Genomic DNA, 71,795 nt, shown 5'->3' on the forward strand with positions numbered 1-71,795 from the left:
GCTGGAGTGTTTACTACCAACTCCCTCTTTGTCATGGTTGAGGGCTGTTCCAGGAGTAGTAGGCATTTCATGCTTCCTCTTGGTGCAAGCCAAGCACGGCCCTTCAGCTGGAAGAAAGGCCTCAGGAAGAGCAGTTAGCAGCCTTCATGTAGAGGTGAGCGCTTGAGGCAGGGCCGGCTTCATGGGCATATCCCATGCACAGCTTGATTTACTACTCTGCTGGTACCCTCTTGAAATTCTTAGTAATTTTTTAACAAGACACATCACATTGTTGTTTTGCACTGGACTCTAAAAATTCTGTAGCCAGTCCTTGGCCTAAGGGGATAGGAGTGGGGTACCAATAATTTCTGCTGTAAAACTAATTTGTCATTCCTGTGAATTTTTAAACAAGGATCATTTTTGTGCCTGCTTCTAGTACTGTGCTTGACATAGAGGATACTATAAATGCTTGTTGTCAATGATTACATTTTGTTTTTTTCACAAATGAAAGTCTCACCTTGGGTGAGAACCCAAGGATCCTGATCTTGTGGCCTCCCTCCTAGTTCCTGATCCTCACTAGATTCCGCTCTTGATTCTGCCTTCCTTAGTGGCGTGGACATTGCAGTCTTTGAGCTGGAAAAGGACAGAGGCAGAATCCTGCGCATTCTCTCTTCTAGCTGGGTAAGGAATTTGGAATTCAGCTGTTCCCAAGGTATTTGATGGACAGGAAGAAATCTCAGTGGGAGGATTTTGTAGGCAGAAAGGTACAGGCAGGAAAAATGCTTGGGATTTGAGAGCTGTGCTAAAGGGGCTTGTGTTAGTTATCTCTTATTGTGTAACAAATTGCCCCAAACCTTAGTGTTGAAAACAATAAACATTTATTATCTTGTAGTTTCTCTGGATCAGGAATCTGTAAATGGCTTAGCTGAGTGGCCCTAAAAAGATGTCCCTGTGTTTTCTAAAAGTGTTTCCCAAATGCACATTTGGTTTGTTTTTGAAGAAAAAGAAGATGGCAGATGATCTCTTAATGACTTATTGAAAACCACAGGGGAATGGAAGGCACTACCCAGGTGGTAGAGTCAGATCTTCTGTTCTTTTGCATTTCTCCATCTCTCTCTGTTTTAATGGCTTTCCTTTGGCTGCTTCATTGAGTTTGAGTCTCCTTCTCTCGTTGCTGAGATCTCAGACCTTGTGATTTACTCTTAGAGGTACCGGCAAGACTGAGGTCAGATTTAGGATTAAGGAGTTTAGAACTGGAGAAGGGTTAGGTAGGGACCACAGGCTCATGGATTTATCTGTCATAGAGGTGTCAGGAACCTCCATCTCTCTGACTCTCAGACCTTTGTCTCCTCTGGGATCAACACAGTGTTGTCAGTGATCATCCCCTGATTCACTTTAGTGACTCCCTAAGGACTAGAATGTCCTCCCTCCCTGCCCTAGAATTCCACTGTTTAGGAACTGACCCAAAACTGATAGCCCCTAAAGCCACACTCCGCCCCCATAGAGCACCACAGAAAGATCCCCAAATGGAGATCCCAACCCTGAGGATGTGTAACTGCATGGATGAGATACTGGGAGGTAATCTCTACATGGAGGGCCTGGAATGCTGCCTTTTTTCTCTTTTTCTCTCATTTTCTTTTTTAGTCTCTCCATTTCTTAATTTTTTTTAAAGAGCACTTTCTTTGCTGTTTGCCATTGGTATCCAATGCTTAACTGCTTTGTTAGCTATGTCATTCCTCTCTTACTGCTCCTGTTCAATTAATTGCCAATTTCTGACATTTGTAAACATATCTTAGCTGTCTCCCCTCTCCATTTCCACTTCCACTGTCCTATTTCAAGTCTTGTCTAGATGGTGGCGACTGCCTCCCTACGTTTATCACAGCATTTGGTCTCACTCCCTTGCTCCACTCCCAGTCTTTCCTCTGTACTGCCTCCTCAGCGATATTTCTCATGTAAAACTTTGTAGCATTTCCCTACTCAGTCATCTCTAATGATTGCCTTTCACCTATTGGGTAAAATCTAAATCTCTTTGGAATGGCTTACAAGGCTCTTTATGATCTTCTCCAATATGCTGAGTTAAGTTTATGGATGAGAGACTTGTGAGGAAGAACAGACCAGTTATAAAGACATGAAGACACCGCACCTTTGCACGCTCAGCTATGGATGAGATTGCAGATGTGCTCCCATTACAAATGCAGGAAGAGAAAGTTTAAAACCAGCTTCCTACAGTCTGTCTTTTGGCTGGTGAAAGGAGCAAAGCTGGTCCTTCTGTTTTGTCAAACTGAGACAGCACCTTTTAGGGAAGCCCAGATCTTTGCAGCCTGCTCATGGGAAATTACTCTTTCTCTAGAGGTAGGCCATGGACCATTGAGGACTCTCCTTAAGCATGCACTCCCAAAATATTGAAGGAAGATTCGATTGGAAACAAACTTTTATTGAGGGACTATGTTAGGCGTTGTGCTGGGTCCCATGGATACAGGGTGAACAAGATGGACCTGGTTCCTTCCTTCAGGAAGCTGAGGTCATAGCTGGGAAGGCAGACAAATCACTCCAAAGTATTTCTCTAGAAAATACAGCCTTTTCCTCACCAACTCCAATCTTGATCATATCTCTTTGATATTGTTTTCATATTCTTTTTTTTCTTATGATTGTCAGTTTTTCCTCTGCTTCCTTCTTTTGCTTTCAGATCAGCATTAAAAGAAAAGCCTTTACTTGTCCCTGCTTGACCCATGTAGCAACCATCTTCTTTGGTTGGCTGCAGTGAGAGGTGGTCTTCATTTATCCTAGTTTCCTCAGTTTTCTTTGATTTCTGCAGTTGCACTTCCTCCCACCACTTAATTTCAGTCTCCCAGTGGGCCGCAGAAGCCTTTCTGTAGTCTTCTCTGTTGCACCTGACACCGTTCAGGCTACTTCCTCCTTTCTCCCAGAGTACTGTTGGTATAGTCCAGTCTGCTCAGTCTCACCCCTTCTCCCACACACACTTTACCATGAACTTCTAACAGAATCTTCCTCAACATTCCCCTCACACTCCCAAGATGAGCTGAATCAAACTTTGCAGTAAAAAGAAAGTTTTATTTGAGCATCATCTGCATTTCATTTGTACATTTTGCTCCTTAATCTTTCTGTTCTTTCTTTTTTTTAACCTCTCTGAAGCCATCCTTGGGCTTCCAGTGCCACACCCTACCCAGGCCTGCATTCCGTGGGCCATGTTCTAGTTCTGATCATCTCGACTTTCCCCTTTCCCCACTGAATCCTTCCAGTTACCCGAGTCTCATTCTGTGGGGCATATCTTCAGTGTAGAAGGCAAAGTGCATGGTAGCAAAACCCAGGGACACCTACCTGGGTGTCACCTTTTACTTTGCCGTTTCCTACCTGTGTGGTTTATGCTATGGGCTTCACCGCTCTGCACTGTAGCTCCTCATCTTTGACATGTTATTGGGAAGGTTAAATGGGGTAATATGTATAAAGTACCTAATAACTAGGAGGTTTCAGTCAGTGGTGGATAATTTTGAGATAATCTTGCTATAGTGTTAATTTCTTTCTAAGCCCAGGATATTTGCATTTTAGCAACAAATGAGTCTTAATTAACTTAAGGAAGTCAACCTATAGATATGGTGGAAATTTAGACCCCTATAGCCTAGTTCGGGAAGTTTCTTGAGAATGGAAGGATAATTAGTATTCCTTATTACTGTTCAGAAGAGCAAGTTGTTTTTTTTTCTCTACTTGCTCTGCCCATTTCTGCCTCCTGCCATTTTGGCAGGCTGTTTCTTCTTTACTTCAAAGTTATGCTTTCCTCTGTAACAGTCTAAAACTTTTTAAAGCCAAACCTGAGTTCAAGGCATTTCAACAAATATTTATTGAACATTTGCTGTGTTCAAGGAATATTGCTAGGTCCAGGGTGGGACTAGGGGGTAAAAATGGTTTCTGTGCTGAAGGAACTTGTGATTTGGTAACTATTAAAAGATAGGCTTAGGGGCCTACCCAGTGGCGCAGCGGTTAAGTTTGCACATTCCACTTCTCAGCAGCCCGGGGTTCACCGGTTCAGATCCCAGGTGCGGACATGGCACCGCTTGGCAAGCCATGCTGTGGTAGGCATCCCACGTATAAAAAGTAGAGGAAGATGGGCATGGGTGTTAGCTCAGGGCCAGTCTTCTTCAGCAAAAAGAGGAAGATTGGCAGCGGATGTTAGCTCAGGGCTAATCTTCCTCAAAAAAAAAAAAATTAAAAAAAAAAAGAGGCTTGCAGATAAATATTGTGGTCGTTGCTGAAAGAAATACTGAATCTGTGAAGGACTCAGGAAGGGAACTCTGTTTTCTAGGAGACTCAGCAAGATTTCAAAAAGGAAGCCATTTGAATTGAGTGTGGAAAAATGTAAAGTACCACAGTGTAGGTATTTTAATTAGGAAGAGATTTAATTCAGGGAATTAGGTTCTTATCCAAAAAAAGTTGGAATGGCTGAAAGAGCAGGTTCTTTATGCCTCCTGGCATGACTCCAGGAGTAATGCAGAAGCAGCCCAGTAAGGCACCTACTGGAGTCACCACTGGAGCTGTGCTTTCTTATCTCTAGAACCCACTGCCACACGCAGCAGCCCCTGGACACCAGGCGACCAGGGAAGAGAGAGACAGGGCTAGTAGCCCACTACCCTGACATGATACCCAGTATATCAATCAGGATACAGTTGGGAAAAAGAGCCCATGCTAGGGGAACTAGTTATAAAAATCTTGCAAAAGCTAAAAGCAAAACAGGTTGGTTACACTGAATTATGTAGGCAGGAATGACTCAGGGGGGCAGGCCCTAACTCCTTGAGCTGTTGTCTCTGGACAGATCTGTGCATTACAGCACAACCTTTGGTCCTTTCTCCATGTACCTATTCTTAATTGACTCTAGTGAAGTAACCTAAGGGAAGGAGGGACATCCACTTCTGGAGTGATCATTTGCGTCTTTGAAAATCTCATTTCTAGCCACAAGATATGAACCATATGTCTCCAGTAGTCAGTGGGTATCAAGGAAAGAAGGATCTGCCACAGTAGGAGACCAGAAGACAGACAGCTGGCAACAATTAGCCACAGTATTATATTGTAGACAGAAGGAACAGCAAGAGCTCTATGCTGTATCGAGTTCAATTTTATGTTCTCAGGGTAGGCTTTTTGATTCCAAGACAAAACTTTTTGCAAAATAGAAAGAAGCCAAAGTTCATCTTTGCAGTTCTTTCAGGAGAAAACTTAAATGCAAATCATTTTCTAAGTTAAAAAAAAAAAAAGAGTAATGAAGCAATATGGATATTATCTAAAATAATTAAAAAATCCAAAACTGGGGAGCAACTTTGAAAAATGATCTGTCTAGCCCTCTGGGGAATGTCTATCCAGTATTCTTTTCCTAAAATATTTTGAGGATGGAAACTCCAGGATCTCCCATGATTTCCCTTCCTAATATTTTGTCACCCACATGTGTTACGTTTCTTTTTTCTTAATAGCTTCTTCTACACATAGAACACTAAGGCTCAGCACTTCCAAGAGCAGGGCTCGTAGAGACTAGATATCAGGATAGAATTCCATGTTGAGAAACTGAGGATATGCATGCCAGAGCAGTAATCTCTCCTCCATGGGGACCTAGCTGACTAGAGTTGAGAGAGTGAGCCTACTACATAGAGAATAAAGGAGGGTTAAGACTGTGTTTATTCCTGGCATTTTTGCTCTCTCAGGCCCAGGTAAAGATTGGAGTCCTTGGGTCCTAGGTCCTCAAAGCATGGTCAGAGGACCAGTAGCATCAGCTTCATCTAGGAGTTCGTTAGAAAGCAGAGTCTCAGGGCCAGCACTAGACTTAGAGGATCAGCATCTGAATTTTAGCAAGTCCCCAGAGAAGTTGCTAATATATTAAAATTTCAGAAGTACTGCTCTTGGACCATCTTTCTCAGTGTGATCCAAAAATACCTGGAGCTCTTCTTAAAAAGCAAATTCTCAGGCTCTGCCCCAGACTACTGCATCTGGTTCCCTGCAGGATGCTGCATTTTCAGCAAGCACCCTAGGTTCTTGTGCACACTAACGTTTGAGGACCACTCCTTTAGACGGTGGGAAATCTGAGCAGAGGAGGGCTGTGGGCTAGAATTGGAATGGTGATGTTTAGGAACGGGAACACACATGCCTCGACTTCTACTGGGATCAGTGGAGCCAATCCAGTTGATACGTGGAGAATGCAGATCTCTTGCCATCCTCAAGAATCTGTGGCAGGAAGGCTGTCCTCAAGAATCTTGCTGTCCTCATGGATATGATGGCAGGAAGGCTGTCACATCTGTCCCTTCACTGATGGCCAATTGATGATGGGAATCACTGACCCTGGCGATTAACCCATTTCTGGGCAAGTTCTTGTGAGAGGCCATGGGAAAGCAATGTCCATCTTAGGGATACAGGGTCAGCTGTGCCCTTGGATCATAGAGGCCAAAAGATGGGACTAATTTCCCTGTAAAAGAGTCCTGAAAAGTAAAAGTGGTGGTCTCTTTATCTGCATTAGTAGAGGTCACCTGCTCCTTCCTGAAATCTAAGGTCACTCCTATTATCTGGGAATTTTCGCTCAGGGTTGGTTTGGTCTCTGGGTTTGTGAGAGCCTAGAACTGTCTCCTAGTGACCCTCACAGCCTAGACTCCCTCCTTCTGGCAGAGGGAGAGCCTTCCTTTTTTTTTTTCTCACTGATCCTCGAGCCACCCCTAGGATGCAATCTCCCCAGTATAACGGTGCCACCATCCAGCAGTGTGTCCTAGAGGAGTAGCCCTCCTGGCCCAGCACATGGGGTTGGTGTTGAATCCCTTGGCATGAGCTCTCATTGTCACATGTTTCCCATCTTCGGAGATCCAGAGCTTTGACTGAGCAGTGTCCCAGTCCAGGACCACTTCCACTGCTAGAGAAAGAGACTGAGGGTCAGAGTTCCACTGGGTGGAAATAGGAGACAGAACCTACCCCTGGCTAGACTTGGAGCAAATTGCTTTAGCAAGTTGTTCCTGTTTCCTCCTCCACAAGAAAGGAGAAGTCATTATTATTAATGAATACTATTAAACAGCTTAAATTTACATAGTAGCTAACAATGTGCAAAAACACATTTAAGGCTCACAGGACTCTGGGAGATAAAGAAGAAACGTGTTACTTCTCTTTTACAGGAGAGCAGTGTGTCTCAGAAAGGTAAGGTGGTTTGTGTCCTGTCGCTTGGCTACCTCAGATAGAAGAGCAGCTCTAATATGAACACTGGAGGCTGACCTTACTTTTCCTATTTCCTTCATTCTCCACATGAGGAAAGAGGACTTTCTAGATATCTCTATCCTTTAATTTCCATCACTCACTTTCTGTGGCTACTGTAGCAGAAGCCATTTCTGACTGATGTGTTTGCTTCAACCTGCGGTTCACAAAAATGCTGCTTATCCTTTGGTTTCTCTCTGGGTTAATGGCTTTGGCTCCTAAAAGAAATAGAAAATCATTTCTTTTGTTTTTTATTGTTTCCTCCACCAGAGAATCTCAAACTTTTCCCACTATGCTATTTTAAGCACAATTGCTCCCCCAACACAGACTTTTGAAAGTCATGATTTCATTCACAAATATTTATTGATCTTGTAGAGAAGTCACCAGGAAGGAAATAGAGTTGTCTGCGTTAACTGTGAACCCTAAACAGGTCTCTTAGCTGTATGCATACAGGCCTGACCCTGGATTGCTTTCACCAGCCTTGCTGCTTCTGTTCATGAGGTGATCTGTCCTGAAATTCACCCCCATTGTTATGAGAAAAATTTATTTATCACTTGCAGTGCCCAGCACTCCTGAAACTTAGGGTATGCTTTTGATATCTAACATTAGTTCCTCATTTTCCCTCTATATTAGTAACATTTTTGTGAAATGACTTGAACTGTTTGTAGAGAAAACAAAAGCCTTCTGCTGTTGGCTCCCACCTTTCAGAATGATATTGTCATTCATAGCTTTAAGGAGAAGAAGATGACTCTCTAGCCTTCCTGGGGTCATCAGGCTTTGTCCTTCCTCATGGCAGAATGAAAAGTGCACTGGACTAGGACTCAGGAGTCTTGGCTTTATATTGACATTCTGCCACTTACTGACCTTAGTAGTCTTTAGAAATTAATTTATCCTCATCCATAAACTTTAGTTGATGTTTAATGTCTTTACTAGCTCTAAATCCTAACATTTTCTGGCAGTAATGACTTTCTGTAGCTTCACCTTCCTTATTTGGTGTTATTTTCTCAGAAGCGAACAGAGAAGGAAGCTGTCAGGTGTGTCATGCACACACCCTGCAGCGGGATGGTCAGCAGTTCCAATGTCTAGTCATGTGGCTGCAGTAAAATGACCAGTGCCCACAGTCGGCTTCTAGAGGTAGAAGAAACTTCCATAAAGTGGGCAGGAGGAGAAGGTGCTGAAGAGCTTCCCAGTCTCTTTTATTCAGAGTGGGAAGGAAAAGGCACCTCTTCATTTTATGATACTAGGTGTAAACTCTCTCTTTAGCTGCCACAACAGGCTTCACCTTGGGCTGTCCTGGGTGCTTTATCCTGGTGTGTAAATTGTTCCCAGAGTTCCCTGGTGTTGCTCCAAGTCAACTGACGTGGCCTCTGGAAGAAGAAATGGAGGATTGGTCACCATAGAGCGACAGTTCACTTAAAACAGGGAGAAGAGGCAGAAAATCTTGCCCTGAACTGACCCTGCTGTTAGGTGAACCCATTAAGGGCAACCTCCTGCCCAGTAGGCTCATAAAGTCGACTGATTTTTGTTGTAGCTGTTAGATCACTTTGAAAAGCTGTAGAGTGTGGTGCAGCAGAGAGCACAATCTTTCAAATGAAGAAAAACTGGGTTTGAATCCTGACTCTTCCTCCTGATTGTGCAATGTTGAATGAATCACATAATTTCTCCAAGCTCAGTTTTATCATAAGTAAAATGAAGGATAATAAGCAATGTGAGTATATTGAGAAAAATGAAAGCACTGAGCACAATGCCAGCATCCAAGAGGTGCTCAGTAGCTTCTTGATCATGACACCAATTTACTGACTTCAAAGAATGTATTTGTGAGTTTGATTCCTGGTCTAAAAAACTTTGTTTTCCTTCACCAAATACCCATGCTGTTAAAAAAAATACACCTGTAATCTAACATTCCATTAGAAATTCTTCACTCTTATCAGGTAGAAATGAGAGCAAGAGTCTAACAGCAAATACCCTTCTGACCTTTGAAATGCTTCAGACTCTCGCAGGACATCTGTCTTAGTTGTGATTTCAAAGACTCTTTCCAGGGGCTGGAGACATGGCAATGGGGATTGGAAACTGTACCCTCTTCCACCGGAGGGAAGGAAAGCACAGTAACTAGATGACCCCTAGATCCTCGCTCAGAGTCAGAGGATCCTCAGGCCTGAGAGATCATCACTGTTGCCATCTGTGAGGGGGCCTTTGATAAATAGCTTTCTCTTTTCTAACAAGTTGAGAAATGAATAAGGCAGATGGAAGATCCAATTATCATTTCTAACACAAATAACATCAAAGTTGATGGACATAGCTTAGTGCAAGAGGCAAATGTCTTCTTACTACTGAAACCCAGAATCAATTTCATCCACCCACTCCATCATGGCAGCACTGGCCCAGGACTGTCCTCCCTGGACAGGATGTTCCATAACTTCCAGCAGGAAGGAGCAGAGAGGAATCAGGCTTTGTTGCAGGCTTTTTCCCAAGAAGAATAAAGGACATGCTGAGCTAGTTTCTCCCAGTTTGCTAGTTATATAAGGCGCTCCACCTTCTCTGGGTTCCAGAGTAAAGGATGGAGAGAGGCTATAAGTGGTCTGAGGAAAAGTCCTTCCTCATGGAAACCGTGGAGATGGAAAAGGGTTTTCCTCTAACAGTCGTGCAGTCATGTCTGCCTCCATGTCTCCATGTAGAACAGCCTTTGACGAAATCAGGTATTGGGGTACTGTGTGCCAACAGTAACACTTGGGGAAAGGGTGATTTTGATTTGATTGTACTGGGGACTTGTTTGTTGGATGGACAGGGGAATCTTACCTTCTGTCTGATTTTTTCATATCCTATAGGAAAAAAAAACCTCAAAAACACAGAGCTCACTTCCCTACCCCGTGCCCTTTTTGATTGTGAAAGTGACCAGTTACAAAGGCTGGTCTAGTTCCTGCTCAAACCATTATTGTAATCCTATCACCTCCACATCCCATGTTAAAACTTTACAGACCATCAAGAGCATATGCTATAAAAAAAGTACTACTAAATATTGAAGAGTTTTCTTTGAAGAATATGTTTGGAATATAGATGAGCCCTTTGTGTCCTTACCTTAAGGCTCTTCATTCCTGAGTGAGAACTCTGCTTCACCGTACTTCTCAGTCTGTCAAGAGAGGTCAGTTCTTGGATACTTTGGTGACATATTCATCTTTTCTATTGGTGAGCTCCTTCTCCGCTGCCTCCATTTGGGCATCAAGAGGTGCTCCTGAGCTTTGAAGAGCTCTCAAGTCTGTTTATATTCAGACACAACCTGCTGCTTCTTGGTTTGCATCTGGTTCTTTTTTAAAAATTTTTTTTTGAGGAAGATTAGTCCTGAGCTAACTGCTGCCAATCCTCCTCTTTTTGCTGAGGAAGCCTGGCCCTGAGCTAACATCCATGCCCATCTTCTTCTACTTTATATGTGGGACGCCTACCACAGCATGGCTTGCCAGGTAGTGCCATGTCTACACCTGAGATCCGAACTGGCGAAACCTGGGCTGCTGAAGCGGAACGTGTGAACTTAACCATTGTGCCACTGGGCCGGCCCCTGCATCTGGTTCTAGAGAAGAAAAAGAGAATTAATGATCTGATCCTGGAGACACAATGGACATAACCCATCAAGAAATACCAATAACTTGTTGGTTTGACCTTGATGGAATTGTGTATTTGTTTCTTAGAATCTAACAAGTTGTAAGTAAGTGTGTAGAAATTTTGCATACAAAAAGAGAACTGGACTCCAAGGACTGGTTCTGCACCATTCAGAGTCCTAGCCTTATCATGGAACACTGTTTGCTTCCTTAGGTCTCAGTTTTTTTCCAAAGTCTAGAAAGCATAAGCTGATCCTTCTGGGGTAGTAGTTATGTGAGTGGGAAATTTAGGAGATGGAAATTGAAATAATGGAAATTCACTGAAAGTGGGATTCAGGGGTCAAAAGTGGGAGCTAAGGAAACTTGTTTCTTCTTGGATCTTTTGTTGTTCTCTTGATCCAGAGGCTGTGACTTCATTTTTCTACCCAAGTACATGATGTTGGGTCTCGCATATTCTCCTTTGAATGAGACCTTATCTCCTTCTCCCTTTCCCTCTCCCTATCCTTCCTGGACTCAGGCTAGAAGAGGTTAGTGGCATCTTCTTGAAAATTAACCTGAATCTCTTAGCTGGGAAACTCTAATAGAAAGAAGGCATAATTCACCCACCATTAAAACCTGTATGCCTCTTCTCCCATCTGCTGCTGCTTCTTGATCTCTTCCCTGTCTTTCTTCAGACTCACTAAGTGGCTCTGGATTTGATCCTATGAAAATAGCACCATCATATTCTTCATGAATCAACACTTTTGATCTCAACATCTCCCTATTTCCAAGGATTCACAACATTCCAAGCTAGGTTAATGATGGATCCACAAGTAAATCCGTGGGGATCCAAAAGGGCTTATGGAGAAAGTGAGATAGAAATGGGAAGTGGGAGTGAATTAGGATGTGAGCGGGCATAAGGTGAAGGTTATATAAAATTAGAGTACACAGGTATGAACCTAGAAGTGACTATGATTATAGTTTGTACCTAAAATGCGTCTGAAAAAATTGAACCAATAGAGAGAAAAGAGGAAATTAGAGTTGGAGAGTCATAGTTGCATTTGAGTCCTGGTTCTAGTTATACCTGAGGTTCAACTGCATCCCTGCTTTTCTTTTAGTTTGTTGAATAGGATGGTGAATCTCTATTTTGACAAGCTTGAGTTAGATTTTGCCATTTTCAGCCAAAAAACAGGAGCTGATTAACATTCCCAGATTTCACTTTTGTAGAAATCATACAGTGTTTTTATTTGCCCAGATAGTATAGCCCAACTCAGACCAAAGCTCTATCTATCCAGGGCTTGGTTGCCATTTTCAATATTGTGTCCAATAATATTTCCTTCACGTCCAGAAATCTCCTGGGGATTCCAGAGGGTATGTGTAATCTTATAGTAACACTGATGTTTCTATGTTGTGCAGGTAGTCAGGCCTTCTAATGCCTGAGAATTTTAAAGTGAAGTAGTATGCATTTGAAAGTAATTTTTACCAATATAATCCAGGATTGAAAGCTATTGTTTCATTAAGAATTGTGTTTAGAATACAGTAGTTAATTTTTCTGTAATAGTGCTAAAGCCAATAATAAAGAAAGCCACCAAAGGTTTGTTCCAAATTTAGACTAGACAGTAAAGGGTTTACCCCCCTCTTAAGACATAGCATCTTCTCCATCTGCAGCACTGGCATTTGTGCTCAATGAAATCTTTGCAAACCACACACGGGAAGTGCTGGTCCTCCTGGCAATAGAAAAAGGCCCTTTCCCTGTGCTGTCCACAGAACCCGATTTCCTTTGCTGGATTCTCACTCCTGGGCTCCAGTGTTAAGAGGATGGAGAACAAACTGGCTAAAATCCATTGGGCCTGATGTCTGCCTCTTGAAGTGGATTCTTGCAGAATGGACAGCACATGGCTCCCTTGGATCTGAGAGTGACACAGCACTCAGTGATGCAGGCCTGGCAGAAGCTGCAGTCACAGAAGATGCTCACAGGGTCCTTCAGGTGCTCTAGGCAGACACTGCAGGTCACCTCTTCCAGGAGGTTCCCAATAGTTGGCCTGTCACCATGACTGCTGTTCAAGGTATGCTCAGCAATTCCTTCTTAACTAACTTTGTGACCGAAGGAGCATCAGGTTAGGAATGTGCAAAAGAATGAGATGGGAAGAGGAGTTGCTTAGGATGGAGGGGGATAAATATGCTACTAATGCAGGGCCCTAACTGGTCCCTGCAGATCCAATCTCACCCTCTCCAATGTGTTTTCCACACTGCGCCAGAGTAGCCTTTTTCAAAATGGGACTCTCCTCTTGGCTTTTCTATTTAGCATGCCAGCAGGGCGGCTCACAGGACCTGGCTTCTATCGTCACCTTCCCTGCTCTCTCTCATCTGTTTCTCTCCAGCTGTGAGAATAAACATTGTTTGAGCATCAACTATGTGCCAGACACTGTTCTGAGCACTTGACATGTATCAACTCAACTGATCCTCACCACATTCCTAAAACATCACCCATTTCACAGGTGAGGAAACTAAAGTGTACAGCGGGTAAGTAACGTGTCTGGGGTCACACAGCTAAGTGGGTGGTGGAGGAAATACTAGAATCTAGGTGGTCCAGGTCAAGGTCTACACTCCTCAGTGCCGTGGTGCAGTGGCCTCCAACTTCCCTGGACTTGGTCGGTCCTGTGAACCTGCCACACTGTCGAACATCCAGGACTTCTCCCCAGCTGTTTCCCTCTCTATAAACCACGCCTCCCCTGTCAACTCCCGTTGTTCCTCAGGGCTTGGTTCAAATGTCACCTCCTGAGCTGCTCCCAGTCTAGGGTGGGCATCCTAGCTCTGTATTCCAAATGCCTGTGTTTCCAGCTCGACTCTTTAGTATGTAAAGCCACAGAGCACATTTGACTTCTTCTTTGTTGCATCCCCAGTGCCTGGAAGATATCAAACCCAAAATAAATATTACATGAGTTGATTAATTAATACAGTTGCCCAAAAAGTAATTTGAGAGGACTTCTTTTTTCTGATAATGGTGATCTAGGACATTTACACCAACCTTCCTACTGAAAACAGCCATTTGTTTGTTTATTTATTTATTTATTTGAGGAAGATTAGCCCTCAGCTAACATCTGCCAATCCTCCTCTTTTTGCTGAGGAAGACTGGCCCTGAGCAAACATCCGTGTCCATCTTCCTCTACTTTATATGTGGGACGCCTACCACAGCATGGCTTGCCAAGTGGCGCCTTGTCCGCATCCAGGATCTGAACCAGCAAACCCCGGGCCGCCGAAGTGGAACATGCAAACTTAACCACTGCACCATCAGGCTGGCCCCAAAACAGCCATTTATTTTGATACAACATACTTTGCTTATGACTATAGAGATTTCAGATGTTACAAGGGCTATTGTGTGAAGAATTGTACTTATTCTGTTTGACTGTAAACATCAGAAATTGTTCATTCTGTAGAAGCTTCAGGGAGACAGAATTTGGCTCATTGTGAGGATTTCCTTTTGTTGCTTGACTTCACAATGCAACATCATTATAGCAGCAGCAACAACAAAAGAACTTTAAATGAAAAAACAACTCCCCACTGCTTTACACAATAATTGTACTTATTTCTCTGCACTTTTCTAGTGTTACCAGGATGCCTTTGGGAGCTAATATGGGAAACCATATCAGTTAACAGTGCTTGAAGGCCTGCTAGTGTCATGAGCCTTCTGCCACCCCCAGGACCTTCATGTGATATAATAAGAAAAGAGTTGGTTGCTTTGGATGGTTGGAGGGAAAACTGAGGTGAAAAGTCTATTTGAGTAAGAGAAAAATGAATGGACATCATTTTGTCTCCTTTCTCAAGCCCACTGAGCAATATTAATTGTTCCCTCCCCTCCACTTTTTTCCTGTCTCCTCAGGTATGAGGTATAGATATGTGATTGAGATGCAAGTCAGTCCTGTCTGCCTTTTCCCCTCCAAAAATCTGTAGCAAGAGAATTCATCCTGAACACAACACATGGTGAATAAGGGAGGGAGGAAGGGTGGCAGGGACAGTCTGGGTTTTGCCTGAGATCCTCTACCTGCTGCAACATGGAGTGGTTAACCTGGGAGAGATGGGAGAACCCCAGAAAAGAGAAAGGAAACAATAGTTTTACCCACTCTAATATGAAACTTTCCCATAAGGAGCTGAAATAGACACCGTTCCGTTACATCCCTCCCTTCCTGGAGTTGTAGACAAAAGTTCAGCTAAGTAATTGATATTGAACCTGCATTAACCCTGACCCTCCTCCAGGTCCCCTGCTATGATGGTGCAGCATCTCAATCCCTGATGCTTCCCTCACTCTCCCCACTAACGTCCTCCTTCATGCACATCACCTTTGGTGTTGTGGATTGAGAAAATATTGGGAGAAAGAACAAGAGGTGATGTGGACTATCATAATGCAAAGAAAAATGCAAAGCAAAAGCAAACAAAACAAAAATTTAAACACATTATCCAGTTTTTGTTTTTTTTTTTTGAGGAAGATTAGCCCTGAGCTAACTACTGCCAGTCCTCCTCTTTTTGCTGAGGAAGCCTGGCCCTGAGCTAACATCCATGCCCGTCTTCCTCTACTTTATATGTGGGACGCCTACCACAGCATGGCTTCCCAAGCAGTGCAGAACAAACTCAGGGAGGGAGTCAAACAGACTGAGGACAGGAGGAGTGTGTGCCCTAGCTGACCCTCCTATTTTAGAAATAAAGAAGCTGAGCCCACAGAAGGAAGTCACTTCCCCAGGAAACAGAGAGTGTGGCATAGTTGGAGCTGCCTGACTCTGAGGGCAGTGGGTTTCCACAGTGACACCAAAGGTGATGTGCATGAAGGAGGACGTTAGTGGGGAGAGTGAGGGAAGCATCAGGGATTGAGATGCTGCACCATCATAGCAGAGACCTGGAGGAGGGTCCTATTTCCAGTTCCCTTACTCCTCAATCTAAGCGGTGAGAAGATACTAAAACTTCTCCCCTACTCCACATCCCTCCACTTGTTCAAGCCCTATTCAAGAACGACTTCTTCATGGAACTTCTCTTATTGAGGCATGGCAGTAACATTTATTTTTGTTTCTTTGAATTCTCTCAGTGCATACTCTGTGTGGAATTTGAATTTCCTTGTGCAGGAGGTCATTGTGCAGGTGTCTTCCCGTTGTTTTATGTTGTGTGTCCTTTCTCTCCTATTAGACACACTCACACCCACCCGCACACAGACATACACACTCATTCCCCACACATTGTGAACTGGGTACTCACTCATGAATACTAGAGCTGACTCTGATCCACTGTCTCTGGTTCCTACCTCAGGATCACACTCTCTGCAGTATTTCTACTCGGCTGTGTCTGAGCCAGGTACAGGAGTCCCTGCGTTTACTGCCAGTGACTTCGTGGATGACCAACCCTACATCTGCTATGACAGTGAAGAAATGAAGGCAAAGTCTTGCGTTCAGTGATTGATGGAGGAGCCAAGTTACTCTCATGATGAGACCAAGATCTTTACAAGTTGGATGAAAATTTTCCCCTTAAATCTGAGAAACATGCAGTGATACTACAATCAAACCATGATGCATGGACTGAACAAACAGCACCCACAAAATCAAGTAGCTTGGTGCCTGGGAGAAAGCAGAGGGAAGCACTGCTCACCACCTCACCCCTGTCCCCAGGGACAGGAAGCCTCTTGACAACAGTTCCCATAGGGTCAGGTGGGACAGGCGAGTGTGCACAAGTTATCACATGAGAGTGAAGACTCGCCCAGTCTGGTCACATGGGGAGTGGAGGCTGTTTGCTGTTACTCATGATTTCAGCAGTTCACTGGTCATGGATGTAAGCTTAGCATATATATTTTGGGGGCTGGAGGGGGGAACTACAAGAGTATAATCTAGTGTTTGTCCCCTGAGAGCTTACAATTAATATGGGGAGGCACTCATACTTCTGGGAGCAGTTTGTGGACCCTTTGATGCACCAAGTGATGTCAAGGACTGGGACTTCCTTAAATGTCAAATGAGAAGCAGAGAAAATAGTTTACAAAAGTTCATAGGCGAGACATTCCAGTGGTCAGAGAGAGTTTCATGAATGAGATAAATAGAACTTTGGATAGAACCTGAAGGAAATTTTTGATTTGGGTCAATGAAGAAAATAAATAAATTTCAAGCAGGCAGAGATTAAAGTTCAACAAGGTGTGGGGTGAGATTTTCCAGCTGGGATCTCCTGGGAGCTGAGTTCATAGTAACTCGGGTCACAGGACAAGAGCTCAGGTGAGGAAGAGGATCTGGGTTTCCTCATTTTGATCTAAGAGTGTCTCACCCCAAGGGGCTGAGTAGCACCTCCTGTCCCTGCTCCTTCTGGAGCCAATGAGCAGACATCCTGTTGTGCAGCAAAGTCTGGGAGGGACCCCTGACTGTGGGAGGGCAGGCTGAGAAGCGGCAGGTGAGGTGGGAGGCTGGTGGGCTGCTGGACTCCCAGAGCGCAATTCCCAGGTACCCAGTGTATGTGACAGCCTCTTGATCTAAGGTCAGATCCTTTGCTCGTCTAGGAGGATGCCGGGAGCAGGGCACATGAGATCTAGAAAGTACCAGAGTGCCTGCGGAGTGGGTCTCTTTCTGGTGGGACAAATTTTCTCAGGTCCATCTCCCTCAGGATCTTAAATTTCTTATAAGAGATTAAGTGAGAGTAAGCCAGGACCCAAATCTGAAGGGAGTGTGTGATGTGCATGTGTATGTGTCTGTGTGTCTGGATTCACGTGTGCATATACATATGTATGGGTATTTTTTTCGTCTGTGAGTGTGCATATGTGTGTGTGTGTGTATAAGTGTATACGGGCGTGTGTATGTGTATGAGTTGTGTATTTTTTTTGTCTGTGAGTGTGCATATGTGTGTGTGTATAAGTGTATACGGGCGTGTGTATGCATATGAGCTGTGTGAGGGTGTATGCGTATATAAGCACTCATGTACGTGTGTGTTGCTCTGAGGCCTCCTCATCCTTGGCCCCACCCTGGCCCTTCCCTCATTTCCCCCACCCCTAGTCCACAGGTTGTAAGGGACAGAGCAGCTCTCCATCTGCAGGCAAGTAAGAGGAGGCTCAGGGCAGTGAGTGTTGGAGAATTGGCCCTCATTGCACTTGGAGGAAGGAAATAGAAGGTAAATTGGTGGGTCCTGCTCCCTTTCCAGGATTCTGCTTTAGTAAAAGTCCTTATTATCCTCACTAAGATAGTAAGAGACTTGCATGAGTTAAACCATTCAAACCTCGTAAGAACCCAGTCCCATTTTCAGACAAGGAAACTGAGGCCACTGAGCGGTAACTCATTCTCAATTGGCTAAGCTGTGACTCTAAGGAAACAGTCTGACTCCTGAGCCTGAGTTCCCCCTCTGTTAGGTTGACTCCTGTCCACTGTTCACCTGCCGCATTAAGGGTCACCTCCTCCTGTGGACTCTGACAGCTTCCTTTTCCCTACCAGGCACTGCCTGGTTAGGAATCTATTGCATTTCTCACGCTTCCTATAGATGAGTCCATGGGGTTTGAAGTGACAGGAGAGATGGTTCTGTTGGCTGATGGTTATATTTGCTGGAGGTGGCAGGAATGGAGGGTCACATCTGGGCTGTATGGAATCAATGGTGTTTATATTTGGGGTGTGAGGTGGGCTATCCTGAAGGGGTAATAACCAGCAATGCCATGCAGAGTTTATTCATCACTGTTTTGTTTCACAGCCCGAAAGCACAGCCCCACAAGGACATGAGAGATGGAAGGGTTCACTCCTTCTAATCCTGCTGCCCCTGACTTTTCTTCCAACTGCCTCCCTGGTAACATCTGCTCTCCACCGTGAAAACATGAGGAGAGCTCTGGTCATATCCCTGCTCATGGGCACTTCCTCTGCCTGCTGCTCCCTACTGGGGCCTCCTGGATAGAGTGAGAGAAAAACAACTAGGATCGGAAGAGAACTTGATGTCTATGCTGGTAAGGAGAAAGCAGGATGTCTGTCTTCAGGAAAAGGAAGGGCTGCCCTAGAGAAGAGGAGTGAGAGGAGTTCCTGGTGGACCTTTAGATTGGCAGCCTCTGTTCCTTGCCATGTGGGTCTTTCGCTTCATCAGAGCCTGCAGGAAGAGAAGACAGTAGACAGACTAGCAAGACATAAGTCACAATCTTATATGATTCTAATCATGGAAGTGCCATCACTGTGGCCACATTCTGTTGGTGATAAGCAAGTCACAGGTCCCTCTCACACTCAAGGGGAGGAGATTCCACAAGCGACTGATCACCAGGACGTGGGGATATTTGGGCACCATCTTAGAATCTGCACAGGGTTGTTCCAGGTCAGAGAAAGCAGGAACCAGAGGTTGCAAGGCCTCTGCACTACATGTGTTCGTGCACAGGACAGACAGTCACTGAACAAGATCATTGTAACTGTGAGTCCTGTGTTAGACAACGTGATCTGCAGAGCTGAGCTGTGTTTATCAAAGGTGGTTCTGGATATAAGAATTATAGTGTCATTGGAAAGGTTTCTCTCGAGTTTATGTGAACCTGAGAGAGCATCCTCTCGGAATGTTTCCCCCTTTACTTTCAGACCTCCCACGTCTCTAGGAAAACATCATCACTAAACTGAATTGGTTTTTCTTCCACGTGTCATCCTGGCAGGCAAATCCTGGGTCCCACTGTTTCTTCCAGCTGGCTTTCATACAGGATCCCACAAAGTCACTTCTTCTGATTCCACTTTGTTGGTTTCTTCCCCTTCATCCAGGTGATTTCTTTGAGATTTTATTTCTCTTGTATTGATTAGTCAGCTACATTAGGAAATGAGTGTTCTCTGACTAAACTCCCCATTAATCTTTGGACCAAATGGGTGAAGTTTCCTTTCCAGGTCTCAGCTCACTTCCCAACTTCCCACACAGGGACGAGAAAAAATTAGTGGGGCTCCTGGAAGGCCATAGATTAGCACAGTTCCTCCTCATGACAAGACATTTAGGTCACAAAGGGATGTACTTTAATTGTCTTTGTGCAGTGGGTGGCACAACATCTGGTGCATAGTAGGCACTCAATAGGTACTTATAGAACTCCACTAAATTGAACTCCCTGCCAATCACCCAAAAACTTATGAACCCGCCAACTACTCCTTAAGCTATGGGCCCAAAGCCCTTGTTTCTTCAGGTGGGATGCTGACCATCTGGGGCCTTCTCTTTCCCTCTGCATTTTTCACACGCTCCTGCTCCCATGACAAGCAGTTGAGTTTTACACTCAGAACTCTGGTCCTTTCAAGCCTTTTTCTCCATCCTAATATCTTCACTATTGTTCCTGCAAAGGTTTTCCCTGCCCACCCCCGCTTCTTCTCCATGTATCTCTGTTCATTCTCACATTTCAACCAGAGAGATTCTTCCTAAATGCGGATCTGATTAGGGTGCTCCCTGGCTTCATTGCCACCATGTGCTGCATGTTGTTCTCAGGTTAAAAGCCAAGGTTCTCCTCAAGTTGAGATGGCCTTTGAGATCTGGAGCGTGGTCACCATCCACTCCTGCTTTTTGTCACTGTGCTCTTCTCTAATCTCCACCCTGATCTGCTAACACTCCTCCACACTTGCAACGTATTTTCTCCATCTGAGCCTTTGTTTGTGATGCTCTTTCTCTAAAAGGCTTCCTTTGCCCACTTACTTGGATTAAGTCTATTCCTTAATCCAAGGTCCCAGGTCTCAGTCTTGACTTTGATTCCTCCTGGAAGCTGTTTCCCAACCACTAATTATAACATGTTGCATGTGCCAGGTTATTCAACCCCATTGTGAATTCCTTGTTTCTCTTACTGAGCCCAGCAGAGAGTCTCTGTCTAGTTTAACTGCCTAATAAATGTTTGCTAAATGAATGTGGATTTTTCTTTGGTAAGTCAGAATTTATTTTGAATGAGTAATACATGCACAAGGTTTTAAAAATTCATATAATTTAAAAGGGTATACAGTGAAAAGTAAATTTCATCCTGTGTCTGATCGACAATTCTTCCCAATTCCTTCCCTGGACATAATCACTGTTACTAGTTTTCACAGTATCAGAGAGAGATTTCCCTTTTTATCAGGTGGTATTTTACCACACATTCTATTTGCATCTTTGTTATCAATTAACAATATATTCTGAGATTGTTCTTTTTTTTACATATAAATCTGGTTCAGTTTAGGATATTGATAATGAGAATTCTGTCATTCCTGGTTTTTAAAAATTTACTAAGTATAGCATAAATCATTCTATTCCATAGTAATAGTATTTTATCTAGTCACAGGGTCACCCAGATTAATAAGTTCTTTTATTGTCCAGCCTCCCTCGAGGCTAGTTGTGTTTGTCTGACTAGGTTCTGGCCAATCAGATGAAGCAGATGTAAAGTTGTAGGTTTTGTCCTTAAAGGGAGGAAACTGTACCTCCTTCTCTGCTTTCCCTGCCCTGCTCATGGACCATGGACATGCTCTTAGGTACCTTGGGTCATGCTAATAAGGACAATATCCCAGGGACAGCAGAGAAAGAAGGTCATAGGAACCTGGATGCCTGGACAACCTCATGGTGCAGTCACCCTTGCAGCCCTGGACTGCCTGCCTCACTGGCATGTGAGACACATAGAAGCTTCATCCTGTTTAGACCACTGTTATTTGGGTTTCTACACACAGCTAAACTAATACATATAGAGAAAATAGGACTTCTGAGGAGTGGGTGGCTGTGGTGGTCTCTTCTGAAGATGAGCAGAGAGAGATTTATAGAGTTCATCAATGTGGGCTCCCTGGGACCTTATTCTACATTGGAGAAAGGGGTGCTGGACCATAGAGGGCAGCACAGGGACATTAGAGACTGTTACTTTCCTCATCTTTCTAGCGATGTGCACCTGGTTTGGAGGGGTGTTTGGGCTTGAGGGATGTTAGATTTGGGAGTCTCTGTTTCTTCACATCCCTTCATGTCCTTTTTAAAGAGGGATCCCTAGTTCATTCCAGCCAGGATGAGAATCGCTGCTGGAGGTCTCTTCCTCCTCCTCCTTCTGTCTGATAGCAGGGACTGTGGAGGTTGACATCTAGAGAAGCAACCTCTCAGGTAGACAATAAATGCAGGGTTATTTGTGATTGGGTTCCATGGGGAGTCTGTGCTTCCCCAACCTAGCTTGGACAGCCAGCCTTGAGACACTTGATCCCAGTTTCTATATATCCTGTTGCCTTGTAATCCAAAAATATATATTTCATCACTTCACTATATTCTGTTGTTACCAGCAAGTCACTAGGTCCAACTTAGTTTCCAAGGGTGGGTATTATGCAAAGGCTGGAATACCAGAGGATGGGAACACTGGGGGACTCTTAGAGCTGGCAAACCACAGGGTGACTTTGGGAACCAACTGAATGCATAGCCTCCACAGAGCTGTGGCTATGAATGCAGAGACTAGAATAAATACAGAGCTTAGGTTAAATGGATTTGGTACTCACCCCAAAAGAATTAGCATCAAAATTATGATCCCAGAAAGGTGACCCAGTCTTCTAGGTAATTTTGGGATTAAAAGATGGAAGTTTTAGGTGAAAACCTAAAGAGATAAGGAAGTGAAAAGAAAGCCAGCAGTTCTGATAGTGAATGTTGTCTCTTATTTCTCAAATGGACCGCAGAATTTGCATAGGTATTTTGGGTTAATAGTTGCATGGTTTAATAATCAGCACGACCTTAAATATCTTAGGAAATATTATAATGCACCACAGGATGAGAGAATCACATGACCCAGAACTGACCAATCAGGTTGTACCACATCTGCCTAGCAACAGGGATTGGTCCAAGGATGATAATCTCTGGTACTTTGTGTATGGACACGTGAGAAAGATGCCTATCTTTCTGTGGAAGTTGTTAAAGTGGGATAATGTGAGGGGGGGTTGGAGCTTGTGGCTACCTTCCCTAGGAATAGGGAGAGAGAGAGATAGCATCTGATGACAAGTTTGAGTCCCTGGATCCAATCATGTCTTAAGTCAGCCTCACCCCTGGCCTTCCCAGGTAAGTCGACATGTTAAATCTCTTTGCCTGAACCGTTCACTCACAACTAAAAGAGTCTTGCCATAGTAATGCAAATATTATTTGTTTTTTATGAGGGCCCACAGAATTTAATGTTGTCTCCATCCCAGCTGCAATGACTAGAAGTGTAGCCTTGGACACATTACTTACATTAACCTTTCTAATCCCCAGGGTCCTTGTCTCTAAAATGAGCTTTGAGCTATTTTAGGGATGAGTGATAGAATAAATGTGAAGTGCCAGCACTTGGCACCTGGAAAATCTTCAACATATTACAGCTCTTAGATCATTTCTAAGCTGCACTATTAATTTAATAGCTTTGAAGGAAAAAGTTAAATCTATATAAAATGTATGCAGTGTTTTTGGCTGATTGGCATACCATAAATTTATCCATTCACTCATATAATATGTTCCCATCAATACCCAAATTTTAAGATTTCATAATTTGAGAAATCTAAAGAATCTGAGCGTTCTCTGAATTGCTTTGGCCACAGGTCGTTTTGCACAGTGTCACTGAGACACCTGCTGCCACACTCTGCTCTTCAGAACTTGTTTGTGACCTTGATCGTTTTACCACTTTCAAGATCACCTATGTCCTTTGACAGCATATTCAAAGACAAGGGATTCCTTCTGAATTGTCTGTTTGGTTAAACTTTCTCATTTTATTTTCTCTAATTTCATGTACATGTTGCAGTAATAAGATTAATAATAACAGCAAACACTGGCACAGCACTTACTATGTGCTGGCCACTGTTCCAAGTGCTTTCAAATATCAGCTCATTTAATTCCCAACCTCTGAGTTATCGTAGTTACTTTTACTAACCTACAGTTCAGGTGTAAGGAGACTGGGGTACTGAGGGAGAAAGTAACCTATCCAAAGTCGCAAATGTAATTGAAACAGTTTCTTTGAAAGTGAACTGGAAACTATTGAATGATACCTGTTTGTATCACAAATTGGTCAAACCGAACTCTGTTGATTTAACACATACATAAAATGGTCTAGAATATGGCAACTTCTGCCCATTATAATACATTGTAAGGCATGTGATAAACAACAATTTTACCCCTGTCTTAAGGAGAAAGATGGAAGTGTGCTTTCTCGAAATTCTGCTTTCTTCCCTGCGTGGGTCCTCTATTGTAGCTGAATGTTGCTTCATGACAAAGTACAGAAGTGCAGCCATTCTGCTCAGGATGAATAATCACTTTGCAGAATTTTATTCTCTGAATTTGATTTCAGACTCTTCTGCATACATGATAGCCAATATTCCATTATCCTATAATCACTCGAGACCTTTTAAGTGGCAGCTACGAATCTAAATCTAGGTTAAATCCAATCGAATGCACTGCTTCCAATGCAGGGAATCAGCCGAGGTGACAATCAGATAAACAGTTCCTGCCGGTTACTGGCCCCCTCACACATGCATAAGCAACACCAGCTGAGGACAACTTTGTCTCTGTGGTCGCACCCCGCAAGAATCTTCCAAACCTTACAGTTTCAGAGATGTGAAAACCCAAACCCTTTAGTATCCAGGAGCTGATGCAGTGTTGTTGTCAGAAGAGACTGGAGATTCTTGCTTTGAATGTGCTTCCTGAGCCAAACCAGCCATGGACCCTCAATCACCACTTTCTTGTGAGGTGGAGGATTTTAACCCCAGACTCCCTGGACTGCAGTCCCCTTCACAGTGCTCTCTACTTTGCAAAAAGAAAGAAGAGCTCTTCCCTTATTTTTCTTCCCTTACAAATAACACCCAGATTTTCCTCTGGAGCAAGCCCAGGGTAAAATCAGACAAAAAGACGTTTTTTTTTTAAAAGTTATTAAAAATTGAATGCCAGCCTTTTTCTAGGCCTTCCAAGTGAGCAAACTAGCCATAGTCTGTGCCCCTTGGCTCGGGAAGCTTATAAACGCCAGAGATTATTCAGATCTTGTGAACGGAATTCAGGCTTCCAGTAAGATATTTTAAAGCTCCTTATCATGTTTAAACAAACAACAAGCAGTGACACCCTCAGGGGTAGCTTACTTCTTACATATAATCTGTTCAGCACTTGACGCTAAATTTTTAAGAATCTTCACGGTTTGAAAACTGAGGGAACGAAACCGTTACTTCTGGCAGGTAGAGATCTACCTTTATCTTAGGTGAGTGGATGCTGAGAAAAAGGTGTTATGGTTTTCTAATATTCCTCTTTGTAAGGCCTTGGTCGGGGTACTAGATATCTCATGTCAATAAAATGGTGACAACTAGACCATGCTTCACGTCATTAAAGGGCATTTCTTTCCCTCACCTAGGAAATACTCTCAATGATAGAGATTGGATTTGTTGGGTCAGGGACAGTGGCAGCAGATACTCCATGGCGATTACCGAGTCTCAGGAGAAGAGATTCCTGGTTGGTGTTAAGGAGACAGTCCTGCACAAAGTGTAGCCTGAGAGTCCAGCAGACAGACAGCTGTGTTTTCCTGCTTTATTACTGACTCGGTGAGCTACTCGCCGTCCACATACAGAGTCATGCAATTAACGTTGAAATGGTCAAAGGTGGATGGATTTCCAGTGTAATGTCTCTAAAGCCATTATTATATGCAATTGCTAGGGCTTATTATCCTGTATGGATACACCTGGGTTCCCACAGGGGTGCTGGGCATTTCATCAGGATCTTAGAGCACAGGTGGGCTCTTTTAGAATTGGAGTAGCACGCCATGGCCCTCAGCCTTACATTCTGGGATGCAGGGTTCCTGGGTTTCCTCCTAAATGTGGTCTTCGAGAATGATGGTAAATTTCAGGCTATGGAGAAGAAATGTCAAAGGAGAGGAATCATAGAAACTCCTAACCTGGCAAGAGGACTAATTTTAGGTTTGAGACTCTGACCAAGGAGGATATAGAAGCTGAATTTAGGGCCACATTTGGAGGACATATGGAAGGTAAGTTTTATATAGGGCCAGGTGCACAGTGTGATTCCAGAATCTCAGTGTTGACATCGTTCCCGAGCTTAAACTGCCAGTTCTCCAAAATGGAATGCCATCCCTTCTCCCTCCCCTCCCAATCTCACCTCCTCTCAGGCACCTCCACATATCATGTGAAGCATCTCCCTAGACGGCAACTTTCTGTGCACAGTTGCACCTGGAGAACGCACTGCATTGCACCTGTTTTCACACTGTACTGCCACCAGCTGCCTGTGTACTTCCCCAGACACCTGTGGGCTCCCTCTCTGTATCTCTAGTGCCCAGCACCAATGAGGCTTATTGTGCACTTTATTTTCATTTTCATCATATACCATTGTAAAATAGTACTACCAAGCTTATAATGAACTGTAAAGTTTTTTTTGGCTTAAAACAACAGAAATTTATTTTCCAGCAGTTCTGGAGGCTGGAAGTCCGAGATTAAGGTGCCAGCATGGTCAGCTTCTGGTGAGAGCTCTCTCCCTGGCTTGCAGATAGATGGTTGCTTTCTCACTGTGTGCTCACACGGTGGAGAGGGGAAGCTCTCTGGTGTCTGTTTTATAAGAGCACTAACCTCATCATGAGGGCCCCACTCTTATGATCTCATGGAATACTACCTTCCAAAGGCCTCATCTCCAAATACCATCACCCTGGGGGTTAGGCTTCAATATATGAATTTGGGGGTGGGACACAATTCGGATGAACGCTCAACTTTCCTGGACAGACATGATTAATTCCCTGCCCCAACATGCCTCACCTGGGATTTTTACTTCCTATCAGCAGCCATTTTCAATGCTTTAAACAGTTTCTTGTGCTTATCCCCATGTTCTTTTTCAAATTATTTTTATTATGGAGAATTTCAGATGCCCAAGTAGTAGAGAGAATTGTGTAATGAACCCTTATTACTCATCATCAGCTTCAACAATTTCCAACATTTTATCATCGTTTCATCCATTCCTCCCACTCATGTTTCCTGGAGTATATTAAAGGCAAATCCTATACATATAATTTCACGGTTAAATAGTTCAGTATGCATCTCTTACTGATAAGGGTTATTTTTTTTTTAACATAACCACCATGCTATTATCACACCTAACAAAGTTATCAAAAATTGTCTAATTTCACTTAATACCTAGTGCATGTTCAAATGTCCTTTGGTGTCTTCAGTGTATCTTTTTCAGTTGATTTGTTTGAAGCAGATAGTCTCTCTCTAGTCTCCTTGCTTCTGTAAAATACCACCCACCCCATCTTTGTTTTCAAGCCTTTGATTTGTTGAAGAAACCAGGTCATTTGTCCTGTAAAATGTTCCACATTCTGAACTTGGCTAAGGGCTTCCTCCTGGTGTTGTTAACTTGTTTCTCTATCTCTTGTATTTCCTGTAACTCACAAAGGATATGCTGATGCATGCGTGTCTATTCTACCTTTTACTTTACCAATTTTCCGTTCATGTCCCGCTAAGGACAAGTCACAGGACATTCTGAGACCTCTGGAGGAGGCAGTGATGCTGTCATTTATCATATTCTGCCTCAAGCTTCTGCTCCATTTGGTGTAGTGAATATAGAAGAGCTACAGAACCGGCCACACCCTGCACCTGGACCAGCCCTCCTCTAAAGGTTCTGGAGACACTTACTTCCCTCTTTTATCTAAAGGGCAAGTCCTGGTTCCTCATTACCTTTGCAGGTGATGCTGGACCTCCGTTGCTCCGTGCATATTTGCTGCGTCAGCAAGACAGAGACATCTGTGCTACTCTGATACAATAGCAGGTCCATGGTCAAGGATCTGAGCTTGTTAGAAAGTGGCAGTCCCTGGAGCTCAGTGCCTGGCATCAGCCTGTTCTTCTGAAGAGCAGATTCAGACCTGCTGACCCAAATCCCTAGTCTGATAACAAGAGTGGAGGGAAGGAGCCTCCAGGGCATCTAGCTCTGGGTCTCAGCACATTTCCAGGCTCTGGCTACAACTGCTCACCAGGCTTTCCAGCCCCTGCAAAGACCCTCTCAAGCATTTCCAAGAGCACCAAGTGGTTACTTCCAAAGTTACTTCTTAATTCTCCATTTTCTTCTCCAGTATACTCCCACAACTTATTGATGTTCTTCCAGGCAATACACCTTTTCCACTTTGTTATGCTAAACAACATAACAGTTTATTCAATCCATTCTCAATGAAAAAGTTTTAATTTTTCCCCCCTGATAATGGCTTCCCACTCTGCTGTGTTTAACCTTTCTTTCCTACTGGATAGTGGGTTCCTTAATAATTAGCTGGGTGTAGTCCATGATTTTACAGTTACTTCATGTTACCAGTACAGTCTTGCTGCAGTATAAAAAAATTAATCCTGTTAGAACTTTAATCTCAAATTTGATATGAAAGTTCAAATCTTGGTGTCTTAGTTGGCTTCGTCTGCCATAAGAAAATACTATAGATGGGATGGCTTAAAGAACAGAAATTTATTTCCTCACAGTTCTGGAAGCTGGAAAGTCCAAAGTCAAGGCAGATTCGTTCCTGGGGAAACCTCACTTCCTGGCTTGCAGACGGCCGCCTTCTCACTGTGTCCTCACATGATGGACAGAGGGAGCAAGCTCTCTGGCATCTCTTCTTCTTTTTTTTTTTAATATATTTCTTTGGCTTGATTTTTTTTTTAAGATTTTATTTTATTTTATTTTTTTCCTTTTTTCTCCCCAAAGCCCCCTGGTACATAGCTGTATATTCTTCGTTGTGGGTCCTTCTAGTTGTGGCATGTGGGACGCTGCCTCAGCGTGGCTTGATGAGCAGTGCCATGTCCGCGCCCAGGATCCGAACCAATGAAACACTGGGCCGCCTGCAGCGGAGTGCGCGAACTTAACCACTCGGCCACGGGGCCAGCCCCTGGCATCTCTTCTTTTAAGGGCACTAATGCCATTATGAGGGTCTCACCCTCATGACCTCATTTAACCCTAATTACCACCCAAAGACCCCATTTCCAAAAACTGTCATATTGGAGGCTGAGGTTTCAACATACAAATTTGAAGGGACACAAACATTCAGCCCATTACACTTGCCTGCTCTGCCAAGTAAGTTAGTGCTCTGAATCTGGCTGTTGGTGAAGGGTATATATTAGTTAGGGTAAGTTAGTTGTTATTACAAATAAACCCCCAAATTTCAGTGATTTAACATAATAGAGATTATTTTTGCCTATAAGCTGCTCAGTGTGGTCCTAACTGAGCAGTGTGTTGGGCGGTTGGAGGCAGCACTATCTGCTCCACACAATCATTCAGGGATTCAGGCTGACAGAGTTTGTACCACGTTCATTATGTGGTTCCTAAGGTTGCTGTGGTCATCTTCATCCAGAAGAAGAATGAAGAGCATAGAAGAGCATGTTTGTGGATGTTATTGATTTATAAATCTTCACTATAGATATTATGAATAATAACAATTTTCCCTATTTTTTATACCAAAATTTCAGATACAGATAGTAAGGTTTTTAAGTCTTTTTACTTTATCATTTCTGGCTTTTGGATATGTTTAGAAAGGCCTTTGCTATCATAATGTTATAAAATATTTACTTTGAACTTTTTAGGTGGGGGGAAGGGGAGAAGAGGGCAGAGATGGAGGGGAGAAGGAATGTGAAAGTGAAGGAGGAGGCACGGAGAGTAGGGGAGGGGAGAAGAAGAGAAGGATGGGTTAGTGTTCTAGCATGCTGACCTCTTGTTTTATAATTTAAAGAATGTCCAGGATTCATAGGCCAAGGCTTATGTGCTTTGTAGAGCCCTTGAGGAGTCTGGTTTTCCAAGATTGCCTACTTCATACCCAGCAGCTTCCATGAGCTGAAGGCAATTCTCTGGAGAGTGGGGCAGTTGTGATTCTTTAGTAATAACACTGATAGCAGCTGAGGCACGGGTGTACCAAATCTTATTGGGGTACCAAAACCACCAGCTACAGTCCATCTTTTGCACTAATCAGTTCCACTTTCTTCTTACATTAGTCACTCTATGTGGGCACAGCTTCTCCAGAATTCTGTTAGTTCACAATTTGTAGGAAACTTAGCAAAGGACAAGTAAGACCATTAGTGGAATGAAGTAACTCCTTCCCTCGTCCCCTGGTTTACTGGCATGAGGAGCCCAAAGAGAACAGGTGGTAGCCATAGCTCTCAGTTTAATGGGACTCTTAGATTGTTACTGTGTTCCCTGTTGAAAGCATTTTCCTCTGGGAACCTGAACTTCTAGAACAGTAGAGCCTGTTGAGAGGATGGGAGGCAGAAACACCCCAAGTGAATTACTGGGAGTGATGGTGAGTAGAGTCAGTCCTGTTCCATACTTGGTTGTAATACCTACTTATTCTACGCTTTGAGGTCACAGCATCATATAATTGTTGTTTATTTAAACCTTTGTGTATAATTCATCCTGCAGGACAGCACCCATCCTTGCAGGGTGTCACCTTCAGCATGGTTCTGCTGCTACAATTTCAAGAGGTCTTTCCACTGCTCTGTCAGCTGGGAGCTTCTGTATGGTGTGGTATGGGGTAGGATCAGTGGATCTCATGATCAGATGCTCACTGCCACACTACCTTTGTTGTGAAGTAGGTTCCTTAGTCTGGGACTTCTGTACAGTCCCGTATTAGAAGATCTCACCTATGTGACTGCTTGGATAATGGTTCTGAATGAGACACCTTGGGAAGGAGGGACAAACCCATGCCCGGTATACATGTCAATCCAGATTAGGCTAAATCTTTGATTTTTCAGGGGCAGAAGAGTAATAATGTTATTTATTGGCCTCCATGGGGTTGATATAGATTGGAATTTATTTGTTGCTGGAAGGTCACATATCAGTTTTTGCAATAACTATATCAACTGTGGTGAGAGGGAGCCCATGCTGTTGGGCCCATGTATAGTTACCTTCTTTGCCACCATGCATACTCTTTCATGAGCCTGTTGTCCAAGCTCTGGGATGTCTAAGGACAGAGGCTGTCATCCTGTGCACTTAGCTGTTTAGTGTTTCTGGTATGGTGGGTAATTTCTGGTGAGCATTAACACTTGATACAAAAGATCCTAACACTTTGTGTCTACTATATGCCTCTTCCCAAGATATCCTTGTCCCTGATCTTCCAATCTTGCTTCTTCAAGGACCCTGATCAACTGGATAAGCCATTGCCCCTGCTTGTGAGTTTGTACATGTTCTTATCTCAGGCCACTTTTGTGTCTACACAAAGCGGATGAATTGGAGCACTACCTGACGTTCTGCCCATTGGGAGGAAGTTCGCTTGACACTGTGTGTGGTCATCCCTGAGTAGTGCAATCCACGACCGGCTCACACCAACATAGTGAGGTGACACATCTGTGAGCCAAGCTCACGTTTTTTCCCTCTTAGGTCCTCTGGTCATAGGAACTCCCCGTTAGATCATAGGTAAGGGCTGAGGAAAAAGCAAAGGTATGACAGTGGTAGGTGACATGGAGGTCTGAAACATTTGTTATACAACTAATTAGTGGCAGATATTTTCTGCTTTGTGTGCATATAGTCTCTGTCATAAGTACTTAACTCTGCTGTTGTAGTGCAAGAGCAGCTATAGACAACACCTAAAAGAACAGATGTGTCTGTGTTCCACTACCACTTTATTACAAGAACAGGCAGTGGGCTGGATTTGACCCATGGTCTGTAGTGTGCCGACCCCCGTGCTAGTCCAATCCTGGATGTACTACTTCCATCTTAGAGTGGATTGCTGCTGGGGCCTGACAGTACCCAGGTCACGAAAGGCACCTGCGTCCCATGATCAGATTCACCATCTCTCCAAGGGCCCAGCAACAATGTGGGAGCTGTTTGTTGAATGATGTATAGTTCTCTGCAGCAGATGGCCATGCTTGTTGCCTCAGAGGGCTGGGGGTCTGTGTTGAACACCCTCCTATTGGGAATTGCCAGATATACCAGATTCCACATGGCAACTTTTCCTACCACACGTACCTCTAGCACTATGACATCTGCTGGGTCAGATGACCTAAGTAGTAAGGCTAGTTACTATAGCCTGGACATGCTTCCACTTAAAACCAGCAACTTTTATGTTACCTGATATACAAGTCAGAAAAACATTGCCATAGTATGGGACATGCTTCCTCTAAACTCTGAAGAGAGCTACCGAATGTGGGACTTGTTTGTTAGTGGCAGAAGATAAAATGTGCAATACCCTGTCCTTTACTTCTGAGAGGATGTTCCACCATGCCCCAGACCACTGGAATCATCAAACTTTAGCCTTGTGGAGAGGCCTCTGAATCTTTGAAGAGTTTTAACAACCTACCATTGGGATGCATTCATGTAACCAAAGCATCCAGAGTACTTTCCAATTCTTGCTCCTCAGAGTCTAATAACACGACGCTATCAATATGTTGGACCAATGTGATGTTCTGTAGAATGTCCAGGTGGCCCAGTCCCTTTTTTTTTTTGAAAATATTCCTTACTGATATATAGAAATTATCTTCCATTTTTTAAAAAAATGTTTTTCCAGCGTTATTGAGATATAATGAAACATAACGTTGTGTACATTTAAGGTGTGTAACATGATCATTTGATATATGTATATATTGCAAAATGGTTACCACAGTAAGGTAAGTTAACTCATCCATCACTTCACATAGTTACCTGTGCGTCATGTGTGTGTGTGTGTGTGTGTGTGTGTGTGTGTGTGTGGTGAGAACATTTAAGATCTGCTCTCTTAGCCACTTCCAAGTATACGATACAGTATTGTTAACTATAGTCACTATGCTGTACATTAGATCCCCAGAACTTATTCATCTATAACTGGAAGTTTGCACCCTTTGACCAATGTCACCCATTTCCCCCATGCTCAGCCCCTGGCAATCAGCAATCTACTCTCCCTTTCCCTGAGTTCAGCCTTTTTAGATTCCACATATAAGTGAGATCATACAATATTTTTCTTTCCATGTCTGACTTATTTCACTTTGCATAATGCCCTCAAGCACCATCCATGTTGTCAAAAATGGCAGGATTTCCTTCATTTTATGGTTGAATAATATTCCATTATATATAAATACCAAATCTTCTTAGTCCATTCATTCATTCAAGGGCACTTAGGTTGTTTCCAGGTCTTTGCTATTATGAATAATACTATAATCGACATAGGCCTGTAGATATCTCTTCAAAGATAGTGATTTTATTTCCTTCACATAAATACCCATAAGTGGAATTGCTGGATCATATGGCAGTTCTATTTCTAATTTTTTGAGGAATCTCCATACCGCTTTCCATAGTGGCTGCACCAACTTACCTTCCTGCCAACAGTGCCCAAGGGCTTCCTTGTCTCCACATCCTCACCAATCCTTGTTAGCTCTTTTCTTTTTGATAACAGCCATTCTAACAGGTGGGAGGTGATATCTCATTATGGTTTTGATTTCCATTTCCCTCTTCTTTAGTGATGTTGAGCATCTTTTCATGTATCTGTTGGCCATTTGGATATCTTCTTTGGAAAAAGGTCTATTCAAGTCTTTGCCCATTTTTTAATCAGATTATTTGTTTTTTTTTTCTATTGAGTTGTATGTGTACCTGATACATTTTGGATATTAACCCCTTATCAGATATATACTTTGCACATATTTTCTCCCTTTCTACACATTGCCTTTTCATTTTATTGGTCGTTTCCTTTGCTGCGCAGAAGCTTTTTAGTTTGAGGTAGTCCCACTTGTTGATTTTTGCTTTTGTTGTTTGTGCTTTTGTTGTCATATCTAAAAAATCATTGCCAATACCAACGTCAAAGAGTTTTTTCTCTATGTTTTCTTCTAAGAGTTTTATGGGTTCAGGTCTTATATTTAAGTGTTTAATCTATTTTGAGCCAATTTTTGTGAGTGGTGTAAGATAGGGGTCCAATTTCCTTTCCTTCTGCATGTGAACATCCAGTTTTCCCATTACCATTTATTGAAGAGGCTATTCTTTCCCCATTGAGTATTCTTGGCTCCCTTGTCAAATATTAATTGACTATATGTGCATGATCCAATCTGTTTTTTCTACACCAATAAACATTTCTCCAGTTCTCAGTGGACAGAGCCTGGGAGTCCTACACTTTAATTCAATTCCAACACTTCTACCTGGAGATAGCATTGAATCCCACAGATTAAGGGCTCAGTCCTACAAGATTGCCCTCACTTCTCTGGCCAGTTGCAAGTCCAGGTAGTTACCTGTGCTCTGAACAACTGGCTATAAATCAGAGGTTCCCCGGACCCCCTCCTCAAGTTCAATTAATTTGCTAGAGCCACTCACAGAACTCAGACAAATATTTACTTATGTTTACCAGTTTAGTATAAAGGTATTATAAAAGACACATATGAACAGCCAGATAAACAGAAACATATGGAGAGGTCCACAGGGGTTCTAGCATAGGAGCTTCTGTCATTGTAGAACTGGGGTGTGCCACCTTCCTGGCACATGGATGCATTCACCAACCTGGAAGCTCATCCAATCTTGTCTAAGAGTTGTTTTAGAGCTTAACTTTAGCACCCCCCACCTTACCAGTGGTTGGTGGGTGGGCCCGAAAGTTCCAACCCTCCAATCAGTTGGTCTTTTTGGTGACCAGCCCCATCCTGAGTTTATCTAGGAGCCCCACACTAAGTTATCTCGTTTGTATAAACTCAGATGTGCCAAAAAGGGCTCCTTATGAGTAACAAAAGACACTCCTATCACTCAGGAAATTCTATGGGATTTAGGAGCTTTGTGCCAGGAACCAGGGACAAGGACCTAATGTATTTCTTATTATACCACACATGGCTTATTAGCAGGCTCTCCTTTCTGTTCCATTGGTCTATGTGTCAGTGTTTATGCCAGTACCATACTGTTTGGATTACTAAAGCTTTATAATGGAGCTTGAAATCCGGAAGTGTTGCCTCCAGCTTTGTCCTTTTTTCCTCAGGATTGCTTTGGCTACTTGTGGTCTTTTGTGGTTCCATAAGAATTTCTTCTTTCTACCTTATGATGAGCAGGAGAAGTAACAGAGCCCTGGGGAAAAATAGAAAGTATAGTCTTATTTGTCCCATGTGAACATAAGCAAATTCTGATCCTCTTTTTCATAGGTGTTCAATGCATTAGGCATATCAATAGTCATTACCATGTACCAGCAGCTCTGTAAATCTGGTCTATTAAAGATATCACATTCAGAACAGCTGCTGTAAATTGGGACTAATTATCAATTAAGTTTTCAGTAATCCACTATCATTGGCAATGATCCATCCAGTATTTGCAAGAACCGCAATGGTGACTTGAATGGGTCTGCGATGGGGCCACCACTGCTGCATCCTTTAAGTCTTTGAAGATGACATTAACCTCTTTCATTGCCCTCAAGGTGCAATATTGTTTTAATTTTCTTTCTTGGCCGAAGTTAGGAGGCTGTTTTGGGGGCTTCCAGTTGGCCTTCCTCACTGAAAAGCTCACACTCAAGAAAGAACCAATGTGAAGTTTCTTGCCAACTCTAAAAATATGTGTCTGGAAACCAGGAAAATGACCAAGTAGGTGTATGGACTCAGAGAACCCACTGAGATTTGGATGGACCTGAGGCAGGACTCAAAGTATTTCCTGTTCCCTATGTGCCTTTCCTCTAACAGGGGTTCATGATGGTGCTTTGGTTCCCCAGGTATCAGTGTCAAATGGGACTATGCACCAAGCAGACCTACAAAGTATCTAAATATTCTCTTCCCTGTGTATGATGACTAGAGTAAGTGACCTTAGGTACTTTTATGGAAGGACTTGGGGAATTACTACTGTACACAGTTGTCTTCATGTTGCAGGGTACTTCCTCAGGGAACCTAGGCTCCCCTTCAATCAATGGGTTCTGGGTCTGAGATTTGGCTCAGGTCTGGAAATTGGGTAAGGGATTGTAACTTCCTATTGGGAGGCAACTAATCTCAGCCTTCAATTCGTTTTCTTTCTTTCTTTCTTTTTTTTTTTGGTGAGGAAGATTGGCCCTGAGCTAACATCCATTAACAATCTTTCTCTTTTTGCTTGAGGAGGATTGTCCCTGAGGTAACATCTGTGCCAATCTTCCTCTGTTTTGTATGTGGGACACTGCCACAGCATGGCTTGATGAGCAGTGTGTAGGTGTGCGGTGGGATCCAAACCTGTGAACCCCAGGCTGCCAAGGTGGAGTGCACGAACTTAACCACTACACCACTGGGCTTGCCCCAATTCATTCATTCTTGTTCTATTAATTATAATATTAAGAGACACTCTTGTTGGCTGCCCATCTATCTTGCCCCTAGAAACAACATAGTCTGTTAGGCATTTCCATAAATCCCTTGCAGTCAGGATTTCCTGGCTTCCATTCTGACATTGCTGACTATTTTGGCAATTTTTCCCTTGTTTCTACCTTGCTGCCATCTGTTCTCTGACTTTCTGGGATCTTATTATCCCCATTGATGCTAGGAAGCCTAGTTCTGTAATATTATCTCCTAGAGTCAGTCCCAGACTCCAAAGCACAGACAGTGAGGTTGATACTCTGCTCACCTGCTCATTCCTCATTGCCTGATATGCAGAGTATCCTTTGGGCCCTTCCAAGGAAAATAATCACCTGGTGGATTTCCAGTTTTATAGGGTAGATTCATACTAGCATGCCCACTTCTCTGAGCCCTTTGATCTCTTCATCTACAATCTGCCATGGCAGTCCTGTCATCTCTGCTTTATTTAACGTGGGCCATCACTTTTTCTTAGAACAGCTTTATTGAGAGGTAGGTCACATATATAATTCAACCATTTAAAAGAACTGATTTTTAGTATATTCACAGAGTTGTGCAACCACCACCACAATCCATTTTGGAACATTTTCATCACCCCATAACCATTTATTCCTGAGCACTCAGTCCCTATTTCCCTCCAAGACTCCCCTCATCCCTAGGAACACACTAATCTACTCTCTGCACATGTGAACTTGCTTATTATGGACATTTCATATAAATAGGATCAAACAATCCATTTGATCTTTTGTTTCTGTTTTCTTTTATGAAGCCGAATGTACTGAAGGTTCATCCATGTGTAGCATGCATCCATACTTCATTCCTTTTTATTGCCAAATAATATCCCACTGCATAGAAAACACTTTTATTGATTTATTTGTCAATTGATGGACATCTGAGTTGTTTCAACTGTTTTAGCTATTATGAATAATGCTGCTGCGAATATCATGTACAAGTTTTTGTGTGGACATATGTTTTCATTTCTCTTGGGTAAATACCTAGGAATGGAATTGCTGAGTCATATAGTTAACACGATGTTTAAACTTTGAGGAACTGGCAGATTGTTTTCCAAAGTTGCAGAACCATTTTGAAACTATATTCCCAATGATCAATAACTCTCAATTCACCTCTTCCTCAGACCCGAGAAACCACCAGGTGTATATATGTATCATGGCACCTGAAAAGATGCTCAACATCATTAATCAGTCAGGAAATGAATATCAAAACCACAATGAAGCACCACTTCACACCCATTAGCATGATATGTAAATATACACATACATATATATGCATATGCTGGCATTGGTATATCTTACTTGGAGAAATGTCTATTCTTTTGCCCATTTTAAAATCAAGTTGTTGATCTTTTTGTTGTTGGTTTGTGTTCTTTGTATATTCTGGATGTTAATCAGTTATCAGATACGTGATTGGCAAATATTTCTTCCATTCTGTGGTTGCCTTTTTACTGTTGATAGAGTCCTTTGATACACAGAAGTTTTTAATTTTGATGAACTCTCATTAGCCTATTTTTGCTTTTGTTACCTGTGCCTTTGGTGTCATATCAAAGAAATCATTGCCAAATCCAACGTCATGGAGATTTTCCCGTATGTTTTATTCTAGGAGTTTTAAAGTTTTAGCTCTCATGTCTAGGTCTTTGGTCCATGTTATATTAATGTTTGTATACGGTGTAAGGTATGCATCCCACTTCATTATTTTGCATGTGGCTCTCTGGTTGTCTGGGCATCATTTGTTGAAAAGACTATTCTTTCCCCCATTGAATGATCTTGGCACCTTTGTTGAAAGTCAGTTGACCATAGACACATGGTTTTGTTTATGGACTCTCACTTCTATTCCATTGATCCATATGTCTATCTATATGCCAGTACCACACTGTCTTGATTACCATTGCTTTGAAGGAAGCTTTGAAATGAGAATTGTGAGGCCTCTTTGTTATTCTTTGATAAGATTGGCTATTGTAGGTTCCTTGAATTTCAGTCTGAAGTTAGAATCAGAGTGTCCGTCCCTAGAAGAAGTCAGTTAGGTATTTGATAGGGATGGTGTTGAATCTATAGATCAATTTGGGGAGTATTGCCGCCTTAACAATAGTAAGTCTTCTAATCCATGAAGGTAGCTGCTCTTTAATTTCTTTTACCAATGTTTCGTAGTTTTCAAAGTATAAGTTTTGCACTTCTTTTACTCAATGTATTCCTAATATTTTATTCTTTTAAATGCTTTGATAAATGGAATATTTTCTTAATTTCATTCTTGAATTGTTTATTTTATAGAAATATACTTGATTTTTGCTTATTGACCTCATATCCCACAACCCTGCTGAACTTCTTTATTAGTTCCAGTAATTTTTTAGCGGATTCTTTAGGATTTTCTATGTACAAGATCATGTCATCTGTGAATAGAGATGATTTTACTTCTTCCTTTCCACTTTGAATGCATTGAATGCAAATATTTTCTATTTTCCATTTTGATATCTTCTTTGATCCATTGGTTATGTAGAAGTATGTTACTTGATTTCCACATGTTTGTGAGTTTCCCAAATTTCTTTCAGTTATTGGTTGATTTCCAATTTCATGCTACTGTGATAAAGGAATATATTTCACGTTATTTCTATCCTTTTAAATTTACTGAGGTTTGTTTTATGGCCTATCATATGGTTTATCCTGAGGAGTGCTCTGTGTGCATTTGAGAAGAATGTATATTTTGCTGTGATTGGCTGTGTTCCATAAATGTCTGTTAGGATAATACTGTTGCTTTACAGTATTGTTAAAGTCTTCTCTTTCTTTGTTGATCTTCTGCATAGTTGTCCTATCCATTATTGAAAGTTGTAACCTACACAGAAATCGAAATACAATGAGGTACAGCTGAAATTTATATAATGTTATACACCAATGTTACCTCAATGAAAAAAAAGAGAGTTGTGTATTAAAGTCTCCAACTATTATTGTTGTATTGTTTATTTTTCTTAATTTCCATCAGTTTTATTTTCATGTATTTGGTGCTCAGTTCTTAGGGGCATATGTGTTTATAATTGTTTTATCTTTCTGATGGATTGGCTCTTTTATCATTACAGAATGTCCGTTTATCTTACTAGCATTTTTTTTTAAAAGTCTCTTGTCTGATATCAGTGTAGCTACTCCAGTTTTCTTAAGATTGCCATTTGCCTGAGATATCTTTCTATCCTTTTAATTTTAATCCATTTGTAACTGAATCTCAAGTGTGTCCACTGTAGACAGCATAGATGTATCTTGTTTTCAGTCTAACAATCTGTGCTTTGATTGACTTGTTTAATCCATTCATATTTAATGTTAATGCTGATACAGTGAATTTATGATGCCATTTTACTTTTATTTTCTATGTCTCTCATGTCTTTTTACCCTCTCTATTCATCGTTTACTGGTTTCTTTTTATTAAGAGGATATTTTCTATTGCAATATTTTAATTATTTAATAATCTTTCACTATATTTTTGAGTAACTTTGTAGTTACTCTAGAGTTTACCATATCCTTATCTTAATTTATCAAAATCCACTTCAGATTTATATTAACTTAATTTCAGTGAGATATACAGATATGTCCTTCTATAGCTCTATTTCTACTTCTTCCTTTTGGGGCTGTTTTATTGTACAAATCACATATAAATAGGTTACAAACATGACACTATATTGTAATAATTGTTACTCTGTATAATTTTGGAGAGTTTGTGTTGCTACATCTACATCATAGGTCACTAACCTTTTCTTCTGCAATATCAGATCTGCCATTAATTCCATCTCACATTCAGTGTATTTTTCCACTTGACATTTTCATCTCTAGAAGTTTGATTTGGGTGTTTATATACTTTCATGTCTCTTATGTAACTTTTGGAACATAAGAAATACATTTACAATAACTTTTAATGTCATTTACTGCTAATGCTAACATCTGTATCAGTTCTAAGTTAGTTTAAATTGATTACTTTTCTCTGCCTTATGTGTTGTATTTTGTTTTCTTTGCATGCCTGGTTATTTTTCATTTGTTGCCAGACATTATGATTTTAGCTTATTAGGTGCTAGACCTTTATGCATGTCACAAATATTCTTCAGCTTTTATTTCTGGGACACAAGTTATTTGCAAATTGGTGGATCATTTTGGGTCTTGCTTTTAATATTTGTTTGGCAAAACAGGAAAATGTTTAGCCCAAGGTAAATTATTCCCAACTTCTGAAATAAGACCCTTCTGCAGACTCTACCCAATGCCCAGCAAATTATAAGCTTTTCCAGTCTGGTTGGTGGGAATGAGGTCTATTCCTAGCCCTGTAGAGCCATAGGTACTGTTCCCTGTAGTCTTTCTGGATTAGGCTTCCCCTATCCTTGTATAGTTTCTTTAGGTCCATGCACTGATGAGTTGAAGTCTTGAGGGGAACTCTTTGTAGGCTTCCAGTCCTATTTCTGTTCAGCTCTCTTCTCTGCCTGCCTTCCGCCTTCAATTCTGGCTGTCCTGGCATCTCCAGTTCACAACTCTGTCCCGTCAACTCAGTGAGACTGCTGGGCTCTTTTAGGGCTCCTCCTCCCTGCAAGGTCCTGGACACTCTCTCCAGGAAGGAAGGTGGGCAACTGTAGGCCTCACTTCTTTTGTTTCCCTTCTCTTAGGGATCAAATCCTCTGCTGACTGTTGTCCAAGGTCTGAACATCATTGTTTCATATATTTAACTGAGTTTGCAGTTGTTTAAGATGGGAGAGTAAATCTGGTCTCTTTATCCCATCATGACCCAAAACAAAAGTCCATAAACTGAGTTTTTAATTCAAATTGTTTTAATTTTAATTTTTAAAGATTTATTTAGTTCTTTTTAAAATAAGATAGGTTATATTTAGTTTCCTATGTCCTACAAGTATGTTTAACTTTGTCCTTTTTTTCTGCAGGCATTTTCAATTTTTCATTTTTTTCTTTACATCATATATATTTATATGTTTATATCATATCTTGGTTATGTCATAGTCTATGTCTTATAATTCCAATATTGATATATTATGAGCCTCTTTACACTATCTTGTTTCTACTGCTTCTCAATCATAGTCTTTTTTCCATTTGTACTTACATGTTTCTTGCTATGAGCTGCTTATTTTTCCTTGTGTAATTATTTGTGTAAATTCTTTGGTAACTAGGTTAATTGTAGATTTCTGTAGTTATTTCTGTTTCTTTCTTCCAATTTTTGGGTCGTCATCAATCCAGGATAATTATAAACTAAATTAATGCCATGAAGTTATTTTGGCCCCAAGTGGTAAAGTAAATTTAAACTATAAATCAGATGAGGTGTAGCTATGATTGCAAATTCTCAGAAACAGATGTTTGCTCCCTTCTTTTGCTGGCTCAAAGGCAAATTTCCTTGGCATACTCTTGTATAGAGGATGAAGCAGGTTTTATTTTGTTTCACCCTTACTCTGAGGATATGAACCTTGTTTTCCCACATTTCTGGGGAGGGGATGTATCTTATGCTCCTCACATGAATAAGCTCTGAGCATCATTTCCTGTGTATTACAGCTCATGAACCCAAGACAACCAAAGCTAAGGTTTTTACAGATTTGGAAAATGCCCCAAGGATAAAAACAACTTTTCTCTCTGAATTATTTGTCCACACTTGTATATTGGTCTAAATCATTATTCTCTTGACTATTCCACTATACTTTTGGATGCTTTTTATATTTTATCTATTATTTTTAGTTGTTTTTAGTTCAAAAGGCAGCCTTAAAACTTAGCCTACCATGTTATGGAAATGGAATCCCCATGATCTATTTATTGATTCCTGATATTTATCTGGCTCCAGTGCAGGTGCTGGAATACAAGTCCACCTAAACTAATGCTACTTAGTGTGGTCTGTGAGCCAGTGTTGGCCTGTGAGGTGTTTGTTTTCAGCCCTCAATAAGATACATATAGAAATTGAAAGTGAGTGTAAGCAAGTAAACCTCTACATTATCTTGGCACAGACTGGTAGTTGTCAAGGTAAAGATAAGTATTTACATCATGCCATTGGATCTGCTAATACAGTTTAATTATTAGCTCTTCATGGATCGGAGATTGAACAGTACAGTGTCTAAACTAGAATGGTTTTTAGAATTTTGGGGTCCATAAATACTGATAAATGTTATAGCTACTCTCCCAAGAAATATGTGCATATACTAAGAAAAATAAAAGTTAATATAAAATGTCAGTGTATATATATGGATCCTCTGAAATCTTATAGATTTTAGTTCTTTAGTCCTAGCAAGAGACAAAGGCAGGGAGAAGACATTTTGAATAATCACTCCATCATCTCACAATGCCACTCCACTTATATGTGAGAATAGATTAGACAAAAGCTGGACACCATAAGACCATCAAGGGAATAAGTTGAAAGATGTTATTAGTCACTCATTCATCCAACCAAACCGGAGTGCCTACAATGTACCAGGTCAAGTTCTGGTCTCAGATCACTGCTCCAAAAATTGAAATTTGTCATTCTTTTTCCATCCCTCACACCAAGCCCCACCCCTAGAACCTCTATCCTCTTCCCACATTAGGAGAATTCCACATTGAAAGAGTCTTGGTGGGAGGCAGAAACTATCACTATCCATAAAAGAGGGACACCCATTCTTGCAGTTGGACATGGCATGAGGCTTCACCAGTCAGATGACCACATGTTGGACTCTGACTCAGGACGTGATGACAGAGAAGCTGGGACCGTGCAGAAGGCATTTGGCAAAGGTGGCGAGTGGGAGCAGTATCATCCAGTTGTCAGGAGCAGCAGAGACAGCAGTCCTAGCCACAGGATCGTCTCCAGCATCAGGAGAGTCAGTGGTAGGAACAGTGGCATCTGAGCCCAGCAGCAGTGGCAGCGATTCCTGTATGGGACCCGAGGCCCCAATACTTTCTCTATTTATCTATCTATATACATTTATGTTTCAATTAGAACAGTTTAGAATCCATTGTTCACACCAAGAAGGGAGTGAGAAATTCATATAGGGAATAGTTTCAGAGAGAAAGGATGCAGAGATTTTTTTCCAGCTTTATTGAGGTATAATTGACATACAACAAGGTATATGTTAAAGGTGTACAACCTGTTGATTTGATACACTTATGTATTACAAAATGATCATCACCACGGAGTTAGCTAACACCTGCATCACGTCACAAGATTACCATTTCTGTTTTGTGGTGAGAACATTTAAGAACTCTCTTAGCAACTCAGAGATTTTCTTTTGCTGAGCTGATAACCACTTCCAAAATCTTCCACCTGGCGATACCCCGTGGTATAGAAAATAACATATATCTCCCAGCATATATCTTGCCCCTTTCTTAGCAGCAAAAAAACATTTAAATGTGGATTTAAGACCCCTCCCTGAACACTCTCTGGTCATGGGTTCAGCGGTTCCTAATCTGGCTGAGCACCAGGATTGCTTGTGGGCTTGTTACAAAATACTCAGGCCTCTCCCCAGACCCACTACCCCAGAATATTGGGCAAGGAGCCCAAGAATCACTTATTTTGCTAGCCCTACATCTGAGATTGATGCACAGCCATGGGGGAATCCTGGTCTACATTCTTGCTAATAATGTGTGATCTAAAGACCATCACTACGAAACAGGTTATAAATGCAGACTCTCATGCTCTACTCCAGACTGTCTAGATCTTAAGAAGATGTCCAGAGATTCCTGTGCACAGGACAGTTTAGGACTCCCTGGTCTCCATGCCTTCTAGATGTGGTGTCAGAACTGTGCAGTCTACTCTGCGTGTGCGGTCTGATGAGATCACGTAGCACTGGGGGGTCCCGAGTTCGGTCCTTGTTCCTTTCTTTTCTATAGTCATCACTCCCTTTGTGACTTCATCAGTTCTCAAGGCTTTAAATATCATTTATATGGTGTCACCTCCCAATTCTATTTTTTCTAACCAAGACATCTCACATAACTCCAGAGTTGTATCCAACTGCTAACTGCACCTGTACTTCTAATAAACAACTCAAATTCAGCATTTCCTAAATCGGATGACTATGATGCCACTTCCACAAATGTGTTTCTTCTATCGTCCTCTCCAATTCCACTGAAGACACTCTATATTTCTACTTACACAGTCTGAAATTTTGGGTGTCCTCCTTGATTCTGTTTCTCATAACCCAGATTTAATCCATTAGGAGATGCTGTAAAGCCCATCTTCAGAATGTATCCAGAATCCAAACACTTCCTATTATTTTCTCTGCTCACAGTCCAGACAAAGCAGCTAGCATCTCTAGCCTGGGACACGGCACTAGTCTCCTACAGTTTTCTCTAGTGGTTGCTCTCCCTTCACCTCTTGATTCTGCACAGCACCACACTGATGCTTCTCAAGAAGTCACACTACATCGATCTTCTGTTTAAAACCCTCTTGTAACTCCATATCTTATTCAGAGAAAAGTCAAAGCCTCTCAATATCCTCAAGGTCTACATGACCTGGGTGTAATTCGGACCTCATCTCAATTACTCTCTGCTCCAGCCTCGCCCACCTCCTCGCTCTTCCCAGATCACACAGACACACTCCTGCCCTAGCGCATTTGCACTGGAGGTTCCCCTGCCTGCAAAGAACTTCCTCCAGACATCCTCGTGGACAAATTATGCCCTTGAAGTTTTTCCTCAAGGTCACCTTCCCGATGAGGGCCACACTGACCACCCTAGGAAAACAGCCACCTTCCCTGTCCCCACACACTTCTACTCTGGATCACCTTCCTCAAAGCACTTAAAACTTCTCACATAAACACTTCCCTTATTTACTATGCCTATAACATACAGGCAGCCCCTCACCACTGGAACACATGCTCTCCAAGGCCAGCAATTTTTGCCTACTTTTAATTCACTGAGGTTTCCTAGATGCAATAATAATTTGTCACGTATCTGGCAAATCAGTTGAATGAATGATCAGTGTAGAGCACCTTGCTATTCTAGAGACAGTATCTTTCTTAACGTAACCTCAGGTCACACGCTGTTTTGTGGCAGCTACAGCACAACGTCCACTCACACTGACATCAATGCCACCTATGCTTTTCTCACAAGTGCTGCTCTCCTCTCCCTCCCTCCCTCCCACAGCAGCCCTCCTTTACACTCACACACAATTATATTTCTCTCCTCAGAAAAGACAATTCTAGGTTTATGAGTCCTATTTTCCAACCAATTGTGAATCTAAAGTAGACTCAACTTCCTAAATCCATGAGTTTGGATTGGAGCCAGCACCAGGATGACTAGAGCTAAGGGCAGAGAGACGGGGCAGGCTGCAGAGAAGACAGTTATACAAGAGGAATGTATCTAAGATGAGAACCTATCGGATCCCTAGATGGGAAGAACAATGCAGGAAACAGCCCTAGAAGGAGGGCAAGAGCTGGATGAGTCCGAAAATTCATCTCTCGATACCACAGAGTCTCCTGTGTGCAGGGGCCACCCTAGCCCTTGTGGGGACAATGACAGGCAAAATGACTCCTGCTGCTGTCAGACACAGGGGACACCCAGAAAAAAATGAGATCAGAACTCTAAACATGAAAAACTAGACATAATAAAAAAAAATCCCCAAAGAAACAAAATACAAACACACAAAATGTAGGGGCTGAGGGCTGGACCCTGGCCAGAGCCTAGGCTGACCCAACCAGACAGAGCTCTCACTGACCATGGTCCTGAAGACATGACAATGTCCAGGTGATATCCTCATCCCTGTGATCACAGGTCCTGGTGGGACAAGGTTCTACTGAACAGACCAGAACAAAGGAGCAGCAAAGATGACCCAGCCAAAGAATGACAATATCAAAGCCTGTGATGCACTGAGCACTGACTGGGCACAGGCCCTGTCCACGCTGGGCTCCTCACAGCCTTCTCCTGTCCACACCTGCAACAGATTAAGCACAGCAAACAAATTCTGGAATGTTCTCCGTGCGTCTGTTTATTTCCTCTCTCCATCTTTAGGAATCTTCTCCTTTAATTAAACATAAATCCCTTATGACAAGAATTAGAAAAAACAAATTCATATCAAGATTCCTATTTTCAGTAAGGAAGCAAATCATTACTACTCAGTGCAACAGGAAGTTAAGACAGGGATGGGGATGGTCCAGCCCCGCCTCTGCTGGAATAAGAAAGTCATCAGGGAAAGAAGAAGGTCACTGTGGGGAGGAGGTCATGGGGGGATGGGGTGGGCGAGTCTCCCCACCTCCTCTCATTATGCTAAATGGAACACAGACAGGTTCAGATGCCAGTTACTGAGAGCGAAGTCAGGGGATGTGAAGTCCCAAAGTGGGAGTGTGAACAAATCTTGCATCAGTCGGTCCCCACAAGGCAGCTGTCTCACACCATGAAAGAAAATAATCACGAATAAATTCACGTCAGTCACATTAAGTGTTGATATTCTCAACAGCCCACTGCATGTTCAAAATGTCCCAATCAAAGAATCCTCATAACCCAGTTGTGTCCCCTCTCTCCAATGCCACTCCCACTTCACACCCTCTCGAGTCTCACCTTAGGATCTGTGAGAGACACATCAGAGCCCTGGGCACTGTCACTGCCTGGGGTAGAGCAAAAGCAAGACCTGGCCAGAGCCCAAAGGAGATGATACTAAAGGAGGAACTGCGGGGTGAGTGAGCTCCCCCACAGGCTCCAGTCTACACTATCCGGAGTGTTTCAAGGATCAACCTCCCAACTCAAACTTACTTGCAGCCTGCAAGTAACCCCCTCTTTTTTCACCTGTGGGAAGAAAACAGAGAGAGAAGGCTGGGCCATGAGATGCTAGAAGAACCCCTTAGCCCTGGACCACAGGGAAGTTTCCAGAACCGTGACTGAACACCCAGGACAGGATTGGGAAAGACGAAGAAAGGAGATATGTGGGGACTGAACCGACTGCCCTCCTGGAGGTTTGTTCTCAGCGGTGACCTTCCCCTCTGACCTTCAACTGCTGGGAATCAGGTCCTCAGCACCAGAATTATCAAGGTGAAAAAATCTCTTTCATTTTCACAAGTGCTTTAATAAGAGTGTTAACAATCAGCTCCAGAGTGGTGAGCACACGTGTTTGGATGGGACTTCCCATTAATGAGGCAGGGCAAACTTCTACCTGGGCTTGAAACCCCCAAATGGGACAAGAAAACTCAAACCCCCACTCCATTCCCTACCTGAGCGCTTCTTCCTCCACATCACAGCTCCAGCCACCAGAGTACCCGTGGCCACAGTTCCAAGGAGAACCAGGCCGACAATGAGGCCCATGGTGGCGATGGTGGACTCAGTAGGCAGCTCTGGAGATGGAAGGGAACGTGAGGGGCTCTGACCTCAGGCTTGAGTCCTGACGCTGCTGAAGGTCTCCAGAAGGGCTCCTGATTTCCCTGAGAAGAGGCTCTGAGCCCACGGCTCCCTCCTTACCCCATCTCTGGGTGACGGGCTCAGACAGCCCCTCGAGCTGCACATGGCACATGTATCTCTGCTCCTCTCCAGAAGGCACCACCATAGCTGCCCACTTCTGGAAGGTCCCGTCCCCTGCAGGCCTGGTCTCCACAAGCTCTGTGTCCTGGGTCAGGTCCTCCCTGTCACACTGCCAGGACAGGGTGATCTCCGCAGGGTAGAAGCCCAGGGCCCAGTACCTCAGGGTGACCTCATGGACAGATATGGGGTGGTGGGTCATATGTGTCTTTGGGGCGTCTGAGGAGGAAGAATCATAAAATTCATTCACACTTTCAGTTACCTCCATGGGCCACTAAAGCAGCCCTCACGTGACCATCCTGAGAACGGACAGGACAATTAGTTCGGAAGGAGGAAGTACATAAGCCAGACAGCAGCCTGGACTTGGGGATCTGGAATAATCGTTTTTTTGGAAAGTTCTAGAATCAGGGTGAGAGTCCGCGGTAAGATGCCAGGTCTCAAAGGAGGAGAACACAGACTTCTGGTCCTGACCTGGGTGGAGGGTGAACTACTCAGAAAAGCTGGAGTCAGGCCTGCAAAGATGTTCTCAGGCCGAGAACAAAACCCTGAGAAATCACGGTTCATAAGATCTCACTGACAGGGTCAAAGGGGACCAATGATGAGCAATTTCAGGCACGGTCTCACCTTCGACCCCTGAAGAAATTGGATTCCCTAAGTGTCCTTTAGAGAACAACGGCAGGCCCTCTGTGCAAGTCACTATCACAAAATATGAAAACCTGGGGGGATTCCTCCCCCTCCTGAGAGACAGTATTCTGACAGTGATCCCACTTTCCTTCTGTCTTTGTCGGACGCTCCCAACCCGAGAGGAGATCGGGAGGCCCCGTGTCCCCTAGTACCCGCGCGCTGCAGCGTCTCCTTCCCGTTCTCCAGGTGTCTGAGCAGTCACACCACACACCTGCCCTCCAGGTACTTCCTGTAGCGCTCCGCCTCACCGGCCGCCTCCCACTTGCGCCGGGAGATCTGAGCCGCCGTGTCCGCCACGGTCCAGGGTGCAGGTCCTTGTTCAGGGTGATGAAATCGGCGCCGTCGCAGGCGAGCTGTCTGTATCCGCGGAGGAGGCACAGATCTGGTCCCACGTCGCAGCCATACACAACCGGTAGGTGTGAGACCCTGACCCCGCCCCGAGGTCAGCCCCGCCTGCTCGGCCCCGCCCCCGCCCCGCCCCCCCCCCCCCCCCCCCCGCAGAGATTAAACCCAAACTGAAAATGAAACCGCGGAAAGTCCCTGCCGGCTCTTCCCGGGTCGGGGTCCGGGCGGGTCCCGCAGCCTCGGGGTGAATCTCGGACCCGGAGACTCGGGGAGACCCCGGCCCGTCCGTGGGGATAGGGGGTCGCGACCTGGCCCCGGGCCCGCGTCGCTCACCGGCCTCGCTCTGGTTCTAGTTGACACATGCGGCATTCAGTTTCTTTAGTAAACTCTGTGCGGTGCCCTTGACGGTCTGCGTCTCCGGTTCCCAATACCCCCGCCCCTCCTGCTCCATCCACGGCGCCCGCGGCTCCATCCTTGGACTCGCCCCGTCGCTGTCGAACCGCACGAACTGCGTGTCGTCCACGTAGCCGACGGCGATGAAGCGGGGCTCCCCGCGGCCGGGCCGGGACACGGCGGTGTAGAAATACCTCATGGAGTGGGAGCCTGGGGGCGGGGAGGGGCTGAGACCCCGGACCCGGCCCAACCCTTGTTCTGGCGCGGGTCCCCAAGGGTGATGAGGCCGGGAGGGGGAAGGGGCTCAGGAGACGGAAAAGGGGCGGCAGGTCCGAGAAGGTTGAGGACTTGGGGTGAGAAGATGAGGGGGCGGGAGAAGGGAGGGGTCAGGACGGGTCAGGCCAAGGTAGAGGGTCTGGGCTGCGTCCGCGGAGACGCGCCTTCCCTGTGATGAGGATTTTAGGCTGGTTACTTTTAAAACTGCACATGAGAAGCAGGCTCTGAGGACTGGAATTTTGCTTGCCCTTTTGAGAGACATTTGTATTTGTGAAGGAAGGGGGGATAACCTTGTAGGGACCTGAAATTGGCCACCCCAGGATATGTCTCTTTGGCGTCGGGATTGTTTTGGGCTGATTGCTTTCGATAAACTGGGACAGGGAAGGAGGCTCTGGGGAATGGAACTTGCCCTTGTTGGGACACATTTACATTTGTAAGGTAAATCTCTATCTGTAAAAGGTGCCTCCCTCTCTGTACCAGGAAGAAGAGAGATGACCTTATCCCTAGAAACTCTTAATGGGGAAGGCAAGAACTTAAGTTGGTTGCTGTCTGGCAATCTCATGTAACTGATTTAGGGTGGTGGCTTCTGACCTTTACTTAATCCAATTTGATTCTTGTCTAAAAGTCATGGGATCACCCAACGACCAGACCCCACCTGCACTGATACCATTTTAACTTTTTTTCATGTTCTTTCCTTTGTCTTGTAAAGAAATGACTCACATACCCATGCCTTATAAAATTAGCCCTAACCCTCAAATCGGGGCAGCAGCAGGAGCTTTGACTGCCCGTGGGTCCTGTCCCCATGCCAGCGGGGGCGGCAGCAGCGGCGGCAGCAGAAGCTCTGACTGCCCATGGGTCCTGTCCCCATGCTATTCTATTCTCTAAATAAAAGAGCACTACTGCCAGATCTTCAGAGTCTAAGAAATCTTTCTTTCGACTCCTCGGCTCACCGACCCCGCATCACCTGGGTGCCTGTGCCACCGCCACGCGGTCCCCTCGCTCCGCCCCCCGCAGAGGCCGTTTCCTCCCGACCCCGCACTCACATGCCCAGGTCTGGGTCAGTGACTTGCGGCCTATTAAACATATGTTGTACATCTGCTTAACCATTAAAGTAAAGAATGCACTCTTTTAAGATAAGAATGCAGACTTCCCCTCCTATGCCATATTGGTAATGTCCTATAGGTAACGTCTGACATCACAGTCATATTGACCTGCTAATTTGTAACTGAATGTGAAAATATATCCTGGGTGTGTTTAATGTATGTTCTTTGTTCTAGAGAGATATAAGACTGTACTGAAAACCATACTTCTCCTGAACGCTTCCTAAGGCCTTCCAGGTTTATAATGCTCACTCTGGCTCAAGTAAACTCACCTTATTTCTCTTACCTATAGGATAGTTATTGGTTATTTTGCGGCGTCACCGGGACCCCCCCCCCCCCCCCCGTGACACTGATTGGCTTCTCTAGAAACCAGACACCCAATGGGAGTGAGAACTGGGGCCGCGCATCATGAGTCTCCAGGAAGGAGGAGCTGACACAGGTTGTGAGAGGAAGTGAAACTCAGGAGACGGGACTCCCCAACAGTGAGCTTCCCCGCCCCAGACTCTGCCCTCGCGCCTCAGACCCTGAGAGCCACGCCCGGGGACCTGGGACTTTGTCCTGACCCCTCTCCTCCTGCACCGAGAGCTCTTTGTCACACCGTCTCCCTGAGCCCTGGCCCAGGGCCTGTTTGAATCAGCGATTGTCAAGCATTTTGGTTTCAGGATATCCATACAGTCTTACAAATTAGCGAGGGCCCCGAGGGTAATTTTGTTTATGTTGGTTGTATCTATCAATATTTGCCACACTAGGAATAAGTTTTTAAATAGTTTAATTGATTTACTTAGAATAATGTTCATAATCTATAGTTTTTATGAAAAATATTCCCCAAAATAAACAAGGTAGCACAAGAGTGGGTCTTTTTACATCTTACATTTTTGCAAGTCTCTTTCTTGTCTGTCTCATGAGAAGACCACTGGATTTTCCTATTTGCTCTGCATTTAATCTGCTATTTTGGTTGAAGTATATGAAAAAAAATACAGCCCCACACAAATATGTAGTGGCATTTTTAATAACCTTTTCAGATAATTGTGGATGTTCAACTGTGATACTAATATAAAATTACACAAGTGGTAGTTTCTCAATGGTTATTTGCAAGGTGAAACCTGAGACAATATCATTGAATATTTCCTATTCTGTTACATTAACATCCACAGACCATTTTGTATAATGAATGGCTCTTGTACTAATGTATAATTTTAAAGTAATACATTGTTTCCTAAGTTATATAGATCTTCTCATGTTGATGCGTTTAACTACAAATTAATATCACATTTATTAATATTACTACAGATCTCAACAGGAAAGTCTGTCAGTACTGGGAAGCTGTCAAGCTTACACGGTGGACACAAGTTTTTCAGAATTCCGGTTTTCTCTCAAGAGCTTCCATTTTATCAAGGCAATAAGTACTGTCAGTTGTTACCTGTCAGGTTTTTTTCTTCAAGGAAGAAGCTCCTGTTCATTTTGAGAGTGTACGCCAATTAACTAAGTCTAGATAATCATAGTTCCTGTCGTTCATTCTTTGAAGTAGAAATGATATTCCATAAAAAAGAGGCTGGCTCAGCTCGCACAAATTATTCTCCTTGGGGCATAGTACTTGGAAATGTAGCAGAAGGGCTTTATGTGTACTTTGCATGTCATCATGTAAGATATTTTTAAAATGTGGATTTAAGAATAATTATTTGGTCAAGATAATTTTTAGTGTTTCAACCAGGATTTTTTAAAGTAAGTGGTTTTTGTTTTTGTTTTGTTTTTCTGCAAGTAAGTGGAGGTGGGGATAACTAGTATTGCAGTTTGGTACCACAGCCTCCGTTCTCACTCAGTTTTACTTCAGTGCAAATGTCAACATAGTGAAAAGGCAAATAATATCTAGTAACACTATGAAAAGAGTTTTGACCTCATGGCTCCCATGGAAGGGTCTCCGTGACTTCAAGGTTTCCACAGACCACACTTTGAGAACTGCTGTTCTGAATGAACCAGGGAGAGTCTGCCAGCTGGTCCCCATCTTTGCCTCCTCTTGATTTCCAAGAATCCCTGTCACTGAGTTTGGACTCCTTACCTCCCCAAACTCAGCTTAGAGCATTGCCTGGTCTCCCCTGAACTCACCCGCTGGAAGTTTGATGCCAGAGAGTGTCCTCAGTCTGGGAAGGGAGGTGCAGGGACAGGGGTTTCCCTTTGGAACTGACAAGTTTATGTATGAAGGCACCAGACCACTGACAACATTTGCTGGTTTTGTTACATACCAGCTTAATATGTATTCACATCTCAGACAGAAATCTGACGTATCTCTAACAGAAATAATATTGGCCCTTTCATTTTACATGAGTCTAATGCATCTGGCTTGAGACCCACAATGTATGAAGAGCAGTATGTCCAACAGAATGTCCTGCGATAAAGGAATTGTTCTTTGTCTGTACTGTCCAATATGGAAGCCAGTAGCTACATGGGGCTGTTGAGCACTTGAAATGTGGCTACTGTGCTGAGCAGTTGAATTTTTAATTTTATTTGCTTTAAACTTAAGTAACCATCTGTGGCTAGTAGCTACCAAAGTGGACAGCACATATCTAGGATGTTCTTAGTTTTCAGTCTCCTCCCCTAAAAAAGATACTGTGTGACTCACAGTTTGATGTATATTAAAATTATCTTCATATGGGGGTCATGGATTTGTCCATGTGGGTCTTAGACATATCCTTAAAATACAGCATGCCCAAGAAGTTGAATTAACGTGTATTTTAACAACTAGAGTGTACAGACGTTAACCCAAACATGATTTATTACCTTAAGGCCATAAGTATTCAAAAATGCCCATCACTGGAGCTAATCCTTATGTATATTACACTGGGGCTCTTGGTGTTGTTTTCATTAACCTGGTCAACATAAGTAGGGACATAAGTCTTCGCTTAGCCTAAGAGGAAGCATTTACTGAACACAATATATATCAATTACCTTGTAGGCCCTGTGGATCCACTTGTAAAATTATAGAGCAGAAGATGTAAACCTTAGAATGCCACCACTTTAGAATTCTTTACCTATTGCTCCTTCCCACACTTTCAGCCCAAATTCAAGCAATTCTATTTCCCTTCACCCTGGTACCCCTCTCCTAGATGAAAATATATGTGAAAATTTTATAGTTGTGGAGTGAAGAATTCTCTAAGCATGACCCAATGATGAAAAACCATAAGGAAAAACATAAAACTTCTCTATGTCAACCCCACACTCACAAAGATAAATACACATGCCAGTAACCAAACTCAGAGACACACAAAAAATTGTGACAGACAAAAGGATAAAAACGTGGCCAATGTTTTTCAACCAGAGACCACCAGGAGCACACTTACGGGCAAACAAGTTGGGTTTATTACTTGTTGCTGCGAGGGAGAATGCACACCACTGGGGACCACAGGGCATCTTAGTCTGAAGGTGTAAGAACACACAGGATTTGGGCTTTGGTTGGGTGAATTAGCGGAGGGTCTATAGAAGCAGGGGCTCACTCTAGATTGCGTGTTGTCAGGAAGTGGGGGCAATTCTATGATTGGGCATCTCAATAAATCTTATCTGTAGACGTGGCTGACTAGAGCAAGAACAAAGCTGTAATTGGAGCTCATATGAGCCAGCAGAGGCATATGTTTGGTATTTTGTGAGTTTCACAGTTCCTTGTTTTGCTTAGGTGATGTAGTGATCTTGTTTTCTCTCACTTTTTCACATTCTCAGAGTGTCCTTGTCTGATGTTGATGTTCTTTGAGATGATTTATGTCCAACAGGAGAATAACATGCCAAGTGGTGAGCACCAGGCCAGCTTTTGACCACACTGAGGCCTCGCTGTAAGTGTCAGACCAGTTGCCACTGTTGGGGCTGCTTTCTTTTCTTTCTAAATTCAATATTTTAAAATAACTACAACTCGATCAAAAAATAAAGAATATTATAAAACAATTTGGAAAAGCAGAAATGACAATGTCAAATAAATATATTAGTAATAAATGTAAACAAAAATGAGAATGTGGAACAAAAATGAGAATGTGGAATAAAAATGGGAATTAAAACCAAAAGTCTGTGAGCTTGGCAAAGATGAAGGTAAGTCATGAGAGTATCAACCAGAGGGGAGGGAAAATATGTGTCATAAAGATTAATAGACTGGAAAACACACAAAATCTTTAGAGGAAGCTTTTGAAAAATATCTCAACAATTTAAATGTGCTTACATTTTTTTTAATTTTTATTTTTTGTGAGGAAGATTGTTGCTGAGCTAACATCTGTGCCAATCTTCCCCTATTTTATGTGGGATGCCGCCACAGCATGGCTTGACAAGTGGTGCCAGGTCCATGCCTGGGATCTGGGCCTGCAAACCCCAGGTCCCTGAAGTGGAGCATGCGAACTTAACCACTATGCCACTGGGCTGGCCCCTAAATGTGCGTACATTTTGACACAGAAAATTCTCTTTTACGAATTTATCCTAAGAAGACAATCACACGTGTTCTTAAGTCACACTCCCACTAAATAGTTCAGATGGAAAAGTCATGGCAAGCCGGAGAAAAGACCTACGAGAAAATCAGTCTATCAATCAAGGGATTCCAACGTGTTAATAAAACCACTTTCAGAAATAATGGAGGGTAGGAAATTATAAAAAAATTTCAAGAAAATTTCTTGGAGTTTAGAGACAAAAATTTACATTTTGAATGGCTTAAGTTCTTACTACAGTAGATGAAAACAGACCCACACCATGACAATCACAGTGAAGTTTCAGAAAGATGGTGGAACAGAAGAGACCTTGAAATCTTGAAGAGGCAACAAACACAAGCCTGGAGGCTAGAAGACATTGCAGCAATGCCTTCCAGATTCCGAGGGAAAAATATTCCAACAGGGAGTTCTATATCCAGTCAAGATATGAGTAAGGGCTAAGGCAGCCTAAAGACATTTTAGATGTTTAGAGTTTCAATGTTTTATTTTCCATGTTCCTTTCCTCAGGATATTACTGGGCAAAGTGGGGAACAAGGATGGACAAAACCAAAAATGGGGAAAAATGGGATCTAGGCAACAGGGGAGCCAGAACAAGAGAGAGTCAAAGGTTCTCAGGGTGAAGCGAAGGAGATCGAAGATGTCAGCCCTGCCTCAGGTGTGCAGGAAACCAGTCCATGTGGGGCAGGACTGAGGGCTGTGGGACAGGTGTCCGTGAAGAGTTGAAGCTGGTAGCATACCAGATTTGCTCAAATATGTTCATGAACACTTAGATCCTGGGGAGAGTAGTGGAATCATTTAAACCAAGCAAATGAAGAAACAAGGTATTTACTAACTCCAAGGCACATAAAAAGTTGATTCAAGAAAGGAAAAGTAATCATAGTCTACTAAAAGCTCAGTTGTGGCTAACGTTTACATGGTCATAATAATGCAGATGTGGCACACTGAGCTCATCAAAATTGTAAAGTAATTATGTTGGGAGGATAGGGGTGTGTGAAAGAAGAGCCAATTTGCTAAAGATGATGCATAAAACTGAAAAACAAAAGAAACAGTATTATAAGTATTCTATTTAGAGGCATAGAAGTAACAATTAGAGAAGCGGCTAAAAGAACTAAAACCAGTTGTCTCTGAGACTCGGGAAATGTGGCCGAGGGGGCGGGGAACATCTGCCTTCTTAACAAGCCTTGTAGAGGTATTGGACCTTTTAAACTATATGCAAATGCATATTTGCTAAAAATAAAAAGACAACATGGTAGGTGAAAGAATGGACTTAAGAACTGTCATATAGGGAGTGTCATAGAAATGGAGCAATAGGGGTCGACCCCATGGCTGAGGGGTTAAGTTACCTGCACTCTGCTTTGGTGGCCAAGGGTTTCACTGGCTGGGATCTTGGGTGTGGATGTAGCACGGCTCATCAAGCCATGCTGAGGTGGTGTCCCACGTAGCAGAACCAGAAGGACTTACAGCTAGAATATACAACTATGTACTGGAGGGCTTTGGGGAGAAGGGAAAAAAAAGGAGGAACATTGGCAACAGATGTTAATTCAGGGCCAATCTTTGAAAAAAAAGAAAAGAAAAGAAAAGAAATGGAGCAATAGTTGGAAGGAGACATGGGATTGAGAGGGGGATTTTTATGAAAGGATTTTGTTTTGATTTATTTAGTTTCTTTCTTTCTTTCTTTTAAAATAGGAGCTATTACAGCATGTCTGTATGCAGGAATGAAGGAACCAGTAGAGAGCAGGAAGTTGATGATGCAGGGGAGGGAGGGGACCTGATCCTGTACCCAAGCTGAGAGGTGGCCTTACAGGAGCAGGACCATCCATCATCACTGCTGTGAAGGCAGAGGATACAGGTACAGATGTGGGGTGTGGGGTGATGATGGTGCAGTTCCCACCTAGTCTTCTTTTCTCTGAGTGAAAAAAGAAATAAGCTCATCGCCTGAGAGTGGGGAGTGGAGGGGGGCGGGATTGAGGAGGGAGGAGAAAGTGAGAAATGGTCCCCTCAGGAGGTGTGAGAGTGAACTGCCTCTGGAGATGGCATCTGGAGAGAGCAGGGCTGGGGCCCACTGAGCTATGTGCTCATCAACTTAGAGAGAGAGTTCCAGCACTGGGGCAGCAGCAGGAGGATACATAACAGACTAGGAGAAACTGCAACAGAATATCTCCAAGTGTGAGGATTACAGTTATTTTTACTTTGTCATGTATAACTTTTAACATTTTATAATCTTTCTATAGTGAATATACATTATATCATATATAGTACATTGTACGTATACATCATAATCAGAATATAAAAGCTTTGTTTAAATTTTAAAAGGGAGACAGATGGGTAGGACAGTCCAGAGCTCGGGGCTCAGAGCTGGAAGTGCTGGGCTCCGTGTCTGGGCAATGAGCTCACAAAGCCTTTTCTCCGTCTCTCAGGATGCTGTTCTTTGTGGAGGCCAAGCAGATCTTTCCCTTCTTTTTGGGGTCTGGTCATTTATTAGTAACTTGTCAGCTCTGATGCTTTTAAGAAGATGCTTTTTGTGGTTTGTGTGGCATTTTTAGCTATTTTCAGTGGGAGGATTGATCCATGTAATCTAGCCCACCCTTTCAGAACTGGAAATTCTAAGGCAAAATAGTTGAGTGAAAAGGTAATTGGTCCTCAAGTAGAGGATCAGAATCTGAATCTTAAATCACGATCCGAGGGTGATCTGTCAAGAGTTTTACAAGTGTAAGGGAATTTAATATAATTTATTTTTGAAAACTTTATTCATGCACACACAAGAGAATTCAAATAAGCCTCAAGAATATACAAAAATAAATGAGTCATGTCACCCATGTCCTGAACCCAGAAGCCATCGCAGTTAGCAATTCCTCATTTCTATTCCCAGAAGAATTTATCTATGTGTTAATGTATACTGTTATGTCAATAAAAGGGCTCAGGCCACAGACTGGGAGAAAATGTTTGCAAATCACATATCTGATAAGGGATTTATTTTAAAATATATTTAGAACTCTTAAAACTCAGTAATAAGAAGACAAATATTCAATTAAAAATGAGAGAAATCCTGAACAGACACCTGAAAAAGACGATTTATGGTTGGTTAATAAGCATATGAAAAGATGCTCAACTTCATATGTCATTAGGGAATTGCAAAAGAAAATAACAGTGATATCCCAGTAATCACCTATTAGAATGGCCTAAATCCGTAAGCTGGTGATGCCAAATACTGCCCAGGACGTGGAGCAACAAGAACCCTCATTCATCGTGGGCAAGAATACAAAATAGCACAGCCACTATGGAAGATATTCAGCAGTTTCTTGTAAAGCTAAACGTAGACTGACCATACAACCTACCGATCACTCTTCTAGGTATTTACCCAAAATCACTTGAAAACTTACATTTGCAACAAAACGTGCATGCAAATGTTTAAAGCAGAACACCCCTTAAGTGTGGGCTGCACATAGTGACTTCCTTCCGAAGACTACTGTGTGGAAAAGGATGAAGAAAAAAAGGAACTTCACAGGGAGAAAGCTGGGAAATACGACCTCAGCCAAGTGGTGAAGGTTAACATCATCAGTGATCCATCAAGTGGGTATTATATATGCTTGATAAGTTGTGTTGAGAATGGCACTTCACCCCTGTGGGCTTGTTCCCAAAAACCCATAGCCCCAGTCAACCAAACTCAAGTTGAGAGACAGTCTGCAATATAGCTGAGCAGTACTCCTCAAAACTGTCAAGGTCATCAAAAACAAGGAAAGTCTGAGAAACTGTCACAGCCAGAGGAACCTAAAGGAGACGTGATTGGGACTTAACCTAATGTGGTATCATAGGGTGACCCTGGAATAGAAAAAAGAAAACTAATGAAATCCAAAAAGAGTCTGCAGTTTAGTAATAATGTATCAATATTGCTTCATTAGTTGTGACAAATATATGATCGTGATATAGATGTTAATATCAGGGGAATTGAGTGTGGTATATACAGGAATTCTGTACTAACTTTGCAACTTTTTTGTAAGTCTCAAACTCATATTCTAAAACAAAAGAGATTGTTTTTAAAAATAGCCCTCAGAAAAGGAATAGGGAGTGGAAGAAAAACATGATCTATTTTTCAGTTTTCCAGGGTGTTATCACCAAGGGGCTGGAGAGAGTGGTTGTGGGAGAAAAGATGGAAGCCTTAGATGCAGGGCAGGGCTCCAGAGATCCCCTCTCCTCCAATCCCTGCCCCATCCCCTAGCCTGAGCCCAGGGCTGCTCAGAAGGCATCTTCATCCCCCATTGATGTCCAGCCTCCAGATCAGCCACCTCTGCCTGACTCAGACCACAGCCCATCCTCTGCCCTCACTGTGGGAATAGGAGAGAGCAGAGTGGTGGTGCCCCTGTGTGGCTACAGGACTGAAGACGGAAGACCAGAACTCCCCTTTGGCCTTTCCCCCAGGACCTCCCCAGTGTCTCCCTGGGCTCCCAGCAGCAGGACAGGGCTGTGCACACAAGAGGGAGGCCCCATCCAGTGTCAGGATCAGAGTCTGAATTGTTTCCCAAAATACACGCGGAAATAGACGTTTTCCTCCCCATTGAATGACAATGGACTGTGGCCTCAGGGAGGAACAATTCTTCTGTCCCTAACAGCTGGTTCCCAGGTCTGGAGTGGACCCTACAAACATACTGGATGTCCTCAGTCTTCTGGATGAGACCTTGAACCCCAGAGTCCCTGTCACTTGTTCCTGCTGCTGCTTCTATGGCTGAAGGCTCCTCCTCCAGGGAATCAATTCTGGATTCTCCATTCCCAGGATGGGTAGAAAGGGGGAAGAGGAGGAAGAGATCCCCAGGGTAATGGCCTAGGAAGATGGGGAAATTCCTTGAGGAGTGAGGAGCGGGAGGGGCATTAGGCAAATGGAGGCCAACAGGAGTGGAAGGGGAGGAACCTGAGAGGATGGGGCAGGGTAAGGGGTCAGCTTAGTGGACACCTGTGGAAGGAGGAGTGGGTTCTGTGTGAGGAGAGGCACAGGGGCTCCTGTCTGGGGCACTGAGGGCTCTGTTTTCATCTGGGTGGTAATTACACAGCTATTAGCTCCATAACTGGCTGGTAAACTGTAATTAGGTTTAGGCATTTTTTCTTACTTACTGGTGTGGTATAACTCAAACACGCATGGAAGAAAAGAGACAAGAAAAGGAGAAGCAAGGTGATTAAGGGGCTTTCCCTTTTCCAGAGCAAGACCTTCCCCTCTACCCCCGACCCCCTTATGCTGGGGTAACAGGGAGAATCAAGGAACTGAGAGCAGAGGAGAGCAAGGCCTGTGCCTCCGTGGAAGGGACAGCCCTGGCAGTGATGCCAGGGTTTCCGGAGTCCCACTCCCTGAGCCATGACTTCACAGCTGGATCCAGGTCCATCCCCATTTCACGGCCCTCAGCTACCTGGACACCTTCCCTTTATTTGCTAAGACAGCAAGAGTCACTGCCCCAAAAAGAGCTGCCCTGGGATCCCGGTCAGGGAGCTGTCCAGCTGCTTGTGGCCACGGAGACTGCATTCCTGGAGCAGAGAGCACAGGACGTAGAGTGAAGCCTGGAGACTACAGTGGGCTGCAAGGAGACTGACGACGAGTCAGGGCCCAGGCTTCTGCCTAACATTCCCCTCAGAACCCGAATGTGTCCCTTTCCTTTCCCCAGCCTCCAGGACCCACACATCCAAACACCATACCCAAGGATGCCAACGGGGGATCTCTCGCCGGATATCAGACCATTCACCATCTTGGAGCCTGGAGGGCAGCCCTACCCTCTTCCTCAGCCCTGAACCCCGGCATCCGGTCTCTTCTTCCCCTTGGTGGACGTAAGCAGACACTGACCTGCTGACTGGGTCCCTTGGGCCTTGCTGCCTGCCACCTCCAAGCCTGAAATTGAAGGTCCTACAGTTCTGGACTCAAATCTAATTTCTGGGCCTGCCGAATGACCTAGGACTTTGGGGGTCACAGGTCAGGGCAGGGCTCCCCAGGGACCCACAGGCTGCAGCTGAGCCACGCCTTCCAGCTGCACAGAATCAGTGGATTTTGGATAAAAGACTGGGCCCTGGAGGACTTCACCACCTAAGAATCCTGCTAGCTATCCAGGGTGCCCTCGGAGTGCAGGGGTCTGTGGAGGCAGCTGGTAGTCTGGCTTAGTCCTTGGCCGTGTGCTTTTGCTGCATGGGAAGTGTGGCAGGGCTCTGTGTGGCCTTCTGTCTGCTTGGCTCTGGCCTGGGATGAGCTAGTGAGCAGCTCCTCCCCCTCCCAACTGAAAGAGACACCCCCTCCCCCAATGGCTTCCCAGGGAACCACTTTCCTGTCTGTGTCAGTCTCAGCTTTGAGGAGATCTGGTCCCTACGCTTCTTCCTTCATGAACAAATGCTTATCGAGCATCTGCTCTGTGCCAGCCACTACTCTAGGTCCTGTGGGATGTATCACACCAACTCAGGCAAAACCCTGCCCTCACGGAGCTCATGTGCTGAGAAGAACAGCGCAGGGAAGATGAGGGAGCTGGTTGTAGTTTAAATATTATCCTCAGGGGAGGCTTTCCTGAGAGGTGACATTTGAGCTAAGTCCTGAAGGAGGTGAGGGAGTGAGCCCTGTGGTTATAGGGAGGAAGCGTGTTCTAGATCACCCTCTGAACAGACCCGCGGCTCTACTGGGGAAGCACTGAGGCTCCAGCAGGAATGGGAGTGGGCAGACTGCAGGAAGGACTTCCTGTAGAGGAATTGTGGGGATCTGGGTTTGTGTATCTCATGATGTATTCCCTTGTCTCTGGGGATTCATGAAATCCTGGAGATTGCAGGAGGATGAAGGGCTCATGAGTGGAGGAAAGTTGGGAGAGGAGGGAGGAAGCTGAGGTGGGGTCCTACCCCAGCTCTGTCTCTGTGCTCACTCTCTCCTGCATCCAGTGTGAGGAGGATTTTGATGTAGTCAGCAAATCCTAGGATAGCTGGATCTGGAGTAAATTCACCACATGGCAGGACATAAAATTAAGGAATTTTCAACTCCTGGAGACTCAAAAAAATTTCAAGAAAAGTAAAGTATGAGAAAAAGAATGTAAAATATTTCATCAGTAATCTTTTTATTGGCTATGTGCTTAATTTTTAATATTTTGATTGCTTTGAGTTAAATAAAATATTAACATTTTCACCTATTACTTTTTACTTTTTAAAATGTGGCTACTAAAAAATTTAAGTTTACATTTGTGGCTCAAATTTATGGTTCAAATGATACTTCTATTGGGTAGCACTGTTTTAGAAGCTTAATAATTTGAGATGTTATGTTTAGGTCTATGCTTCATTTCAAGTTAGTTTTTGTATGTGATGTTCATTCTTTTCCTTGTGGTTATTTGTTCCAACATCATTTGTGCAAAAGACTATCTTTTCTCCATTGAATTATCTTGACTCCTTTTCATGAACATATATGTATAGTTCTTTTTATACGCTCTTTTTTTTGTTGTTGAGGAAGATTAGCCCTGAGCTAACTGCTGCCAATCCTCCTCTTTTTGCTGAGGAAGACTGGCCCTGAGCTAACATCCATGCCCATCTTCCTCTACTTTATATGTGGGACGCCTATCACAGCATGGCTTTTGACAAGTGGTGCCATGTCCACACCTGGGATCTGAACCTACGAACCCTGGGCCACCGAGAAGTGGAATGTGCGAACTTAACCATTGCGCCACTGGGCCAGCCCAATACACTCTTGATTCTATTTCATTGATCTAGACTATCCTCATGCCAACATCACTTTATTTTGAATACTGGAGCCTGTAGTCACTCTTGAAATCAAGTCGTGTGTATCCTCCACGTTTCTTCTTCTTTTCAAAAAATTATTTTGACTAGTCAAAGTCCTTTGTGTTTGCATATAAATTGTAGAATAAACAATTTCTTTTTAAAAAACCATTTGGAATTTTGATTTGTATTTAGGGTTGAGGATTGAATTGCATTTAGTCTATAGATCAATTTTGGGAGGATTGATGACAACAATATGGAGTATTCCAATCCTTGAATATGATATTTCTCTCTGTTTATTCAGTGTTTCTTTACTTTCTCTCAGTGCCGGTATGTAGATTTCAGTGTACAGATCTTGTACACTTTCTTCACGTTGACACCTAAATATTTTATTTTGATGCTGTTATAAATGGAATTTAGAATTTTTCATTTTCCAAATTTTACGTTGCTGGTACCTAGGAATACAATCGGCCTTGTATCCTGAGGTCTTGCTAGATTCACCTATTAGTTTTAGAAGCTTTCTTTGCCTTAGGAATTTGTATATACACAGTCATGTCAGCTGCATATTAAAGCTCTACTTCTTCTTTATAATTCATATCTTTTTATTTCTTTTTCTTGTGTTAATACTCTGGCTAGGACCTCTAGAACAGTGTGTGATAGAAACGGTGAAAGTCAACATCCTTGCCTTGCTCCATATCTTGAGTAGAAGGTATTCAGTTTCACAATAAAGTATGATGTCAGCTGTAGGTTTTTCATAGATGCCATTGATCAAATTGAAGAAGTGGCCTTTTATTCCTACTCTGCTGGGAGATTTTATCATTAATGGGTGTTGAATTTTTAAAATGCTTTTTCTGCATGGAGATGATCCTAAGGTCATTGTTCTTTATTCCATTAATATTATACATTAGATTGATGTCTATGTATTCATCCAGACTTGCATTCTGAGATAAAACTTACTGGGTCATAATGTGTTGGATTCAATTTGCTGATATTTACTTAAGGATTCATGAGAAACATTGGTCTGAAGTTACCTTTTGATGTCTTTGTTTGGTTTTGGTATCAGCGTAATATTAGCCTCATAAAATGATTTGGAAAGTGTTCCTTCCTCTTTTATTTTCTCCAAGAGTTTGTGTAAGACTGGTGCTAATACTTAAATGTTTGATGGAATTCACCAGTGACACCATTGGAGCCTGGAGTTTTCTATGTGGAATATTTTTAAACTATGATTTTAATTTCATCCAAGATTATTTACCTTTCATATTTCTTCTCAATTCAGTTTGGTAATTTGTGTCTTTAAAGGAATTTGTCCATTTAACATCAGTTATCAAATCTATTTGTTTCAGTTCAGAATAGTCTTTTATTATCCATTTAATGTTATAAATTTGCCTCTAAACACTGCTATTCATGCATCCTACAAATTTTGATTACATTTTAATTCAATAAAAAAGAATTCTAATTTCCCTTGTGATATCTTTAAGCTATGATAACCTATGGGTTTGAAGTATCTTGGTTAATTTCCAAATATTTGGGAGTTTTCCAGATATCTTTGTGTTACGGATTTCTAGTTTAATGTCACTGTGGTCAGAGAGTGTACTCCATAATTTCAATCTCTTTACATTTAGTGAGACTCGTTTTAGGCCCCAAATATGGTCTATTTTTGTGAATGTTCCATGTACACTTGAAAAAAATCTACCTATTCTTGCTGGATGTGGTACTCAATACATGTGAATTATTTAAGTTGGCTCAAAATATGGTTTAACTCCTCTATGTTCATATTCATTTTTTGTTTACTTGTTCTAGTAGTGAGATAGGAGTATTGATCTATAAATAAAATTGTTAATTTATCTATTTCTTTTTCAGTTCTTTATGCTTCATCTATCGTGGAGCTCTATAGTTAGATATTTATACATGTATTACTTTTGTCTTCTTGTGATACTGACCTGTTATCATTGTAAAAAGTCCTTTGTCTCTAGCAATACTCCTTCTCTTAAAGTCTATTTTGCTTTGTAGTAGTACAGACATTCCAATTTTCTTATGCTTTCTATTTACATGGTCTATTCTTCCATCCTTTAACTTCTAACTTATTTTTGGTTTGTATTTTAAGTTTTTCCATTACATAGAGCATATAGTCTGTCTTGATATTTATCCAGCCTGATAAGCTCAGCCTTTAGATTGGAATTATAGTCAATTTATATTTAATATGATTGTTGATATGGTAGGATTTGGGTCTATCATTTTGCTATTTGTTTTTGAGTGGTCTCATCTCTTTTTCATTCCTGGGCCTCCTTTTCTACCTTCCTTTGTTTCAAGCAAATACTTTTTGTTTGTGATTTTATGTCTTCTAGTGGCTTTTTAGCTATACTTCCATTATTTTTCAATTATTGTAAGAATTGAAACCTGTTTGACTTTGATGAGCCTGGGTGTGGCCTTCTTTGTAGTTCTCTCTTTTGGTGTCTGTTGAGCTTCTTGGCTCTATAAGCTAAAGTTTTTTCTGAATTTGGAGAAATTTTAAACATGAGTTCTTTGCATATTTTTTCTGCTCTTTTTTCTCCTTCTTGTCATTTTTGAATTCTGATCATTTATTTGCCTTATTTTATCTTCTCCCATGGGTTTTGAGGTTTTATTTGTTTTTCTTCAATCCATTTTCTTTGTGTTCTTTTGGATTGGGTAATTTCTATGGATTCTTTATTCTGCCTTCTCAGACCTTCTGTTGAATTCATCCACTAAATTTTTATTTCATTTTTTTTCCTTTTAGTTCTGGAATTTTTATTTGATACTTTTTATACTTTCCATTTCTTTGTTCAGATTTACTGTCTGTTCATTCTATAATATGTACATTTCCTTTAATTCCTTAAACAGTTTTGCATTTGGTTCTTTAAATATGTTTCTAAAGCTGTATGGACGTCTTTAGGTGCTAAATCCAACCTCTGGGCACACTGGGAATACATTTCTGTTGACTTTCTCATTATAGTCACACATTTTTGTTTCTTTGCATGTCCAGTAATATTTAATTTAAAAGTGGACATCAAGGGGCCCGCCCCATGGCTGAGTGGTTGGGTTCGTGCACTCTGTTTCAGTGGCCTGCGATTTTGCCGGTTTGGATCCTGGGCACGGACATGGCACTGCTCATCAGGTCATGTTGAGGCGGCATCCCGTATGGCACAGCTGGATGCACTCACAGCTGGAATATACAACTATGTACCAGGGGGCTTTGGGGAGAAGAAGGAAAAAAAAAAGATTGGCAACAGATGTTAGCGCAGGTACCAATCTTTAAAAAAAAAAAATAGTGGACATCAAAGATATTATGTTTTAGCAAATCTGGAATCCATTTATTTTTCTGAGAATTGCTTTTTTCCCTAGAAGATAGTTAATTTGCCTGGACCACACTGTGAAGTCTGAACCCCTGCAGTTTGCAACAGTTAATGTCTGCTCCATTTTCACTATCCAGTTACTGCATTTTTATTATGGATCTTGAAAGATTTCCTGCCTCTGTGTTTTCGTGGTCAACCAAGGATTTGGGAATTTATACTCACATTTTGACACTCACTTCCTCTGTGATTGCTTTGTTTTTGATATTTCCCCTAAATTTCCAAATGCACTGCCCGCCACGCACTCTCACCTTGGATTCCTTAATCCAGTAAGATTTTTGGTTTCTGCTGCCTGAGCTTTGTGCTGACTGGGGAATCAGTCCAAGGTGCAGACCGCAGATTTTCCCAGATCAGCCTTTCTGTGAAGGGTAGACCTCCCTCTGGGTTCTTCCTGATTTTCAGCAGTTTCTCTTGAGTCTCCCACACCTATGCATAGTGTAGGGTCAACCAGGGATTTTGATGGAGCTTGTATTCACGTTTATCTCAATCCTTCTGCTGCTCTCTCACTTTCAAATTTTCACCTTTAAATATGCAGCCACTCTGCACTCTGAATTCTATCATCTGCCCCCTTGAGCCACTGGGACCCCTGCAGGGGGATTGGAAGCACCCACAGGTCAGAAAGCTATAAACTTGCAGTTCTTACCCATTATCGTAGGAGTAATTCAAGATGAAAATTCTTCCCCCATTTCTGCCTTCCTTTGTTTATTTTTCAGTGGCTTCAAACATTTGTTTTTAATATTTTTGTCCAGTTTTCATAATTGTCTTCTGTGGGAAGACTTGCCCAACCCCCCCACACGGCCATTACCAGAAGTCCCACCTGCAAGAGGATTTTGTGGAGAAAAGGTCACAGCCTATGATTTGATCTTGTGAGACTAATATAGACCCAGGCACCAGAGATTCCCTAGTCACTTTTCTCAAAAGAAATTATGATTAGAGCTGGGGTCTGGGCACACAAACTCCTCAGGGAAATCAGTGACTCCATGCAACCCACAATGACAGAGGGACACCCCCAACTGATTGCTTCTTTAGTGTTGGAGGCAACATTATATACCTGAGAATTTTCCTACATTGTCTGAAACAAGTCACCAAAAATACATCTAAAGGAAAAAAGGGATAAATCTACATTGAATGTATGCAATGTTTTGGCTGATTGGCATACCATATGATTATCCATTCAATTATATAATATGTTCTCATCAATACCCACAATTTAGGATTTCATAATTAGAGAAATCTAAAGACTCTGCAGCATTCTCTGAATTGCTTTGGCTGCAGGTCGTTTTGCACAGCGTCACTGAGACACCTGCTGCCACACTCTGCTCTTCAGAACTTGTTTGTGACCTTGGTCATTTTACCACTTTCAAGATCACCTATGTCCTTAGACAGCATATTGAAAGGCAGGGGATTTCTTCTGAATTTTCTGTTTGGTTAAAGTTTCTCATTTTATTTTCTCTAATTTCATGTACATCTTGCAGTAATAAGATTAATAATAACAGCAAACACTGGTACAGCACTTACTATGTGCCGGCCACCGTTCCAAGTGCTTTCAAACATCAGCTCATTTAATTCCCAACCTCTGAGATATCGTAGTTACTTTACTAAACTGCATTTCATGTATAAGGAGACTAGGGTACTGAGAGAGAAAGTAACGTCTTCAAAGTCACAAATGTAATTGAAACAGTTTCTTTGAAAATGAAATGGAAACTATTGATGACTTGTTTGTATCACAAATTGGTCAAACCAAACTCTACTGATTTTTAACATGTTCATAAACTGTTCTAGAAAAAGATAGCTTGTACTGCCCTTAATACATTGCAAGGCATGTGATAAACAACAATTTTACCCCTGTCTCAAGGGGGAAGATGGAAGTGTGCTTTCTCTACATTCCGCTCTCTTCCCTGCGTGGGTCCTCTGTTGTAGCTGAATGTCGCTTCATGACAAAGTCCAAAAGTGCAGCCATTCTGCTCTTGATAAATAATCACTTTTCTTACAGAATTTTATTTTCTGAATGTGATTTTGGACTCTTCTGCATACATGATGACTAATATTTAATTATAATATAATCATCCAAACCTTTTAATAGTCAGTTACAAATCAAATCTAGGTTAAACGCAATTGCATGTTCTGTTTCCAATGTAGGTGATCAGCTGAGGTGACAATCAGATAAATAGCTCCTGCCTGTTACCGGCCACCTTCACACAAGCACAGGCAACATCAGCTGAGGACAACTTTGTCTCTGTGGTGGCATCCCACAGGAGTCTCCCACAACTTTCAATTTCAGAGATGTGAAAACGCAAACCTTTTACAATCCAGCAGCGGTATTATTGTCACAAGAGACTTGAGATTCTTGCCTTAAATGTGGATCCTGAGCCAAACCAGTTGTGGACATTCAATCAAAACCTTTTTCTCCAGTGGAAGATTTTAGCACCAGACTCCCTGGCTGTAGTCAGCTGAGCATTGCTCTCTGTCTCGCAGAAAGAAAGAAGAGCTGCTCCTTCAGCTATCCCTCTTCCCCTGCAAACAGCACCCAGGTTTTCCTCTGGAGCAAGCCCTGAATAAAGTCAGAGAAGAAGATGTTTTTTAAAGTTATTATTAAAAATTAAATATCAGCCCTTTCCTAGGCTTTAATATCTGAGTGAGCAAACCATCCACATCTGTGCCCCTTGACTCGGGAATCTGATAAACTCCAGGGATTACTCAGACCCTGTAAACAGAATTCAGGATTCCAGTGAAATATTTTAAAGCTCATTACATTTTTAACCAAATGCACAAGAATTGACACCTTCAGGGGTGTAGTTTATCTTTCCTTTTACATATAGTATGTTCAGCATTTTTAAACTTTTAAGAATCTTCAGGGTTTGAAAATGGAGGGAATGAAATGTTACTTCTGGCAGGTAGAGATCTATACTTAGCTTAGGTGAATGGATGCTGTAGAAAAAGATGTTATGGTTTCCTGACTAATATTCCTCTTTGTAAGCCCTCCTTGGGGTAATAGATATCTCATGTGTCAATTAAATGGTGACAACTAGACCATGTTTACATGTCATGGAAGAGCATTTCTTTCCCTCACCCAGGAAATGCTATCAAAGATATGATCCGTTATTGGACTTGTCGGGTAAGGGACAGAAGCAGCATATAGTCAATGGAGATTACCGATTCTCAGGAGAAGAGAGTTTCCTGATTGATGTTGAGTTAAGGAGATAGTCCTGTGTGAAGTGTAGCCTGAGAGTCAGCAGACAGTCATCCACGTTTTCCTGCTTTATTACTGACCCGGTGAGCTACTCACTGTCCACATACAGGTCATGTAATTCATGTTGAATGCTCAAAGGTCAATGGGTTTCCAATGTTAGGTCTCTAAAGCCTTTATCATACAAAATTGCCGGTGCATTAGACCCTGTTTGAAGACGCCTGGATTAGCAGGTGCTGGGCATTTCTTCAGAATCTAGAGCACAGGGGGCAGATGGGCTGTTTTAGAATTGGAGTAGCACGCCATGGCCCTCAGCCTCACGTGCTTGATGCCGGATTCCTGGGTTTCCTCCTAAATGTGGTCTTCGAGAACAATGGGAAATTTCAGGCTATGGAGAGGAAATGTCAAAGGAAAGGAAATACAGAAACTCCTAACCTGGCAAGAGGACCAACTTTAGGATTGAAACTAACACCAAGGAAGATATGATGCTGATTTAGAGCCACATTTGGAGGAGTTAAGAAGGGAAGTTTTACAGAGGACCTGTTGCAGAATGTGATCCCAGAATCTCAGTATGGACATCATTCCTGAGGTTAAACTGCCAGTTCTTCAACATGGAATATCATCCTTTCCCTCTCCCTTCCCAATGCTCCCTCCTCTAGGGCACCTCCGCTTGTCATCTGAAGCATTTCCCTAGATGGTTAATTATGTGCGCAGTTGCACCTGGAGACCCCTCTGCACTGCACCTGTGCTCACACTCGTCTGTAACCAGCTTCTTCCTCAGAGGACTCTGGGCTCCCTCCCAGTATCTCCAGTGCCCAGTGTGAATGACGTTTATTGTGCACTTTCTTTCTTTTTTTTTTGAGGAAGATTAGCCCTAACATCTGCCGCCAGTCTTCCTCTTTTTGCTGAAGATGACTGGCCCTGAGCTAACATCCGTGCCCATCTTCTTCTACTTTATATGTGGGATGCCTGCCACAGCATGGATTGGCAAGCAATGCGTACGTCCCCTCCTGGGATCCGAACCTGGTGAATCCCAGGCCACCGAAGTGGAACATGCGAACTTAACCCCTGTGCCACTGGGCCAGCCGCTGGTCCATTCTATGTTAAGTTTGGTATATGGTGTAAGGTGAGTGTCCAGCTTTATTATTTTGCATGTGGTCCAGTTGTTCGAGCACCATTTGTTGAAAAGACTATTCTTTCCCCCATTGAATGATCTTGGCACCTTAGTTGAAAGTCAGTAGGCCATAGATGCGTGGTTTTATTTACGGACTCTCAATTCTGTTCCATTGATCTACATGTCTATCAATATGCCAGTACCCCACTGTCTTGACTACCATTGCTTTGTGGGAGGTTTTGAAACTGAGAATTGTGAGTCCTCCTACTTTATTCTTCTTTGATAAGGTTGGCTATTGGAGGTTCCTTGAATTTCCATATGAATTTAGAGTCAGTTTGTCAGTTCCTAGACGAAGTCAGTTAGGTATTTGATAGGGATTGTGTTGAAGCTGTAGATCAATTTCAGGTGTATTGCCATCTGAATAACATGAAGCCTTCTAATGCATGAACATTTTTACATTTCTGTAGATGTTTAGTTTCTTTCACCAATGTTTTATAGTTTCCAGAGTGTAAGTTTTGCACTTATTTTATTAAATATATCCCTAATATTTTATTCTTCTAGATGCTATTATAAATGGAACATTTTCTTAATTTCATTCTTGGATTATTTATTGTATGGAAATATAATTGATTTTTGCATACTTATCTCAAATCCTACAACCTTGCTGAACTTCATTAGTTCTAAAAACTTTTTAGTGGACTTCTTAGGATTTTCTATGTATAACAGCACGTCATTTGTGAGTAGAGATAGTTTTATTTCTTCCTTTCCAGTTTGAATGCATTTTATGTCTTTTTCTTGCACAGTTGCTCTGTCTAGAACCTCGAGCACAACGTTGAAGAGAAGTAGTGAGAGTTGACATCTTTGTCTTATTGCTGATTTAGGAGGAAAACAACCATTATTTTACCATTTACTAGCATATTAGCTTTAGAGTTTCCATAATTATCCTGAATCAGATTGAATAATTTCCTTCTTTTGCCTGTTTGTTGAGTGGTTTTTTTTTAATCATGGAAGGGTGTCAGATTTTGCCAAATTCTTCTTCTTCATCTATTGAGAAAAGTGTGTGGGTTTTGTATTTTATTACATTAATATGATGTATTACATTAATTGATATTTTGTATGTTAAACTAACCTTGCATTCCTGGAATAAATTCCACTTAGTCATGGTGTGTAATGTTTTCTATATGTTGCTGGTTTTGACTTGCCATATTTTATTGAGGATTTCTGTGTCCATATTCATAAGAGATATTGCCCTGTAGTTCTCTTTTCTTGGGATGTCATTGTCTGGTTTTGGTATCTGAATAATACTGGCCTTATGAAATGATGTGGTATTGTTCTTTCCTCTTCTCCTTTTTGAAAGAGTTTATAAAGACTTGTTTTTAATTCTTATCTGAATATTTGATTGAATTCACCAGTGAGGACATTTGGGCCTGGAGTTTCTTTGTGGTAATTTTGATAACTGACTCACTACAGGTATATTCAGATTGTCTACTTCTTGAATCAGCTTTAGTAGTTTTTATCTTTCTATGAATTCGTCTATTTAATCTAATTCTTGATGTACAATTGTTCATAATATTCTTTTGTAATTCTCCTTATTTCTCTGTGCTCAGTCACCATGTCAGTCATAACTCTTTCTCTGCTGACCCCAGTCACTTGAATCTTCTCTCTCTTTCTCTTTTTTTAAGTGACTCTGGTTGAAGTTTTGTCAATTTTGTTGATTTTCAAAGGACCAAATTTGGTTTGGTGAATTTTATGTATAGTTTCTCTCTTCTCTTTTCTAATTTCATTAATTTTCACCCTAGTCTTTCCCTTTCCCTTCCTTCATCTTGCTTTTGGTTTAGTGTGCTCCTCTTTTACCTTTGACTTCAGGTG

The 71,795-nt window shown here is 42.6% G+C and overlaps 1 protein-coding gene and 2 long non-coding RNA genes across 6 annotated transcripts; 2 read left to right on the forward strand and 1 right to left on the reverse strand.

The window, feature by feature from the left end:
* Positions 1 to 478: 478 nt before the first annotated feature.
* On the forward strand, positions 479 to 33,924 carry LOC139045982 (uncharacterized). Of its 3 annotated transcripts, none has more exons than XR_011505540.1 (4): positions 479 to 660; positions 12,540 to 14,536; positions 14,653 to 14,753; positions 16,065 to 33,924. It is a non-coding gene; the product is annotated as an uncharacterized lncRNA (long non-coding RNA). The 3 variants fall into 3 exon arrangements; XR_011505539.1 differs by lacking the exon at positions 479 to 660 and adding an exon at positions 10,162 to 10,896; XR_011505538.1 differs by lacking the exon at positions 479 to 660 and adding an exon at positions 10,163 to 10,900.
* Positions 33,925 to 45,763: 11,839 nt separating this feature from the next.
* LOC106831936 (popy Class I histocompatibility antigen, A-1 alpha chain-like) lies at positions 45,764 to 48,178 on the reverse strand. 2 transcript variants are annotated; one of them, XR_011505534.1, is made up of 3 exons: positions 47,242 to 48,172; positions 46,351 to 47,117; positions 45,764 to 46,174 (listed from the first exon to the last, which is right to left on the reverse strand). XR_011505534.1 is itself a non-coding variant. In XM_070516755.1 (3 exons), exons 1-3 carry the CDS (start codon positions 47,564 to 47,566, stop codon positions 46,107 to 46,109), a joined length of 513 nt encoding a protein of 170 aa, XP_070372856.1. In that variant the 5' UTR covers positions 47,567 to 48,178; the 3' UTR covers positions 45,764 to 46,106. The 2 variants fall into 2 exon arrangements, 1 of the variants encoding a protein (XP_070372856.1); XM_070516755.1 differs by having other exon boundaries at positions 46,998 to 47,117; positions 47,242 to 48,178.
* A 6,361-nt stretch (positions 48,179 to 54,539) lies between these two features.
* LOC123287564 (uncharacterized) lies at positions 54,540 to 63,357 on the forward strand. Its single transcript, XR_011505550.1, has 3 exons — positions 54,540 to 55,202; positions 56,234 to 56,396; positions 60,193 to 63,357. It is a non-coding gene; the product is annotated as an uncharacterized lncRNA (long non-coding RNA).
* Positions 63,358 to 71,795: the final 8,438 nt, after the last annotated feature.

This window comes from Equus asinus, chromosome 8, assembly GCF_041296235.1.
Source record: "Equus asinus isolate D_3611 breed Donkey chromosome 8, EquAss-T2T_v2, whole genome shotgun sequence".
Classification (NCBI taxonomy): domain Eukaryota; kingdom Metazoa; phylum Chordata; class Mammalia; order Perissodactyla; family Equidae; genus Equus; species Equus asinus.

What these genes read in the sequence shown, in the direction of transcription:
- LOC106831936 (XM_070516755.1), bottom strand. Translation starts at nt 47,566, where the DNA reads ATGGAGGTAACTGAAAGTGTGAATGAATTTTATGATTCTTCCTCCTCA. An exon ending in GCCCGTCACCCAGAGATGGG is followed by an intron (nt 47,118 to 47,241) that starts GTAAGGAGGGAG and finishes TTCCATCTCCAG; the next exon opens with AGCTGCCTACTGAGTCCACC. An exon ending in GTGGAGGAAGAAGCGCTCAG is followed by an intron (nt 46,175 to 46,997) that starts GTAGGGAATGGA and finishes GGTGTGAGACAG; the next exon opens with CTGCCTTGTGGGGACCGACT.